This window comes from Manacus vitellinus, unplaced genomic scaffold (assembly GCF_001715985.3).
Source record: "Manacus vitellinus isolate BGI_N305 unplaced genomic scaffold, ASM171598v3 scaffold_8_pilon, whole genome shotgun sequence".
NCBI lineage: Eukaryota > Metazoa > Chordata > Aves > Passeriformes > Pipridae > Manacus > Manacus vitellinus.
Genome location: NW_021940864.1, coordinates 19,649,049 through 19,721,137, shown reverse-complemented (window position 1 = coordinate 19,721,137; position 72,089 = coordinate 19,649,049). Strand labels below are relative to the sequence as shown.

The window sequence follows — 72,089 nt, the reverse complement described above, 5'->3', positions numbered from 1 at the left end:
AGCTCCTCTTCTTGCTGCAGGCAGCCATCCAACTCAGCTCCAGCTGCAAGGGCATTCCTGGCTTTCTGTTCCATTTGATACTCCTTTCCACGACCAGTCTTCACTGGAGTGCTGCCTCTGCTTTTTTACCTCCAGCACATCCTGTCATTTGCTCATAATCCAAAGCCTCAGCATCCCATGTACCCAATCCTTCCTGTTCATTGACACTGGACTCCATAAAGTAGTTTTCAGTCTCTAAATAAAGATTTGGCATGTGGTGAAATTGATAGGGGCTATCCAGTACTTAGAAAAATCTTCTGCCAAGGTAAACCAATCATTTGCCTCGCAGCAATCTCTCCTCACAGAAATAGAAGGCACCATCGAGTCAACTAAACTACCCAGAGATGTGACGTTCATTGTCCCTCTTTTACCATAAGCAAGAAATTTCAAACATGCCTTCAGCAATGAATGTGTTCTTTGGCCTGCAGCGTTACCAAACTGAGCTGAACAGCAAACATGAAATAAGGAAGTTTCAAAAATAAAGCAGGAAAGGGAAACCCTTTTCTTTGCACAACAGTGAGTTGAATGAACATGGAACTCGCATTCATATTTGCTCATAATTAGACATAATTTTAAAAAAAAGCTCAATAAAGAGAAAATTATTATTTTAAAATTCCCTTAAACTGCAAAGAAAAAAAGGGGACTCTATTAACTATATTACTGATTGCAATGTTAGTTCATTTTAGCACATTGAATATAAACCAAAGCAGATGATAGGAAGCTTTTGAAGGTTTCATTATTGAGTGAAACAATACATAGTGCATTTAAACATATATATTAATTTCACATCTGGTAATAGTTCTGGTATTGGGTTACTCCACCAGAAGGCAGCAATAACTATTTTTAGCCCATTTGGCCCTTACCTCATCCAGTAAAACTAGGTTTATATTTGAGTGTTTGCTGAAAACATTACATCTACCACATATTAGACCTAACAAAACACATGCAAATGCATACCACAAGGAAGATAGTCCATGAAAATCTAACACTATAGGTACTTTCCCTGTCTAAACATATAACTCAAAGCAACTCCTAGAGACTCAGGAGCATACAAGACTCCAGGGCAAGGACCTCAAGCAGGAGCTTCTTGCACATGGCCTATCAGCCTCCAGGGCAGACCAAGGGAAAGGTCCCCCCCAGCTCTCTCTCACTGCGATTCCCTTATACTTTTAATGTCTCTGGTTTAGTTCCATGCAATTTCCACTGTCAGCTCTTCATCCTTCTGACAAATGCCACTGACAGCGCCTGTTAATATGAACATTTTCCCACCTAATTTTGGTGCAACTCCACTGACTTCAGTGACTCACACAGGAGTAACTGTGCTCCCAATAAAGAACTGCAGCAATTTTCTAACACTTCAAATTTTCAACAAATGAACCGGTTCAAAACTGTGATGAATGAAGTGTCTAAAACCTTCTGAAAGAGATATAGTGACACTGAAGAAATTTACAATTATAAATTTTTTTCTGTTTTTCAAATCAAGTAGTATCTCGCTGAACCCTTCCAACTCCCCTGTTGGCAACAAGAAGCATGAATTGAAACATAATTAAAGAACAAATTGTAAGAGTCAAATCAAGCTTTTTAAACTCCGGTTTTCAAGGTTTAAGTTGTCTTCATATGAATCATTTTATCGTGGAATTATAAATGGGATAGAGTATCAGCAGCTTGCAGAATTTATTAATTTTATTATATATTAATAAGTATTAATAAAAGTTAATAGAATTCTGCCATTGCACAACCAGCATATTTGAATCCTACACCAGCTGTTCAATAACTGGGCAGAAATTTAAGCAAATGTCATAACGGCTTGGAGATACAGTAGGAGAGATTAAGCCCTTACGATTTGTTTGGGCAGAACACTGCAGGAAAAAGAAGTGCTGAAAAAGGAGTGCTCCAGGGAAGGCTGCTGTTCGCGGATTTGAACGGCAAAGATACTTTTTGGCCTCCTGACTTGTCGCTAGAGGTCAGCACAGCACCTGAAGTGCCACACTGTTCTCCTTTAAGGAACGGTAAGAAAATCCACAACTCTTAGAGGGAAGCAGTGGTCTTCAGAAACAGCTCCAAGAAGATAAAATCTATGTTTCTGCAATGGGAGAAATGTGAAGCCTCAGAAAAAACACAGCGGGAACCAAAAAACCTGAGCCCAAAATGAGGAAAAAAGTATGTTAGAAATTCAAACAATCTCTCAGAGCAATGGCTGAGCAAGTCTGACAACAGCTATTTTTAAGAGAACCATTAGCCTAAGGTAGAAGTTGTCACCTAGCAAGTCCAGCTGACTAACACTGTGATGACTCTTCCTGATGCATGAAAAATAAACTGTTTAATCACCCTGCACAACAAAATTCCTGCCCTAGGCTGTGAACAGCTGGTCTAGCTCATGTAAAGCTAGCTCATACATGCAGGTCAAGGAGATAGGGAAAGTATTAACTGCTCTGGAACAATTCCTAGGAATGGGGGGGGGGGGGGGGGGGAAGAACACCAACAAATTCTCGTCCTCCCAGCATAACACAAGAGATATCCACTGTTTGATCCTTGCCCCTTTGATGTCACTGAAGAAACCTCATGATTAGGGAGTTTCACTGTGCATGCTGCTAGTCCTGTCCCCTGGGGCCTCTCAAGGACCTGATTGCGGTCAGCCAGGAGGTGACATGCTATCATGGCACCTGACAGGAATCGCAATGGAGCAGCTCTTCCTATTCCTTTTAGAAGGAATCTAAAGACAGGTGCAAGCAAGAGAAATTTGGCACCGAAGAAATGTCACATTGGCAGGGCAAATGAGTCACCTCTCCTCCTAGCACATGTGCCAGAAAGGGGTCTGTGTTCCAGTAGGATTTATGGTGCTCAACCCACCACTCCAGCAGAGGAGTACATGTTTATCAGCATGATTTGGACTCCAACAAAGAACTGTGCAGCTATATCCCAAAAATCTATTCAGACCAGATTGCCCTGCCTCAAATGGCAGCAAAGGGGCTTGGGCTGCAATGCCTTCCATAAACTGCTACAACATTTACCACAACTTAACCTAACCTGTTTCCCCTGTTCTGGCAAATCAGGAAATAAACAACTTGAAAACCAGAAATATTTAGTTATCAAATTGGAAAGCCCCTTGGAATAGTGGCAAGGGAAACTATGGGAGAATAAAATTCACACCGATACATGGACAAAGTAACTCACCTTGGTCAACGAAGTATAACAAGGTGAAACTAGTGTAAATGAGAACATAATTCCATTACCCAAACAAAAAAGCAGAAAGATTTTAGCAATTTTTAAATATTTTCTTTCCTAATCTACACCTGACTATAAAGGGATGAGTAAAATGGTATGCACCCAGATTCTAGAAACCATAAAAAGGTTAACAGATTCATGCAGGGAAGTGTTTTGCTAGGGATGCATTACCTGTAAAACATTTTATTGCTCTTTTATTAATACATTTTACACCAAAGAGGAAAAAAATCGTCCCTGCTATATGTTTTCTCACTTTTGAAGTTTGGAAACTCCAGTTCTAAAAGACACATTAAAATAAATGCAAGAGTAGAAAAGATCAAACCTCTAAGGGCTGAAGTGCAGGACTATAATGCCTGAGGTCATCTCTCCATTACTAATCCCTTTGAGTCGTAGTACATGGGAGTCAAAAATGGGCACCTTGTTGTGCCAAGTGTTGTAAAAAAGCTTTCTCTCAATAGAAGTATAAAATGAGAAAATAAGACGGATACAGATTGAAAAAAGTATACAAATAATGAAGTAATGCTAGTGAGTAGCTGCCCCCCCCATACAAACAGAGGATGCAGTCAGGAAGAGGGACTTCTGACATGACATCCTGAGCAGTCAGGAGAGCAGAGAAGCCACCCACAAAGATGGGCATCACCAGAAGAAGAATCTGTTGGGGATAATTTCTGATAGTTCAAGAACCTGTTCAAATTTTAAGTAGCCCCTTTTACCTACCTGGAACAAAACGTCACCTGCTGCTCTGCAGCAACAGTGTTGACATTTTTGGAGCATAAGGGGACAAAGGAAAGTTTTGCAGGACAATGTGGTAATGTTGTAGTTGTTTATAGCAGCTTCTCACAAGTGGGAGAGAAAATACACGGGTGCTTACAGGAAAATTTTATAAGTGGAAATGTAAGATGAAATCATGAGCTTTCTGGAAGCAGACCAAATTATATATACTGTAAGCAGGACAGAAGCAGCACAAAAAGAACTTTGAACATAAAGATGTGACTGAAAAGGGAACAGGAGAAACACCAAACACAATTGGAAAAAAAAAAAAAAAAGATTAAAATCAGAAACAACAAACAGCATAAGCTTTCCAAATAAAAGTATTACTTCCTGTGAGACCTTTGGCAAGTTATTCTGTTTCCTCATAAATACCGTGGAGATAATGTTTCCTGCTGTCACCAGCTCCCTAAAAGCTTTAAACTCCTGGTTGTTTGTAGAGAAATCAATCCCAGGGAAGAGATGGGGATATACAGAAGGTTTGGGGCTTAAGAACTTTAGCATTTTGTAAATGAAGTTTTAACTTTAATCTTCACCATTATGCTGCCATCAGGTTTAACGCATGTTCTTTGTTTAAGGTACAGAATAAAAAAATATGCATTCTGTTTTGGTAAACAAGAAGGTGAAAAACAAATTAGACTTCTATTTGAGGTCTCCATTACCACACAACCAATCAAAAGCACACACAGACAGGTTATGGAATGAGAGATCACAGAGATTACAGACCACAACTGTGCTAAACTCATGAGGCCACAAACACACAGGGTTGATAATCAGTCTTCTAAGTGTATGTTGAGTCACAGCTTGAGTCTGACCTGTGGTTTTCCCTGACTTCTTTTTGAAGATCACAATGAACTGTTCTTCAGCTTTGCCCCATAGCTGTGAGCAGCAGATCTGTTGGGATACATCTACATTTTGATGATTTGTCTGAGTGGCAGAGGGGAGGAAACCAATACATCTTCTATACAGTGAACATAAGCTACAATTAGAAAGGCCCTTTAACTCACATCTCCCCAGCTGCTATAAACTGGCATAGATACATTAAAACCAATTGGCCAGATTCCCCAGACAAATCAGTGTCACTCCACCGAAGTTGATGAAGCAACACCAACTTGTAGAGGCTAGGGATCTGGCCCACAGCCTGCACTGCAGTCCAGAAAGGCCATCTGTGTTTAACAGCATCAGAAATCAAAAGGAAAGTCTTTATAATTTACTCAATATTACTGAGACAAATGATTTCCATGATGTTAAGTCATGGAACAAGACTAAACAAGAGCTATAATAGATATAAAATAGCTTTTTGTTTCTTTCTCAGTATAGTTTTACCAGGAAAAGTTATGTAATTTCTTGCAAAGTATTCCATGAGGCTACAAAACGTGAAGGCAAGAAGGAGACAACTGAGGAGGGAAGAGGAACAGGAATAACACTATAAGGAATGCAAGCTATTTAATGAATTATAGGCATGACAAAATAAAGTGTGCTGCCCTGCTCACGCTGACTTTATATCAAACCTATTCCCACTGATGTCAATGAAAAGAGTGGCATAACACAATACTGCTCAGTAGCACAAAGGAGGGGCAGCATAAAGGCTCAGTTAGTTCAGCTTTTTATTTTGGAAGCAGTTATGAAAAGCTTCCATATTCAAGCTTCATGGGAATTTGGATACCATTTTTACCATCCTAGTTGTGAAAAGACACATACAGAGCTAGAACTGACTCAGTAATTAGCACTGGGGGGAAGGCATATCAAAGCATCTAGATTCATGTTTTGTGGCTCACTGGTAAAAATCAATGTTATTTGTGCAAAGCCCCTCTGAGGTGTCCAGGAAAAAGCAGTGCTTTTCTCATGCTGCCATGCAATACCTCAATCTTAAGTTTTCTAAGGTGAAGAATTCATTATTCCCTTTACTTTGAACAAGCTGTCTTTGCACACCAAACTCACTGAAAAGAAAGTTTGTTTATGCTCATAACACATGGACACACGTGTATTTTCAGGGCACAGAGTGTAAATGAACTGTGAAGACAAGATGCTCTGAATTCCAGGCAACCAAACACATCCCCACGAGTTCTGGGTGACGCAATGTCACTCTGTATCTGCTCTCACAGCCATTGTTTGTCCTAGAGGCTAATACATAAGAAGGATGAGTAAAAATGGGGCTCTCAGAGAAAACACATGTCTTCTGCTTTGATGAGGAAAAAATTAACTGCACCTGACAAGCATCTGCCCTCAGCAACTGTTTCTCACCCTGCTCCTAGCTCTCCTGTGGCTCCACTAGCTACCTGATCAGTCCCCAGGGGAAACTCTGAAGTGAAAACACTGAAGATCTCTTTCAAGAGAGACTCTCCTCGAGATGCAAAGGTAAAGTGGGAGTGAAAAAGTTTGCACACTGGGTGACAATTTCTTCCAGTGTGCAAAGTGGGACAGAGAATAGAAATTCTGCTTTAACCTGTATTCTATTTTTAATGTTTAGAGGTGTTTTGAATGACATGTGTGTGATTGAAAGAAAGACTACCACCAAAATCAGAGCAAGCAGGTTCATGCCATTGGGCCCTACTGGCACTGGGCATACACAAGGCAAGCAGCTATTCAAGACTAAGCCTCTCCAGGGCGCTGGCAGTGCTTGGTGCTAACAGCATACAGAGAATGTGTGATGCAAATTTAAGTCTGTAACCACTAGTAACTCATTGAGAGGATTTAAGATTTCAACTAAACTACACTTGAATAAAGGTATGCACAAATGAACTACTGTAAGCAGCTTTGCATTTCAGTGCTGTTATACTGCAGAGATCAACTTTACAGAAACAGACTCAGGCCTATTCCACAGGTGTTCCATAGTAATTCAATCAACTTTCACTCACTGCCAGTCCTTTGGCCTTGGTCTAAGATCTGAAAGAGCCAGAAAAACTGCAGCTTGCCTTCAATCATCTTTTAAGCAAAATCTAGTTCCATGTTTCAGCTGAATTTGGTATTTGATTCACTGTTCACTACAAAGAATTATACTCCGCTTTATCAGATTTGTAGTACATGATCTGCAAAAATCAGTATCTTCCTAAGATTTTAAACTTTAATTATTAACACAGGAAAAGATATCTTAAATATCATAACTTCCCTCTATAAACCAAATTATTGATTTTGCTTGAAGCATTGCATTTTGGTTTAACTTTATTAAAAAAAACACCTTCAAGGAAAATCTTGCTTTATTATTAGTTTTCAAAAAATCAACAACAATGTTTATTCACACACCAGTTGCATGTCTCTTCTTTTTTTCATAAGCAATCACATTCCTGTCGTGACAGACAGGATCTTTGCAAAGTTCTCAACAAGGCAGGGACTTTCCTGAAGATGCTCTTGACTTTTATATAATGTGCTCTGACATCACATAGTCTACCAAACTTTAACATAGATTTTCTAATTCATACATAAAACACTATACTAGCTAATAATCAGAATAATTTCCTAGATAATATGACTGAAATAAAAGGTTTAATGTTCTCCAGATTTCTTAAATGCCACAGGTCCTTAACTCTCACCACTTTCAGCATGATCCCTTATGTGTATAATTCACATAAAAATCTCAAACAGAAGAAAAATTATTTTCCACAGAGCAACATCTATCTTTTAAGTCTCTACCTTCCCCCTAAAATAATCACCAATCCCAAACCATACATCAGTCTTCAGTAAGCACACTGCTATTCTATCATGAAACAACCATTATAAAGACCAGCAGAAAGGTTTTTTTACAACAATTTACTTAATCTGTATAAAGTGAAGGAAAGGCATGTACCTTAGACAGTGGAAAATGTAGGGAGAGGGCAAAGAGATAAAAAGAGAAGAAAGTACCATACTATATCCTCTTCTTGACTGAGTATAATGTGAAAATGGTTAATTTCTTTTTTCAAGCTTGACAGAACCTTGGAAGCTTGATATGTATTTTTAAAACTGAAAATAATTAAATCAGAAAGTTCTGATTAAAAAAAAATCAAAATAATTAATTTTTTCTCAAATTAATTCATAAAATATATTTGAGGATTTTGGTGTAGTTGCTATTCAAGAGCTATAGCTGCACAACCATCCTCATGGAATACGTGCATGACAATCCTGTTTTCCTGAATGTAAACACAGTTTGCTTAAACACTTCCAGTCTGCAGGGTAAGTTTCACTAAGGAAGAAAGTACTCAGATGAAATGATGATTCATAGACTTTAAATATCATTCTTAAGCATGAAAGATTTGCACCTCCTATAAGACATATTTTGTCTTCTTAAAACATGCTAGCCACCTTTGTCCTCTTTTCTAAGCCAAAGAATATCTTTGGTCCAACTCACCAGTTTCAAATATTTAATCAAAATTGAATACTTAAAGGAAGTAATAATTACTCAAGAGACTAAAGCCTATTGCTACCCTGTCTCCTCATTTTTTTGTAGAGTAGGAAAGATGACATCCTAGCATGTTTTTGAAAAAGTGTTTTCCTCATGAGAAGAGAACTGTGTCTGCAGAGCAATCTTTCTAAATTCTTTTACTTATATTAGTGGGGAAGGGCAAAAAACCCTAAGAGCTTTCCTTTGTTTAAATGCATTTCCTGCCTTCCTTACTGCTATAGACTGTGTTGTGGCAGTCCTATTTATAGTCCAAAGAAAGGAAAAAGCACCACTGGAGGCAGGAAAACTAAGTTGGGAAAGAATAGAAGGAAATGTGGTTGCCATTTAGCCAAACAATCTAGAACTAATTGAGCTCAAAAGAGCCCCAGCCTCAGTGAAGCTGCTGAGAGTGAACAGAGCACAGTCCTGCTTCTCTCTTCAGGGCCCTGCCAGGGTTACTGAGCATGAGAGTCAGGTACAGGACACTGTTGGGCAGCAAATAACCTCAGCATCTCAACACTGTGAGAAGAACCCTTTCAAAAAAGGAGTGTGCTGAAAGTTGGATACCTATCAAATTAAGGTAAGTGTCTCTTTCTGGTGTTTCTGCTTGCTGCATGCTCCAGGTCTTTTCAACCTGGTAAATGAAAAAAGAATGGGCTTTGGAGAAGGAATGGCATCTGACTTTTAGATAAAATTTGGTAGGATGTCTGATTTTTAGATAAAGAAATCTGAATTCAGTTACAGATTCCTCAAAATTTTCTTAAACAAAAGAAGCTTTTGTCATATATCCATAACATAACTTTGCTGTTTTCCTCACTTATGTCATATTCATCTTATAATCTATGATTAAGTACTAGAGAAATGTTGATGGTAAATATATGCCCTGAAGGAAAATATGAAGTCAACACTGCAATAGGTTAAAGATTTAGAAACAGAGAGAGTGAGGGAGAAGGACATGTAATATATATTTATGTATATAATCTATAATGGAATAATTTAATTTTATGAGGTACATTTGAAGGTAGGAACTTAGCCAGAATTAAAGCACATGAAAGTTTCTATAGTGTTGGAATTTATTATGGCAGGGAATTTGTGTGTGTGTGCATGCATGTACATAAAAGTAAAATACTATACATAGATACCCATATATATTATGGGGTTTTGCATTGCAATATGACATCTTGCCATTCTGAGGTCTAATTTAAACTGACAATAGAATGTGAGTGGAAATTTTTAATCTGCTTATTTTCAGATAATATACAGAGTTATACTATCATGACTGCATGTGTAGAAAGCTCCATTTTAAGACAGATCAGTGTATGGAGATGATATTAATTCACTGAGTTATCATCAATAAGACAGACTTTTAAGAGGGAAAAATTGTGTTTGATTTCTTCAATTTCCAACATGTCCTTTGCACTTCTAACAAAGGAAATGCTGTTGTGATTTGAAGGCAAGAGAATAGAGTCTGTAGTATACTAGATTCAGGATTTCATCATGCAAATTCTATCTTTGAATGATCTATGAGAATAACCTTTGTATTAGTCTCATTTGTGCTAACACATTACTTCTAAGTATATGCCATTCAGCTTATTCATTTGTTATTCAGATGTTGTTTAGTATTAGTGGTTTATGGTAAAAAGTTCCTGGTGAGTAAAAAGGAAGTGTGATGTGTTGTTATTCTACTGTATCCCCATAGGATGCTATTATGTTTAGAGTCTGCTATTGTGACGACAGCAAGGCAGGATGTCACCCATGTAGGTGAAAAGCTGCGATAGGACAATTGTAAACAGCAGCAGTCAGCTGAAAATCTGATCTAGGGAGGTGCCAAGCAGCAATTCCAATGAAGCAGATGTTAGTCCATGCCCATGAAAAGGATCAGGCCTTTCTTTGTCTGATTTCAAAATACTCAATTATTTACAGTAATTCTCAATTCTAGGAGATTATAAGCCTGTTCTTGTGAAGAATTAAACACCCATAATGGTAGTAAAACTAGAAGCTTGTACAGGTATTTGCAAGAGAAAGCTCTTCAGACTTCAATTTCAGTAACTAGCATAGCGTGCTCTCATACAGGTGATATTCCTTGCCTTCAGTTTCAGTAACTGATTCCCCCGCACAAACAAGCAAACAAAAAGTCTTTTAATTTAAAAATTTAAATTATACTGTGTAACCAGCATTTTACTAGATGAACTTTTGTAAAACTCATAGGCTGGAGGGAAGGAATGGAGGCAAATCTGCAGATCAATACTCACCCAAGCAAAGAAGCATTTCAATTTCTTGTGTTAAATAAATACAATCATTCCATGAGGTGTCAGTTGCACAGCAACTGCAGTACAGCTCAACAGTACACACTGTAACATTCAGATTTATTCAGGTCAGCAGCACTCACCGCATTATTTTAAAGGCTGGTATCACTGCATGAATGTAGCAAAACAGAGATCATTCCTTAGCTATAAGGAGAAGACCATTTACAAATCAGCCAGTTACAATGTAATTATAGAGGAAGAGGTGATTAAAAAAATGTACTAATGCACTTTAACATTTCCTATGGAAAAGATATTATAGGTAGTACTCAATAAATGCCTAATTAATACTATTAATAAACATACACATAAAATGACTTGTTTCTAAACTGCAAGAGTTCACGTGTTCATGAGTTCAAAGTTTGCAAACTGAGAGATTTGTCCTGTTCATTTCAGAAGGCCTTAGAATGAAATTTACACCCCTACACCTTATAAAATCTTACCACCTGCTAGGACCTAACTACTCTGCAGGAGATTCTTTCTATATAAATGCTTTTGAGTGTTCACAGGTACTAACAGGGTTGCAATTATTAAAGCTCCATGCTAAAAATTAAATATGAGAATTTGATATACCAGAAGGAAGTTGTGGTTCAGAGGCTTCCTAACCTGACATTATTTTGCCAGGTGATATAAAGAAGTCTAGGGTTGTCAAATAAATACCTCAGTCAGCTGTCACTACTATGTGAACAGCATGGGTTTCTTGTTCCAGGAAAGCTGACTGACTTAAAGAAAAATCACATGACTTAAAAAATAATGCACTTTGGGTGACAAGCCATGCCATGCTTTCATGAAAAGCTGGCTCAGGTTTAGTAAGATTTATTATTCCTCATGCAATTGCTCTGGTGTAAGTATCTTAATTTCTCCCTAAGCCCCTATTCCACTTTACCAGATGCTCTTACAAGGAAGCCTTGTCCTCCAAGTCACGGTCAGGCCCACTAACATTACTGGAAAAAAAGAGCAGAGATTTGGAAGTATGTCTGTTTGGGGCAGTCAATGCAAGTACAGTATACAGTTGTCTCACTCAAAAAGCTGAATTAGGGGAGAGGGAATATAAAAAGAAACCCAGCTAAAACACATTAAGAAATCAACATTCAATATTGGACAGCATCAAAATAGTCCTACAAAGAGAAGGAGCTGCTCAACACAACAGAAATGTTAGTGCTAAAACATCATTTCTTTGATAATATCTAAAACAGCCAGGTCATAACTATGTGCTGAATAACATCCTGACTCATGCAAGTGTTTATGCAGGTGCTTAAATTTAAGCATATGAGTAGACCCATTGATTTCAAGCAAAATTATTTCAACAGGCTGATAAAATTTAAAGCCTGGCAGAGTGATTAGATCATCTAGTCTGATTTCAAACACAGCATGTTAATTCTACTATTCCTCTTATCCAAAACTCAAAAGCTTGTCTGCTTACAACAGAGCAATATGGATGCATTATGTTCAAAATCAAAGTTTAAGGGGAAGATCATGATGTTCTGCATGCATGAGTAGTGACCCACAACAAGTGAGAATTGTTCAAGTTGGCACAAATTCCTTACCTCAAATGGGAATTAGATGTTACAGGCTTTGAACCAACTTACTGCACAAGGGTGAAGGTCAATGTGTGTGTGGAAGATGGACTGTTTCTCCCAGAAGTCTATGTGCTATCAGAAAAAACCATTAACTTTATTTTGGTTTCTTTCTTACTCTTCTAGTGGACTAGAAGAGTACTGTTGTGTAAGCAAGGATGAATAAAAAAGCTGCTTTAAAATCAATCTTTATGGCAAAGTGCAGTTATATTTTTTGCCTTTGGTTCTCTCATTTCTCAAAGACCATGTGCAAACTGTGGTACAAAATAAGGAGCTGTTGTTCAGAAACAGATGAAACACAGATATGTTAACCAAACGGAGACATACAGCAAAAATTAATTTGTCAAATCTCTTATCATCCGTTGATGGAAGTTCAGAGAGTTTAAAAAGACTTACTATTTGAACAACAGACAAGAGAAAAAGTGAGAGACTTCACCTGGGGCCTCCTTTACAAGGATCAGTTATAATGAGTTTGTATTGCATGAATGCATAGCAGCAGAACAGTGTTATTGAAGAATACTTACAACACACAGTCATATTGAAAAACAAAGCGGGAGGATAAGAGTGTCTTGGAGTACAAGTCCACCTTGTCAGTAACCATGTAGGTATCTTCATGTCTTGGGTTAGCACAGAAAGTCATGTTGGCTGTGAGAAGTATTTTTTACTTTATCTTCTTCCTATTTACACTGAGTTTCAGGGTTGGTAATCTTCTTGTTACTTAGTATAATATTTCCTGGGAAGCAGAGGGGTACCTCAGGGGAAGGAGAAGCCTGTCCCAGCTTACCATAGGAGGGGAAAATGGCAAACACTGACTCTCATGTAGAGATAGATTCAGCTTTCAGCTCTTCTGTAAACTTACTGTAGCAATTTGTTCTCATTTCTACACTGGATATCATCTCTGAAAGGATCCTTCCCAACCACCCATTTAGTAATGGTTGCAGACCCATTTATCACAATGGCTCCCAAAGAGACTGTGTGAACTCAAGCACCTGCACAATGCAAAACACAACCCTGCTGTAACAGTTCTGTAGTGCAGGACCACACATCTCCCAGAGAACGAAAATGCAAAGTGGCCAGTCTGTTGCCAATATTGCAATGAAGTAACGCTATGTGGTCAAGACAGCACAAACATGGTAAACAGCCGGAGCAGTTATAGCATGATATGAAGTGTTGTGGGCAGTCTGCTTGAGCAGTGTGGTTCAACCATATGCCCAATAACTCAGCTGGGGAGACTGGGGGGAGGAGTTTAAAGTCAAGCTAACAGGTGTGGCATTGTCCCACTGACTGATGACAGTTTACGCTATGAAGCTGTAGCTCACTTGAGTTAGAGAGCACAAAAATTAATGTGTACAACATCTCTGTTTAGACAGCTCAGTATTCTTAGAATCTTTTATATTCTAGCACACTTTATTTTTCCAGCATGGTACTTTATTGTTATTTTGGATTATTACCGTAGCACGATTATCTTGGGAGGCTGGAGACAAAGATAAATCTTCAAAGATCAACCTGCTCATTACTAAAGGGAAAACTGAAGTAGCATTCAGCCTCAACTGAACTACAAAATATTCTTTGTAGTTTCAGAAATGGGAAGAGGAAAGTGAGCGGATCAATGCTGAATACTTCTAAGCTGCTTGACATTCCTCCCAGTCATGGCTACTCTCTTCTTTCTCTCTCAAAACAAGGAACCTTCATACTGCCTTCATATGATGCTGTGGTTTTATACCACCACACAGCCTTTATTTCCAGCACATCATTCTATTATAGTTCTGTTCATTCACATCTATACTATTAGAGTAAGAAGGTAATAGTCTTAAGCAATAATTGAAACCATAAATAAGATAAAAAAGCAGGATAATGTCCTCATACCATTAAGAGACATGAAACTGGAACTAACAACAGAGAAAGGCCCTAATTCAAACAAGAGCAATAAATCCAGCAGTTTATATATAGAGGCCTTGGCCCCAAGGGGCTCTGTCATACAAAAATATTAAGTGTTCTGACTATAATAAGCAAATCTCCTCACAACTAATGAGCATAGAAGCAATAGCTTCTCATTCATCTTTGGGCTGGGTACTTCATAGAGTACCAAAAGCACAGATAGATCCAAATTCACTCATCCCACAGTAAGCTTGGAAGCATGAATCCTGGGACCTTTGCATGGAATGCATCAGATTTCAGACAGGCTGCTTGATAACACAGCCAAACTGATAAACATTCTGTGTATTGGACTTAGTGGAGATCCTGCCTGACAGTTCTATGAGGTTAGGCGTTTGTGATCTGTGCCTCATTCTAGAGAGCAAATACAAGCCTAAAGTGCTCCCTACAAGGGAGTAGTGCATTAATTTTTAATATTTTGATGGAAACTGTTAAAAAAAAATTTCATTTTTTTCTAGGGAGAGGAAGGAAACAGGGCTTGGTTTTTTGCTCTTTTCTGTGTCTTTTACTTGATTCCATTGTTTTCACTCCTGTAATTTCAATGCAAATGGACTATGTTAAGCTGCAATGTGGAATGTATTGCTTCAGGCTGATACCAGATACTCAGTATCAGCTAGTGCTGCCTCACTGAGAAAAAACTCTCAGAACCAAGAACCACTATGACGTCAGTGGTGGCAACATGTTCAAGAAAATTAACAAAATGGAAAAAACATTTTTCACTATTTATGTGTAATGCAAATTTGGCAGAATAGCATTCTCTCTGATGTAAGTTTTGAGTGAAAATCATAATCAGAGATGATTTCTATAAGACAAACTGAAAGCAGTCGAACTTACAAGAGAGAGGAGTAAAATACAGAAATCTAGGTACTTTCTGTGAAACAGAAATCAATCCATTATAAAACGTATGTTCACTGACTTGAAAACTTTCTATGCAACTATCATTTCACTTAATGACTGAGAGAAGGTGTAATGAAGAGCTCTGAAAAAAACGCTGGTGTCATACCCTTGGTCACTTGTACACATTTGCACCAACTGTGGAAAAACACATACCTCCTGGAGATTTTTAAATGGTAAAGGAATTACTGATTAGTTCAAACTTACCAGATGCAGAAAAGAAAACAAAACCTTAGAGCCACTGTACATTTATCATTGCAGCAATGCCCTCTCTTTGATCAGTGCATCACTCACAATGAGGATGGCTGGAGAAAGCTAGGAAACAAATCTCTTCTAAATGCTCATGTCTGTTTAGAAATCTTCGACTTCAGACCAATCAAGACTATTGGAAAAAACAGCCTTTATGATAGATTTGATTTTGTGCTTACTGGTGATACTGTATCTAGGTCTAGACTTACAGGAACACACTCTTCAAGCTCTGTTTCTGAAACAAGCATATCCACCCTGTGGAATATAGCTACTCAATCTATTTGATCATAGACAGTGAATGGCTTTTGTTGCTTTGGTTTTCTGGGGTTTTTTTAAACAATCATGAGTATATTTTTACTGCCACAGAAGAGGTCCTTAGCACATGCTTTGGCTGCATGGCACAATTTAACCCTATGTCTTAGTAAAGGAGATACCACTACTCTTCAGCATTCACAGTGTGGAATAACTTGTATTTGTCAGTCCACCTCTGTACTTCAAGGTGAAACAAAACCAAGTTAAGGGAACTGGAAATAAAAATCAGTGTAGTCTTACAATAACAGCAACAATTTTAATAATTAAAATTTCTTACAAATGTTGATATAAGGAAGAAACTATAAATTTCCAGCTTCTCTATGAATACATAGGCTCCACCTATGGTGCATAATTGCTCATATAAAGGTAGGACTGATTTCAAGGGTCATACCTAGGAATGCCCTAATTTGATAACTTATCTTAGCTCTTGCTTTCTTAACTATAACACTTAAGGGTGTACCATTAACTATGAAAGGGGAGGTACATTGTGCATTTGCAGTACTCCTGTGCCCCCTAGAGCATTATATTGAAGAACTTGGGATTGACTTACATTGCAAAGGATGTAACATAACCTATGGATGTTTAAAACTGAATTAATGCAATGTAAGGTTGAAAGCCTTACATGCAGTATTTTCAGCAAAATTTCCTATTTTGTATGCCCCTATATGTCCTTTAGCTGGCAGCTTTGTGTACGAGCTGTTGGACTATTTATAGCAGTCCTTATAGTTGCACTTAGGTATTTATAAAACATCCTGTCTTGTGAGGGCTTCCATGATCTGCTTTCATTCACTTGTGCTGATAATGAAGGCTATATAATATCTGGGGCTGTGAGGCAGACCAGCAAACCAGGCAGTTTGTCTGTTAGTTACAGGTTCCATATATTCTAAAAGGCTGAAGTCAAACTGCAATGCAGACATTTAGGAAACAAATGTACTACAGACTTGCAGTAAGTATAACCTGATATTTTTGTCCCCTAAGAGTCTTATCTCCTGCTACAAAAACTCCAGAAGAATATGTTAACAGAAAAAAGAGATTTTCAGGCAACCCACAAAACAGCCATCCATAATTGCCATATGCTGAAAATAACTCCATAGTCCAAAAATCTGCACAGTATCAAAGCATTGATGTTGAGATGAGCTCTCTGTAAGTGATCAATTTATAAATGAATACACCTATAGTTAATTAAATGACAGATAAGCATGATAAAGTATGTCTAAAAAAAAAAAAAAAAGAGAAACAACAGTTAAAAAGAAGCCATGAAATACAGCCTCTCCTATAATAACAAGAGGGTTTGGATCCATTTATCCAACATCGATAAAAGCAAAAAACTTCTTGATCTCAGCCTAAACCAAAATGGGCAACTGTTCCATTCTTTAATCCTTGAAACTTTTCTAAAAGCTACCCGTACTATTTGACATTAAAAATTTAATCTTACATTCACATATCCCTACCACAATTCATTGCTAACTGTACTAATTTTTTGTTGTTCCTTTTCAGTATTTCTCCCAGCATGTCTGAGAAAAATATAGATTCATTTCTTAGTTTTCATTTGAGGCATTAATGGCCACATAGAAAAAAATGTACTCTTTTCAATCCAGTCTTCAGTTTTTTTCTCAACAGAAAAAGGAGGCAATATACTATTGTGCACCAAACAGCAAAGCTTTTGTCATACAGAAGATGCCATCTGATAGGTGTAAGACCACAACATTTAATTCATTACATCTGCGTTAACTACCTTATCTTCTTTTGTATGTTGGTATTTCTTCAAACAAGGAAATGACAACAACAAAAAACCAAAACCAAAACAAAACAAAAGAAAAAAACCCACACCACAAAACTTTTGAGACCTTCATTTTCAGGACTTGTATCCAAATTATTTCTCTATTCTGTTTCATGATGGCTTAAAACTGTCTGTCCAACATGGGGATAGATAAACTTTTTCCCACATAAACCGCAATCAGTTTATGGCATTTTTTACTGAGCCATGAAAAAAATTATTTGTCTACTCATTTCAGAAAGTACAAAGGCTCCTTTTCTCTTTAGGGAGTGTATCCCAAGTTGTTTGCGGAATACTGTCATTCAGTCATTATCAGTAAATTATGTTCCCGTATGGAGCATAACTACCAAATAAAAACAAGATAGCTATTCAGTGCAGACTGATGACATTGTACTGTGTGTTATATCAAATGGCCCAGGTACTACCGGTATTTAATCAATTTTATTAAAGGGTCCTGATAAATATAAAATAGTACAGTTGATATTGCGTTATCAGAGAAATGGATGAATTAATAGAAACTGTATTTGTGGACTGGTAGATTGTTATGGAACACATTTCAATCATGTTTTCTTCAGTATCAGAAGGGAGTCATTTTCTAACAAAGTTTGTAAAGAAATTTAGAAATAATTTTAAAGCTGCATACAAAGTTCTGTTACCCTTGATCTCAATTACTTTTAGGGTAAATGAAATGGCATTTATCAAAGGCAACTCATTTGATCAGGAGCCCCCACCTCAGGGCCCCAGTGCGAGGGTTCTGAGGCGGCTGCAATGGGGACCTGGGGACTGCTGGGGCTACTGTGGGTCTGGCCATGGCACTCGAGGCCCCTTCATCTCTCAGGATGCCAACGAGACCCTCCAACGAGCTGGGTACGTCCATGCCTGGCTGGGTTGTGAGAGCCCATTTAACATGAGAAGTTTGTCCTATGAAAACTTGTTTCCCCGGAGTATTGAGAAACAGGAGAAGCCTGCAAAAGCAGCCATGGGTAATTAGCACGAGGGCTTCTTCCCTGCTCCAGGCTACGCTGGCAGCACTGGTGGCTGCATGGTTTTGTAAGCATGTGCCAGTTTATATAACATGAAGAGCTGGTTTAAGGTCAAAGGAAGCAACCTGAGTTACCCTTTGTTGCTGCAGCCCTCATTTTCAGGGATTTGCAGGCTTTCATCAGATTCTGACAAATGTGCTGCCTAGACATGATATTATATTTTAACAATTTTAGCAACAGACACCTGGCTCTGAGCAATTCCTTAAATTTGTTCAAATCTCAGTTGCAGCACTAACTATGGGTCACTTTGTATTTCAGAAAAATACCCTATAATCCCCTTTGTAATCCTAACTGCACAGTCTTGCAAGATCTGGATTGCTTACCAAAGAATAAAATACCATTACTACATCCTATACTGAGGTGTGACAATTGCCTGTGTCCTGTCAGTCTTCCCAATTTAAAGCACTGCTAGACTTTCAGCGCAGTATATTCTATATGTGGGATGGGAATTTAAGAAATTCAGAAAACTGTGTTTTGCACCTTACCCTCAAAATCCCATAGACTGCATGCCTTTGTTCTTAAATATCTAAATATCTTTAAATATGTGACCAAGCTAAAGGGAATTAGGCATTGAGCCTCAGCTGAATTTCAGTAATGTATGACCCTGGAAAATTCCATCAAAATCTGTTCCTTTCTTGACTTCAATGTTTCTCCTTCATTTGCCCTACATCAGGGAACATGGGGATAAGAATGCTTTTGTTTCCCATTTTGCTGTCTCTGTTTAGACTAATAGTCCCACCTCAAAGGGTCTATCACATTCTGACTATACAATGTCTGCCCCATGCTGCAAAAATGCTAGATAAGAAAATTAAAATGTTCTCCAATAGTAATAAGGTATTCATTGCTCTACTGTCCAAACACTAAAGGTAGTAATGTTGCCCCTTAAGGAAGTACAACTAATCCCCCAAAGTGGGATTGTTCACATATTTTTCATGATCTGTGGAATAGTCTGGTCTTAAAGACACTTCGAATGCCACAGTATTTTAAATTGTGTTCCTCCCGAGGTTTTAGGATTTTTAGGTTTAAACTCCTATATTTAAACACAGCAAAATGTGAAGTCAGAAACAAACCTGAAGTAATCAATAGGAATGTGTTTAACTTTCCATTTGTGCTGCCCCTACTGTCATTTAAAGCTTATCTGCATTTGGTGTTAGTCAGCTAAAAAAAAACCCAAAAAACCCCCCAAACCAAAAAAACACTAACAAACACCCAGAAGTTTTGGAGCACATAGTACCATGTTCCAGTCAAATGCTTTAGCAAAGGCTGCTATTATGAAAAGGATTTTCTAATAGGGGGAATAATGATCTTCAGATTCTAACCTCCTGGCACGGCAGTGAGATTTATCAGGAGGGGCATGTGACTAGTTAAGACACACAGCCCCAGCTTGAAGGAAACAGCTGCTCATTTCATGCTTTAGCACTTGGCAGCTGGACAAGGAAGGGTGATGTTTGCGTTGAATACCTCTGCAGAACCAGGCACAGTAAGTGATTTTCCCTGTTTTTGATTTTTTTTTCCTAAACTGCCACTGCTTTCCTATTTTCATCCTAGACCTTTCGTAAAAACACTTAAGGTTGAGGCATATTTCTGAAACTTCGTTGATGAGCAGTCATACGTGATCAGAATGCCTATATTTTTCTGATCTGTGATTAACAACAGCATTGTTTTTGCTCTTGCAGGAACCAGGCAGGTACAGTGTTTTGTCCTTATACTAGCCAGGTAGGGAAAATGGTGCTTGTTTACTCAGATGACGGAGTGAGTAGGCTGTTTATGATGACTGTATTTTCCTTTCTTGGTAGGTAGTGATACAACGAGTATAAAGCAATTTCAGTGTTTGGCTTAAAAGAATGCATGTAAGGAATTGACAGAGGTACTTCCTCAAAATAGTGTGATCAATCTGAAAAAAGTTGGTTGTGACTGGTTACTTTTTGAGGTTGAATGCAGAGATTTTTTTTGAAAGAAAAACGTAGAAGTGGAGAAATACAGGAAGACAGTGAAGATGCACTTATTAAGATATTATTGAGTCATTCTGGATGGTAATGCGTAATTAGATTGTGAAGATTGAAAAAAATCCTCCCTAAAAACAGGGATGGAGTCTCCTACATATCTCAAAGTTCTTAATTGAATTTATTTTTGGACACTTGCATTTTCTGTAGTTTTGTTTCATGAATGATTGATTTCCCTGTCTGATAATTTTTGACTGTTACAGTCTGAAGTTTTCTTTTAAAATTGGAGTATGGGATACATCAAAAGGAACTTTTGATCAATTATTTACATAGAGATGAATTAGGGGTTTTTGGATGAAGACTTATGAAGAATGCAAACAAATGAAGGAGTGATGGATCTTGATATGTGATGAGACTGAGGGATGCCAGGTGCTTTGGGGAAGGTTAAAGCAGGACAGAGGTAGAGAGCAGCGGGGTCCTGTTGAGGAAAGTCCAAGCATAAACACTGACAGGTTGCATGCGGTCCCTCCTTTAAAGGTGGGGAGAATAAACTTTATTCAAAGACTTCTCACATAAGAAAGGGAAACTTTATTTCTCTCTGAAAACTTCAATTTTTCTTTTAAACTGTAGTTTACGGCTTTGTCAGTTAATTAGAAATCTTATAGGAAAATGTTAACAGTTTCAATTATCACAAAATCAGAAGTCTACCTGGCTTCCTGCCTGTTTGTGTCTCCAAGGGTAGACTACCTTCGAACCAAGAACTGAATTACTATCAGTTATGGTTACACTGCAGCCCTCCCACACAGATACCATGCAACATCATGAATGGAACAGGCCACTGGCTCCTTAGGTGCTTGGCTTTGTGCTCAGGAGCTCCTAGTCCCCTGGGAACCTCGGCTGCAGTGGGGCCCCTCCGGCCTCTCAGCATCTCCATTCCTTGTGGGGCAGAGAGAATAACGGTCCACCGTTGCTTTTTATTCTGATCCCAGAGTAAGTTTGGTTTTTTTCAGAATAGTAGGCATTCGGCATTTTGAATAATATGCCACAGTGTGCTTGTTTCCAGATATTGTACTTTGTATTTGCAATGAGTGTTCTCAGTTAAACAAACAGTCCAGTCAGATGAAAAGAACTGTTGAAGGAACGTGCTTTGAAACTGAGATAAACCACAAATCCACCAGAAAAGAGATGTGAGCTCAACCTATTCCTGCTGTAACTTCTTCTTCCCTGTCTCTGGCATAACTGCTGTGCCAGTGTTGGTGCAAAAGGTTGATGTAAAGCCATATGGTTCTGCATCACCTGGATTATGAGCTAGCTCATATGTACCTCTTGTGCAGCTGATTTTGTTCTCAGGCAGCTGTGGGAATCAAGTGTGGTATATAAGGGGCAAAGTGGTGATTACACAGTAAACATTAGATAACTGCAGTGCTGAGCTTGTCTTCAGGTAATAATGTCTGAAAACACATTGTTGCAGTGGTAACTGAATTGTCTCAAAGAAATGTGGTGGGAAAGCTTAGTTTTGTGCCTGTATACTGTTGATTATTAAGGTTGCTTACAATCAAGGAGAAAAACTCATCACTTGGATCTGCAAAGTGTAAGATAAACAACTCTGCTTTATTTATGGCTTCCAGCTGTCATTACTGTACCTAATTTTGAATGAAATTCAAGGCTCACAACTAGACTTTTAAATCCTCTGTCCATAAAATAAAGAAAACTTGATCAACATTATAAGATTTTCAAGGGTGCAATTGTTTCAATCCTTATCACCAACCCGTTTTGGTAGGAATACTCTGTTAAACACACAGTATACTTTGAGAAATTAGTGCATTACAGTCTTCAGGCTCTCCTCACTTTTTGGATTTTCTCATTAATTCCAACTGCAACATCTATTACTGCAGTACCAGTCATGGAACACTACTGGGGCACACACTGATTTTGCATTTGATCAGAAGACACAGCCTCTGTACCAACACTCTTTTATACTATTTTACAATATCCTTATCTCATAAAAACACATGCTCAGCTTTTTGAATATACAGCCCCCTTACGTTCATGTAAGTTGGGGCAGGTCTGCATAGGCATGAAGCACAATTATTAAATTTTAGCGTGCTTTATTCAGGGAAGTGCTCTGCCCTTGGCTTTCCCAATGATGAGTCTCTAGAAAGCCCAGTATGTAACAGAAAGTGTTCATCCTGGAATTTTTTTTATTACATGGTAGAGGGGATTGAGTAACAGTGTGAGCATTGCTGTCCCTCTGCAGAAGCTCAATATATATCCATACCACTGACAGCATTGTAAGGTTCCTGTTAAATCTTTTTCCTTTACTCTGAGGAAAGGATCAGGGCAGCCTTACAGTTCTCTGAATGGGTATATTTCTGCTCTATATCAAAACATCTAGCTGAAAAGTAGCTGCGGTTTTGCTAGCTCTGGTTGAAAATGCCATTATACAGAGGAGCCACTCCCAGGATGTTCCTGAATAAAGAGAGGAAACTACTTTTAAAATACTGTAAGGGTACTTCTGTGGTTTTCTTTTTTTCCTAAGCTGTCCAGGCCTGGCTACAGTACATTTGTACAGGTACTCTAAACAAGTTGCACTGAATGTTTTCTGTTAACACATTTATGGTATATTCACTTTTCACTGCTCAATTTGACAAAAGTGTTTTCATGTTGACCAATTGTTATAAGTCAGGAATAGCAATGTTTTATACCTGAGTGTTTGAATAAAAAGTCTGAAATAAATTCTCAGGTCTTCTGGGTTTTACTCTTCATTGATTTTGTCTGTGTTTTTTTTATTCAATGTGAATAGCCAGTGCAGTAGTACTTTTTCATTAATATGTTTGCTTATAAGTATAACATACCTAAAAACCACCTGACCACGAGATTGGAGATATTGCGACAAGGGATAACTTTTCTCTTGTGATGAAGGTAAACAAATATCAGCTACAAGACTGGCAATATCAACAATACAGATTTTGTGAGGCTGGTTCAAATACAAAGACTAATCCTGCAAACACATAGCTATTCACTGAGCTGAATTCATGAGAGGCCCCATCAGAAAGTTCAGCTAACCTCTGAGTGTGTACGAGGTCAGGATCAAAGTGTAGGAGTGTGGAAATACCCACAGGAGCGATGTTTACAGCTCAGCAGAAAACACAGTTACCCCTGAGAACTACTCTGGTTGTTTTGGTGGCCATCTGCTATCTCACTTCTCTGAATAACTTCTCCCCTTGGCCACATTCAAATAGGTGAAGTGGTTTGACTCTCTCTACAGAGTACTCCCCCACCTGTGATTTATGCATATGTCCTTTACTAATGATTTGGAGTTTCTCAGGCTAGGGGAGAAGGCTTCAGCACCTCAAGAACCTGCCAGGCATAATCATATATGGAAAATTATTGAAACCTGTGCTATTCTTGTTCAGATACTCTATATATTTAGTTCCCACAAACAGAAAATAACTGTATCATCTTAAATTAACACAAATTTAATATTAGTGATTCAGCAGTATGTCTGCTTTGGACTATGACAAAAGTCATACCAAGCTTAATATACAGTAGCTTATATATATATAGACATACATATATAAAGTGTTATATATACCAACATATTTCCGTATACAACTCCTTCCACTGCTGTTAAAACTGCCTCTCTTTTCACCCCCTTCTATGGAAGCCTACTGCAATCAAAGCAGCAGTGGGCTTGTGTGAGAGAGACCAGAGTGCAGCAAGTGTGTGCAGGAGCAGGATATCCGAGATGAACAAGGATTTTCCATCATTTTTGAAGCGTATTTTTCTCCCCATGCCTGAAACAGGTTGATGGTTTTCTATGTAGAAATCAGTCTTAGAGGCTAGAATTTAAGCAAGTCATACACAATATCGTCAAATAGATTGAAGATGACTTATATAGGGTGTATCTGCATGCTTGCTAAATGTGTTGATAAAGCTGCCTTTGACACATGACCATGCATATATTCTTTGTTGTGATGCTATATTCTTGTTCATGTTCTTTAAAAAGATGTAACATTTCTCCAGCTTAAACTCTGGTCTCACTAAATTGAATTTCCTTAATCTGACATAGCATTATTACAGGTAGACTTCCATTCATAACCTGTATTTCACTTAGGCTCACTCAATCTTGGTGCTGGTTATTGTAGCATGAGTTGGTAAGTTCTGTTTGTTCTGCAGTGACCCAGTATTTGAACCCAGAGCTGGTTCGGAAATTTCTGGTGTTGCTAGTGGGAAGTAAAAAACTCAATTTATGCAAATACACTATTGATTACCAGTGGAGAAAATTACATCAGAAAATCCTTGCTGAATTAGGGCTGGAGTCAACTTACTGTCTGGATATATAGTGATTCTTGTCATCCAAATCAGAATAGCCATTACATTCCAGCCTTATCACACTGTTCATAAAATAGTTTCCTTAAAATACTAAAAATAATCTCCTCTGCCAAAGATGTCTTGCCTACTTTAGCTTGCTTACTCATGTTCTGCTTTACCAAATTCATGAACACATACTTCCTGGAACAGCTGCCACCCTTCCTAAAACTCTTGGTTTCCAGGCCCTTCCCTTATGACTGTCCATGTATTTTTATCTTAAGTAGGCACTGTGGCAGGAACTAGAATTCACTTTCCCCCCCCCCTCTTCTTGAGTGAGTGCTCGTCCCCTTAAATTATAGTCATGCTTTTGCTTGCTTTCTCCATGCAGATCAAAGAAACTTCACTATTTCGTGTAACGTTGGTGTTCTGAGGATGGTAATTCTGTTCTGTAGTTTCAACCAAGATAATGGAAGATTTGAAATCCTTCCATTAATTGGAAGAGTTGATTCTGTATCTCTCATAGCTTTAAGGAGTGTTCAGAGGTCTTGGGAAAAGAGCTTGGGCATCACAGCTGCACCTATCTAGTACAGGCTTGACATGCTGGATGTGACTAAAGGATGCTTAACACAGAGAGAGGAGTTTCGTGTGTACAGATCACAAAAGAATTTAGGACTGACCTAAACAGGGAGCTTCTTGATGTTGCTGACTTGGACTTTAACATTGAAAATGCAGGAAGAGGTTACAAGCTCTAGGCAGTCACCTTCTAAGGTGACAAGGTGAGAAGTGAAAGGTCAGACTGAGAATCATACCAATGGAGTCAGGTCCTAGAACTAAAAGGGAGCCAGGATTGCAGAACTAAAATAAGAGAGGTGGTTTTCAGATTAATGTATCTTAAGGAAAAGCTCTTTCACAATTTACTTCCTGTCTGTGTTTCAAAACTTGTTCTTTTTGGAATTCTTGCACTGCTTTAACTGTATTGAATAAGAAATTGGGGTAAACTTTGACCTAGGCATGGTTATCTGGTATATTAGTGCTTATAGAAATATTATTTGCTCCTGTAAGTAAGCTCGAAAAGGATGGAGCTGCTTTGAAAACTTGACTGTAGTAAGTCTTTCAATGCTAAATACTGGGGCAGGGAAAACAAGTTCCTAAGCTTCTATGTCAGCTTTTAAATCAAGATCTTCCCAAAGCCTTCCACCCTTTAATTACCTCTTCTTATTTGACCACATTTTTCACTTCATACTAGCTTTACTACATAGCCACATTGTTTATTTTTTAACAATTATTGGAGTTTAGCAGATCCTTCAAGAAATTCTGATGAGCTCCTTAAATTTGATAAATACATGCTAAGGAGTAAATAGTTATGAGTTTCCTCTATAGATACAAAACAAACAGGTTTGGGTGAATTTAGTAAGTGTCTTTCAAGTTGCTTGGGGTGGCCTGAACTGACCACTGCAAAGACATTATACTACCCATTGACTGAAAGGGTTTTATCTACACAGCCAGAAGTACACTTGGTGGAGTATGTGACTCTCAGCTGTTGCAGCCACAGCAGCTGCTCTTGTTGCTTTTCAAATAATGCTGAATCTTTGGCATACGTGAGCTTTAGAGAATTAGTGTTGTATCCTAAGACATGAGCACTGCAAACTTAACCTATGGGTTTTGGTAAGGTTTGTTTTTCTGAAGTCCTGTTGTAGCAGTGTGTTCTGTGGTTGTGGAAGTGGAATATTTGTGTAGCTGCAAGCCTGTGTTAAATATTCTTTCATACAATAAATATATAACTACCAAAATAATATTAGCAAAATAAAGATCAAAGTTACTTGTTTGATGTATTACTTATTAAAGCAGGAACTGTAAGATGCTTTTCCTCTTTTTTTCTTTGAAAATTTTTTTTGCACTGCTCCTTCCCCTTTTTCAAGTTGTCATGCTGTTCTGTATATTTTTACATATAGCACCTTCTTATGTTCCTCTCCTTTTAAAGAAGGCATTTAACTTGTTGGCTGCAAACTGTCTTATTGTTAGGAAGGTATGTGGTTATTAATAAAAGCCAGTCTGTTCCAAAAGCTTGGATATAGGAATATAGGAATTGTGGTGACACTGTTCTCATATCCTGTACTCTGTAGACTTTTTGTACCATAAACAGTTTTAGAGGTTTGCTGTGTCTTCTTATGGTTGTACTAACCTGTGTGTGTTTCTTAGTAGATTGCTTAGTAAGCAAAGAAGGTTTAGTCAGCTCATTGGTGGTTGCTTTGTTACCTCTGAAAAAAAGTACAAAATCCAGTCAAACACATTAAAACCAACAAATAATCTCTTTCCTGTCCTTCTCTGTTGGAGGCTTAGCATTTCAAAAAGCTCTGAACTGGCCTAAGAAACACTGTATCACTGTGTTTAAAGAGAGTGTTTAAACTACTCTCTTTGCATCATTAAGAAATCTGACACTGCCATTGTTTCACCCATCTTCCCAAGGGAAACTCATAAAAAATAACTACAGGTAAGAAACTGCTTATGTATTTTGATGTCCAGCATCTGCTGACAGAATTTTATAAAGAAAGGTACTGGCTCTCTCCTGATCTCCAGGCTGTGTTTTCAGTTCACCAGCCTTTTGGCCCACAAGATTGCCCGTGAGTTGTTGGTGACTTCTGCAGCTGCAAAACCATAGCATCACACAAGCCAGGCATCCCTGATTCATGTGAGTGTGCAGAAGACAGCAATTAGCATGAGCTCCTAGGATCACACAGCTAGTCTGTCTACTGTCATGCATGTCTGACAATGTTTTCTAGTGCATTATTTCAATTTGCAATCTCTCTTCAAAGAGTGACTGCTGTCAAATGAATGGGCAGCTGCCACTAGGGATTGAGAAGGGTTACTGGCCATTAGCAACTGGTCCAGCCTCCCTCCTTGTCTGGGACCTCATAACAGGTCTGCAGGGAAATAGCAGTTACATGTGAAATATTTTCTATGTTCATCAAAGGGGAAACAAAGACTTATCTGATTAGAAATGCACCATAACAGCCAAATGGGAAAAAGGAGCCAACGCTCTGTCCTGCCCCTCTGTCCTTTTAACTCTGTCTTGCTCCATCTCAGACATCCAGCTTCCCATTACTTAAGTCTCTGAAAACCTCTTCCTGCCTTTATTGTTTTGCCAGTTGCTGCCTTCAATTTACTGCACTGATAAGTACTTCCCAGGCTGTAAATGTGTGGTCGAGATATTTCTGAAGCCAACCTATGTTTTGATTGTAGTCACAGGAGGAAAAGTCAGCTGAAAAACTGCTTTCACTACACAGAGAGGCCTCTCCTCACATGGGATAGGTATAGGTTGTGAATTCACGGGGAGAGATGTGACGTAATATACGGGCTAACAGTGCCAAAGAAGAAAAAATAAACAGGCACTGAACCTCCCCTCTTCAAAATGTAATAGCCTTCCTTTTGGTAGATGTAAAGTAACTGCAGTTGTTCTTCAGTTTGGGGAAAGTCAGAAATCAGAGTGAGAAATCAGATATGGTCATCAATGCTGGAAATAGCAGGTAAGTAGGAGGTATTGAATTCTCCCTACCAGTTTCTGTGACTGCAGATAATGATTTTGTCTTACCTTGATACAACATAGCTGCAGAGATGGCCAATGAAAGAGTGTATTTTAACATATTGCTTTTTCAGACACTTAGCTATAATCTCTACTGTTTGGGTGACCAGCACAAACTCATAGAGCTTAAGGGGGTTGAGAAGCTCCATGGGTGCCTGCGTTCCTGTGGCATAATTACAAAAGGTGGCACAGATGTTTGCAGTGTGGCTGCCTGCTGGTGGGGAATAACTAGAAATTACAGAATGAGTGAAAAAGCTACTTCTGAGGGAAAAATCAATTTGGAAGCTATGGGTTTGTCAGACTGATAACTTGATATCCAACTTACTGAATTTGGATATCTGGGTTACATGCTCTTACATTTCTTCTTTGTCTTAAAATTGATCGAAAAGTGGTGTGAAACTGAAAACAGTGCTGACTCTTAAAATTGTCATAACTCTTGGAATATTCAACAGTTTCAAAGAAGTCAGTAACCAGGGACTATGCTAGTACAGAAAAATTTTGGCTTAGTTACAAATAAGACAAAATGAACTTTGTGTGGGAAAAGGTAGATCTCCAAAATGAGCCTATCAGAAGCTCTAGGTGAATAGGGCCTGGGATTTTTTAGGAATCTAATTAATAAGTAAATGTGATTTTTCTAGCTTGTCTTTAAGGGAATATAGCTGACTAATGTAAATAATAATAAAATATTAAAATATTTCATAACAGATATTAATAGCACAAAATAACATAACAGGTAATAAATATATGGGGGGTTGTCTTTCATAAGTAAAGAGTTTATTATTTCCCCATATGTTTTTTAAAATAACTAAACCCCCCATTTTTTCTTGGGATGGTCCAGCCTCACTAAAGGCATGTGACAGTGTAACCAGTCAAGAATACATGCTGATAAACTGGTTTTTTCCACTGACTTGACTAGATTAACAAAGCAAACTTACTCTTGCAAGATGCTATATACAAGTCTATGAATAGAATAAATATGAATTATGTTTTGCCAAGAGTTTCTCTGAAGGCTTACAGGTCTTACATTGAGTTAGACCATGTGAACTCTAACTGCTGTTGCTGTCCTCTCCCAATGGGTTACACTTTGGTGCTGGAGGTCTCTAATATGTCTGAAGGGCAAAGATTCTCAGAAGAGCTGGTGTCATGCACATTAATCAAATGTTGTATATTTGTAATTTTATTTTTGCTTTACTGGGAATAGCAAAACAACTTTTGTGACAAATCTACTGAGAATTATTGCTGTCAGTTTTCCTTCTTTTGAAAACAAACTAAAGTCTTCCTTAGCTCTCCCTTTTAACCTGATGCATTCTGGGCAATTGTACTACCTCGACCCATAGAAAGTGGAAGTAAAATATCAACAGCATAGTACATGGAATAACTCAAGGATGTGTGTTCAGATTTTACTGCCATTATTAACTGGAGTTACAGAGGCAAATGCCAACAAAGTAAATACAGGAAAAAAATGTAGAAGTGGATGGCACAAAGCTAAAATACGGTAGATAATCAGTTGCAAAAAATGTTAGAATTGTAATTGAGAATGAAACCTTTGTTGTTTTTACAAATCCAGTTATCAAGCTATCCATTATTTTAGGGGGGGTTATAAGTGAGGAAACCTGGGGAATTTTTTTTCCTGTTATCTCTGAAATCATCCTGGTTATGTTTCACAGAAAGAATGCTAAACAAAATGCTATCTATGCAACCCAAGCCTTAATCAAGTGACTTGATGATTACTGAAAGTATTTGGTCATGTGATTGTCCATTGGCATTCCTCATGATTTCTGTAAGCTTCTCTTTATGTTAGGTCAGCATGTATTGTACCCCACATGCTAATCAATGAACTTATACAAGATATTATATGGCTCTGAGCTAACAGCTTGGTGGTACATATGAGTGTGTCTATATAATCACTTGGTTTCTTGCTCACAGCCCTATTCATTTAACATCTATTCCCACAGAACAATAGATGTTTAGGGCCTGAAATAGTTTAAAATACCCTTCCATGTTAATTGGATGACCCATGATGACCTGAAAGTAAATATCTAGCTCAGTGGAGCTGTCCTTCAAAATTAAGCATAGTAAAATACATTTTGAAAATGTGTAACTTGAATACTTTTGTGTTAAGGCACAAATACTCACCCCTTAGAGGCTATACTGGATGTAAATAGCAAGGTTTTGGCAGCAGGGGGGCTGCAGACATGACCTCTGAAGGAGGAGGCCAGGTGCTGCCCTGTGTCGGACACAGCCACTTCCAGCTGTCTTTGCAAGAGACCCAGCCATGGCTGAGCCCATCAGCTGAGTTGGTGGCACCTCTGTAAAAACATACTGAAGAAAAGGCGGAAAATTCTGATGGGAGGGAACACAGAGAGAGCAAGGGAATGGAGAGGAAGAGGAAAGAACACAGGGAATAACAAGGTCAGAGGACAGGGAGGTGCTCTGTGGCAGAGCAGGTACTTCCCTGAAGAGACCGTGGCCATTGGTGAGTTCATGCCAGAGCAGGTACAGCTCTGAAGGGACTGTGACCCATAAAGGACCCAGGCTGGAGCATAGGACAAGAGTGAGAAGGAAGGAGCAGCAGAGAGAAACTGCTGACTATTGACCCTGACCTCCTGCACTGCTTATTGTCTCGCTGAAGGGACTCAGTGTAACCTGCAGCAGGTGTCTGGAGTGAAGTTTAGCCTGTACTGTTTCCCAGTACAAAAATCAGTAATTAAATATTTATGTTAATAGTCAAGGAATTAAGTTTTACAGTGATTACACTGGCTTTTGGTTGGCAAATGAAATGGAACAAGTAAAACTTTACCTGTGGAGCCTATAGAGCTATAGAGTCACTGATTTCCCCTGTGCAGTGTCTGTTGTTAGTAAGATGACTGGCTTTAGTCATCCACCAGCAATGTATGCTTAACCATCCCCCTGTCCTGTGCTTTTTGCAGACGTCCCACTCTGTTTAGTGTCTTCTGAAGTTCTCCTTTGATCCTGAAAAAGAGTGAATCTAAGCAATAGGGTGCAGACACTTGTTGAGGTTTATTGTATAACTACTATCTGAAAGTGTGTAGAGAAAGTGAATGAATATTGGGAAGTCACATCAGATGAGCCCAATACTCTCATGAGTAATTTTTATTCCTCCCCTGCCCCCTCACCTCCCTTACTTCATGGAGCAGTGCCACAATCTCTCCCTTGTTCTGTGTCCTTGCTCCACATGACAAACATCATTGGAAGCCAGATGTGCTATCCTGCAGCCAGCTGCATGTGATGTTGAGGTCATGGACTGGGACAGAAGTGGAGGCATTAGGCTGCCTTATAGCCCAGTATCACTGCCCTTTCCTACCTAGCACAGCTTCATCATGTGTCAGACACTGGAGAAATCTGATCATATATGTCACTTGCTCAGAGTTTTCCAGAAACAGATTGTTTGTACGTTAATAAATAAACTGGTACTGACCAGCTACAGGAAATACGTGATTCCTGGGAGAGAATAAACTTCAGGAACCATGCAGTAGGCAATTTAAGACCTGTGTTGACTTGGGCCCAAACACATGTCTTGATTGCACTTGTGTAGGCAGAGATGCACCACTTACGTGTTCCAGCTGGGATTCTTATTATGGTAATTACTAACTAATATGTGTGGAGACTAATCATAAGAAAGGGTCTTACTGCAAGAGCCTCCACTATATCTACAAGGTAGCAGGTGAACTCTGTCCTGAAAAGCTTACCCTGGACATAAGTTTATGACAGAAAAAGTTATAGCAAGGGAAATTACCCTTAAATCTTCTCATGAGACTCTTGATTTCTTCTCAGCTTCTTTTTCTGCATACTGCTACTGATTTGATTTCCCTGTTCAGCTGCTCACATTTAGCACTCTTCCAGCAGCCAAGTGGAAGTTGTTTAATGTAAGCATTCAGTGGAGTGTTGTGTAGGCTCCAAGGAGGGGGAGATGAGGGGAGGTCTGACTTAAAGCCCCAAGAATGTCCTAATCTTGTAAAGAATATGAGTCTCATGTGTGCAAGCCTCTGGAAAGTTTGTGGATGAACTGAGACTCATAGAGGTGCCTCTGTGTCAAAGTTGGACTGTTTGCGTGTGTCTCTATTTATTGTCCCTAAGTAGAAGGAAAATATCTTACTTTTAATTAATGGGGAAAATGCTACATGTGCATTTACTTTGGCCTTGCTAAAATGTTGTTTAAATTTCATTTTACTAAATAAATATTACTCTATATGTCAAATTTAAGCCTATTTAAAACCAAATTATTAGGTTAGCTTGAATATGTAACCAATATAACTTGCTTGAAATCCATGTAAGAGTGCCCACACAGCGATCTGTACTGGCTTGACATTTTAATATTAGTTAAACTGCTGTAGCTTGTAGGTGTGGATGTCCCCTTAGTAGTCTCCAGCAGTAATAGCGATGTCTTTTGGTTTCACGAAGGACAGAAGACAACATTTAAAACTTGGCTTCATGCTGATACCCTTTTCATACCATTTGGTGCTTTTGCACAAGACCACAAGTTTGCTGGCAGGGTATCCTGCTTCTTCTAAAAACTAATGTATTACACTTGAGCACATCTGTCACAGGAGCTCACAGCCTACACGTTTGTTTTAAGTTATCTGTCAGGACAGTGCACAATAGCACCATCTCAAAACTTTCAAAATGTTGAACAAAAAACGCAATTACACTGCACAAGAGTACTAAGGAAAGCCATCTGCTTAAAGTATGCATGTGGCAGTCAGGGTGATGGCAGGACTTGGAAGGGACTCTGTTTTGTAGTTTAGTCCATAACAAACTTCTAACTTCTGAGCACATCACTACAGATGTTTCTGTTTTCCCCCTTAGTAGGAATGTGCATCCCATAATAGAAATATTTCATGAAATAAAGCATGACATGCCTAATACCCTCACTTGGTTCACAGGGATATTATGGTTGTATCTACTACCTAAATAAAGGGGGTCTCTTAGACAAAGCTGTTAACTTCAAGGGAGTGTTAAGGCCTATATCGATCATATTTCTGCTGTTGTATCATTCACCCATTCCTGACTATTGCTCTGAAACCCCTTCCTGGCACTGGGAGGGTTACTTGCAGTAGAGACTGTAATTTTAAGTGGCCTGATAAAGAAATGAGAGTGGGTGACTGTGGAGGATTCTGTGCCTCCTGTGTCCTTAACAGCCTCTGTTAACATCAGTAAACCTAGCTGGATTTCTAATTCCATTATAAGGGAAATTTATTTTTCATTATAGTATGCAATCATTCCCTGACATATTGAGTTCTGATTTTCTTTTCTAGCTTTAACGAATCCTCCTGAAACAGCCAGATGGCAATGAGATGTTTCAGAGTTACAGTGGGAAGCAGCTGGGGGCAGAGATTCTCTAGGTTATTCCAACTACACCTTTGGAAATCAATTTTTTTAATAATAGCCACATATTCCGAATGTTTTTAATTCTTTATATGTAGAAAAAACTCTGCTATGATTTTATTTTATTTTTATTTTTGTGCTTTTCTTGCACTGAACCATTGATGGAACATAATTTATTTGATTTATGTGGATGACATTTATAGTTGTATTTTACTCATCCATCTCTGCAAGTATGGTTGGATACTATTGTGGCACGATACAGACAAGTTGTTTATTGTCCCAGTAGAACAGCGGTGCTTAATCGTACAAATGATGTAATGGTTGTGGTTGTTGGAGTCTGCAGTCAAGAGATGTGATAGCAGGTTTTGGCTCAGACCCAGTCAGCCAGTTCTTCATCCAGTGGAAATATTTTATTCTTCTTTTAGAAGTATTATTAGAATAATACTCTGACTTTTAGGGGTCAGATAGGCTGTTTAGAGGACAGTACTGTAATGTCAGGACCTAGGTATGTGCTACTTAAGTAGTTGTCGCATAATTGAAAAAAAACCAATGCAAGCCTGCAATTTTACATTGAGAATTACTTGTTGATTACTACATGGCTGTCTTTACACTGTTGTCAAGAGAAGACAGAGGTGATACTCTTCTATGCTTTATTATGGAGGATGGTAATACTTACAAAACTGAAAAGTCAGATCAAATCTTTTCCATTCCTACATTTCATGCTCAGCAATTTTCAAGGGATAGACAGAAAATGCAATAGCTTTTCTCCATTTTATTTTTTAAAGAGATGATTAAAAACTATTTTATTTTTTTCTTCTTGAAAAAAACACTAAGTGAAATGAAGCTAGATAGCTGGCTCTGTGAAAATCACGCCAGTAATTTAAGCACTCGGAGGAGGATTTTGGGATGGACAAAAAGGAAAAACATGCCCAAGGTGGGATTCTAGAAAAAATTAGCTGCCAAAGTGCAAAGCTGTGATCTTGAAAATCCCTGCTCAGCTGCTGGCTAACTCTCAAAGTAAGTAAACCAAGCAAATACTCTACTTACTTTTTTTTTCACTTTAAATAAACAGTCTTAGAAAGAGACTGAACCTAGGGTAACCATGGCTCGTGTGGCCTGACCAGTAAATTAGAGAGCCGTATATCTCTGGTTCACTTCAGAAAACTTTAGGGTTTGCATGATAGCCCAGCTCTTGCAGGAAGGGCTGAGGCTGCCCAGCCTACCCCCAGAGCTAGCTGTTACAATGCCTTCTGCTACAATGCAGAGAACGGGTTCAAAGCAAGGACCAGAGCCCAGGTGTGTACCCACCTCCCCCTTTTTCTTAGATGAGTGCTCTGACTGCTTACTGATATGTGAAAGGATTAATTTCCCCCAATTCGTGGCAGGTAGGAGCTCTGTGTGATTTCTGGAAAAACAGCGTTCTATCAAGAAGTGGTTCTGCACCACCAAGTTCAGAGGAAAGTGCTTTCTTCTGCCTAGGAGGAAGGGGCAGGATTTAATGCTTGTACCTCTCTGCTCTAGTCTTCTGTCGGCTGACTTGGCCTGCAGCACTGCGTGTGCACTGGCGTATAGAAACTCACTGTTCGGTGAGCTGTGTTTGTGTCCTCCGGGGTCCTTCTCTCAGCTTCGAGGCAAAGAGCATCATGCCTAAATCCATTGTTGGATGGGATCAGAAAGAACCTGGATGTAGGAACACATTGAAAAATAATAGCATAGAATCATAGAATTGTTTAGATCGGAACAGACAACTTTTAGATCATCAAATCCAACTATCAACCCAGCACTGCCAAGTTCACCACTAAACCATGTCCCCAAGTGCCACATCCACACGCTTTTTAAATACCTCCAGGGATGGTGACTCAACCACTTCCCTGAGCAGACTGTTTCAAAGGAAACCCTTTCCGTGCAGAAGTTTTTCCTAATATCCAATCTAAATTCCTCTCCTGGTGAAACTTGAGACCATTTCCTCTCATTCTGTTGCTTGTTACCTGGGAGAAGAGACTGACATCCACCTCACTACAACATCCTTTCAGATGGTTGTAGAGAGTGATAAGCTTTCCCCTCAGCCTCCCTTTTTCCAGGCTAAACAACCCCAGCTCCCTCAGCTTGTCCTCATAAGGCTTGCATCCTTGGCTGAATGGTATATTTTGAAGGTCTTCCATGCAAAACACTGCTGCATGCTTAGAGCAGCCTCAACACCACAGGACTCTGAAGCTGGGTCTATAGATAAATATTCAGTGCAGGACACTTTTCCAGGTGCTAGGATGCAGTGTGCTGTACTGCTAGAGCACCCCTGACATGTCAGTGGTCTCATAAGTGGATCAGATGAGCAGCTTCCATATGCCAACTCTGCCTGGGAGGTTGAGAGACTTCACTGATGTAGCTGCAGGCCGACCTCTGCTGTTTGGCCTCAGCACCTGGCAGCCAGTCTGGGCATGGTCAGCTCAGTAGTGCAGACCTATCCTGAATGGGCAGCAACTTCTCCTCCTTCCAGGGGGTGGAAGTTGTGTCAGAATACATTGGCCCTTCCTTTTGCTGAAGAAGGAGCATACCTGCCCACACCGTGGGTGTGAGCTGGTGGCTGAGGTGGCAACAGCAGGGCCAGCAAAGCTGCCATAACCTGGTGTCACTTGGGTGGCTGGACCACAGTGGCGTTTCCAGGGCTGCAAGCTGACAGAGACCTAGCTCAGAGAGCGCTGTGCTCGTTGTAACACTGGCCTTTGGGAGGGGTCAAGGTGGGTTAGTAAGAAGGATGAAGGATGCCGGTCCTACCAAGACTGAGTTTGCAGTACGAGGTCTGTGATATGGTGGGTTTGAAAAGTTTGGTATTTGTGGATGAATTAAAGCAGGTATATAGTTCATCAGTGCTTTGTATGACCAACATTAAAAAGTTAATGTTACAGGCAATGACTTCTGAAACCGAATTTCCCAAACTCCTGTATTATTTCACTTCAAGGACTCTTTTAGTTCTACTCTTGGCTTTTTTTCCTAGAGAAGTTGTTGAATGTACTTTTTATTGTCACATTTCAAAAACTTGTTATGGTCAGGCACTAGGGGGGCTTAGTCACAGACGGACAATAAAATACTGATTTCTTCTCTTTTTTAAATAAAACCTGTAAAATTATTACTGAAAACTTGTGACAAAGTATTCTGTGCATCTTCAGGTAAATGGATGTTTGATATTTAAATGCATAGAAGATGTACAGTTAAATTTAGAAGTTTCTGTATGTGTTCAGCTTTCAGTGACTGTTCAGCTACCACGGGAAGATTTATTTTTAAAAGCTTCAGGGGCTGATCTTCAGGTCCTTTAAAAAATTGCCTCCTAGTTTAATGTTTGCTATGAACTTCATTAAACACTTATGCAGTCTGTGCCAATTAAGACCATTAGCATTACCATGAACCAGTAACCTTAGGGGAAAAAATGGTTATGCTTAAAAACATAAAAGCAGGGTTATTACAAAAAGTGACTTATCAAGTGTAAATAAGAATGACCTGAACAAAATGTGCGTCATTGCATGTGCATGCCCTCATTTACCATCTGGTTTCTGTTTTATGACCCTAGCTGCGGATTTATTTTGTGCTAGTGGACAAACAATTGGACAACACTTAGAAACACAAGTTTGAATGTAGGAAAAACTTACAGCAATCTTTCACATGCTCTGTATTGTGGGGAAAAAGCAGTTGAGTTGAACTGTAAATATTGCATCCTGATAAGTCTTCCATATAGTCATAGAACATATAGTCATATAATTATGATTTTTTTTCTTTCCTTAGATTTTCACTGAAGTCCAACTAAGAATGCAACTAGCAAAATAAAGTGAAAAATCTAGGCATCTGAAGAAACATCCTTCTACTTGGTGAAAATGCCTCTTATTTTTTGACAACTATTAAAGGACAATGGGGTCAAACACACTTGGGAAGTCTGCAACGTTAGATGAGCTTTTGAACACTTGTATTGAAATGTTTGGTATGCTTTCTCAATATTTTGTTTTCTTGTTCTTGAAATTAATCTTATAAATATTGCTGTTCTCTAATTTAGCCAGTCTTTCTCTTGGCAAACAACATTTCTATTCTGCAAAATTTTCCATGTTTCAATTTGTCCCAGAATCACACAAGCCAGAATTTTAATCACATGCATACTGTATTAAATTTTCTTAATGAGATAATGCACAATGGTGGGTATGGTGGTTTTTAAAATACTGGCCTTCACCAAGAGAAATGTTTCGTTGAATTATTCAAGGAGTTGTTTCTGGCATTGATCTTTCTTTCTGGCACTGTCTTGAGTAGTTACACAGCTGTGTTTCTGACCAGTCATTTTTTCAAAGGTTTTCTGAATTATCATGCAATAATGGGCAAGAGTATGACTTAAGGCTCATGTAATCTTTTTACTCTTATTAAAATGCAATGTACGAGGTCTGAGGGAAAGTGATGAAAAAGACCTTGATCCATAACACCATTAATCATGATATATATCACATTGCAGTCAGATGAGTTCATGGATGGGCTTAAATGCTTTGAAGTAGAACTTTGATTCACAAAGCTACACTTAGGTTGTCTTGAGATACAGGACAGATCTTGATTGGAATGAGGTATTAATTTTTTTCCTGTGTGGAGAGAAACAAGTATCTAAAGGTGAGTGAGATTAAATAATTGAGGGATGGATAGATCTTGCTACTGACTGCGGTGAATCCCCAAATATCCATTTCTGTAGACCACCATCAAACTTGTTGTTCTAGAACTTAATGAAAGTATTGGCAGAGCCCATACACTTGTTGGCTGTTGGAAATAGTGGCTCTTCTTGTAGACACACACTCTTGACAAGTGTAGTCCATGTGTTGTTCCTGTTTCATACATCATATCATCTACAGTCTTCTAATGACAGACAGAGAATAATCTAACATTGCAGTTGTTGGGGAAGTCTAATGGTAGTCCAGTCTGCCAGGGAATAACCCTTTGTGTAGTTTCAGTGTCTACATTGCAAAGGCACAAGGGTCTCTGTAAGATAGCTGGAGATGGGATCCTCGGCACAGATATGAGGTGCTTTGCCATTGCATTCCTTGATGCAGATTCCTTTTTTAACAATTTAGTTGTTAACTTAAAGCTATAAAGCTGCAATAAAATAAATATTGGAAGTGGTTATAAATAAATCATCTCCCCTCCCTTTTGGTGGGCTAATTTTGGATCTGTTCTGTGGATTACTGGCAGTGTCTTTGTATAACATTTAGCATAGTGCTGTCCATGCCCTATGTTTTTAGCTATGGCCAGTTATCTACGCTGGTTTGGGCTTTTTTCTCCATTTAAATAGGTATCACTGCATTCTAGCAATAGTTACTGCTAAAGGAGCATTTTTGTGCTTTGCTTTTTTTTCCTACCTCTTTGGTAGACAACGAGCCAACATTTTAACTTTTTATCCCTTCTACTGACTCTGCTTGAAGAATAAAAGCTCCCTTCTGTTATAATGTGGTTAACTCATTGTTTGTCTTTTGCAGATGACAAAGGAAACCAGTGCTCCAGCCATTTGCCAAGAACCTTTCTTTTAATGCATCGTTGGTATCTGCCTTCGACAGAGCTGGCTGGCAAACTCCTGTCCACATATCCTTTCACAAAGTGTTGTAAATCCACATTACAGCATCAAAAGCAGATTGTTTCTGTGACTGCATGTAAAAAATATGTCAATTAATTAGTGACAAACAAGGTTTAGAGGTTAATTTTTTTTCAACCTAAAAGGTGGAAGTTTATGAGCTTCTTTATGCTACTGCTTGTAGAGTTTTTCCATATGTACAAGAATATTGACTCATTAACTTTGAATAACTGCAAATATGTGGCCGAGATAACTTTTCAAATGTATCACAGCAGGCTGGAAGTACTATGAACTATGATTGGTATCTAAGCACTTACATGTGATTTATACCTCTTAAATCATAAGTATTATCATATTTGGTTAGCCAGAGCTGGCAAGAAACTTTTCAACAGAATATTCAGAATAGTAAAACAGAGGCATTTTTGCTAGGGGAAAAAAAGTTGGCAGCCAGAAAATAGTCTTTGTCCCCTAAGATGCTGTGAAAGTGAATGAAATATCAGAGCATACTATGTTTTTTCTAGAAGAAAAGATACTGGTTTTAATTCAACTGGTTTAGTGTCAGTCTCCAGTGAATAAAAACATTACTGAATCAAGGTACAAAAAGCTTTCTTTAATTAGCATACATATAGAGATGCCAATGGGGAGAACTGCAACGAATTCAGATTGAAAATCTGCTACTTCATGAGGTAAACGCACTTCTAGTCCTCTAGCATTTTGGTTTTATGCTTCTGCTAATACTAACAACATTATTTAGCTTGTTTGTGGGGTTTTTACTTGATCCCTAGTCTGCAGTGAAGAGTGAATTTCTATGTCTTGAAAATAACTAAGTTGAGTCATCCAACTTTTAAAGACACGTAACAGCACTGAGCTAAAAAGCCGACTAAAAACTTGTGCTGTGATCTATCTGGTGCATGGGTGTGATATCTCTTAGAGGGAGAGAGGTTCAATGCCACACAGGGGAGAGACATCTTTTGCCTCCAGATGTAATCTAGTGTGGGAAAGGAAGACTGTTTCTGGACTTCAGTTCATACAACCCCTACATAATTTATGATGACAGGAGTGTGTTAGTAATGCCAAAGTTGTTACAGGTCGGTTGTGTTCTGAACCTTTCACTAACTGCTCTGACCTTGTTTCTATGGGAAAGCTTTCATTTGTTAGGCTGTTCTTGTGTAGGAACACTTCCCTGTAAAAGAGAAAGCATGAATTTTCAAGTTAACATGATATAACCTGCTTCCTTCAAACAATTGTGTTACAGTTTCATCACTGAGAGGAAAGGAGAGGAGTTATGAAGAGCAGAACTGATAAAGCCTTTTCCATACCCTCTTAAAGCAGAGGAGGCTTATATGGTTTACATATAAGCTTACATGGATTACATCTGGTTTACACAGTTATTGTGGTAGAATTGCCACTCAAATTTACTTTTTCATTTTCATTGAAAAATCTCTTCTGAGCAAACAAAGTGTCTCACTTGAACAAGGGCTAAGTGCAAGTGTCATTCGGGTGTTCTGACAGCATGAGTTAAGACATTTTTGTGTGTGTCACCTGAGACATCATTTTAATTTTGCATTTCAATAGAATGCTGCTTTGTTGTGCAGTGGTGAGTTAAGCAAAGAAAATTACAAGATAAGGTGGCTTTTGCCACTTCAGTGCCACAGATAATTACAGAAGCAATAGGATGAGGTAGTCTGCACTCTGCAGACAAGTGGGTCTGAAATGTGTCCTATGAAATAAAATGTATGTATATGTATACAGCCACTGAATGTTATGCCCAAGTCCCTGGGCATCTCTTAACTGCTGTCTATGGATTTCAGATACTGGATTTTGGAATTTCCTGCAGAGTTTAACTTGGATCTTGGGCTGATTCGTTTGACTGAAGAGTTTCGAGAAGTAGCCAGCCAGCTCGGATATGACGATCACATCCATCTTATTGATATCTCCAGCATGTAAGGATGTCATAAGCTACAACATCTTTGTGTCTGTAACAGCAAAATTCTAGTTCTGTACAAAATATAAAAATATTGAGGGCCATCTTGATCCTGAAAGATCAAAAAGAGCATTTGCAAAATATACTGTCTTTCAATCTGAAGCTACTAAAAATTTGAAATTCTAGTGTGTAAGTTTTTCATATAAACAGGAAATAAATTATTTTCCTAACAAAGCTAGTGCCAATTAAGTGATTAAAGTTACTTTTTTTTTCTATACATTTTCATACAGAATAACAACTAATGCAGTGACTGATATGCTGTGTAAATCTTAGATTTTCTCAGGGAAGCTTTTTTGTTCTTTCATCAGTAATCTGTTATTTTTTGTAGTGGCTTTCTGTGTACTTCTCTTCTATGATTTAAGTGGATAATCTTTAGCATTCACATTTGTAGTTGTATTGCATCCAAATGATTACACTACTATTTCCTTGACATGCTGAAATAAAAGTTACCTTTTAAAAATCACCAGGTAGGCTTTTATATCTCACCTGATATTCTAGATCTTCTTTTAGAATATGACATGTGCATGGTGATTTCTTTATTGAAAAATGTCCTAGTAACCTGGAAGGACAGCACTACTAATGTCAATGAAGATTGCAAGACTTCCTTCAAGAACAGTACCAATGAAATCACATGAATATTACCTCTTGAATCTTCATTTTAAAATATTCACCTACTTAACATTAAAAATTAACCATTTTTAAGGATAACATGCTTCTGCTCTTTGAAGTGCTTTTACTGTATATGGGTAGGAATTATTCCATTGCTTGCAAGCAAATTATTTGTCTTTTCCCATCCACTTCTTATTGTTTTGTTAGTTGTTTGGCTGTTTCTGTTGTTCCATTATTTCAGGGACCTGTGATCTTACAGAGTGAAAATTAATCCTTGATGTTATGCAATTATGTTTTTATTCTGTATGAGAATTTGGTGTGAACTGTTCTGGTATTTCCAAAGCATCTTTAATTATGGCTTCCTATACCATGGGGAAAAATTAGTTGTCCTTTTGTTGTGTTAGAAACCTGCTATTATTTATCATTTGCAGTAGTGCTTCCAAAACTCTTTATTTTCTGTTATGCTCCTGAACAGGTCTTACTCAGAGTGTTTGTTATGTGCTGGATGTCACAGATCAGAAAATTTATGGTCTGTTTATTGGTAATTTTACACAAATATGTTCCACCTGTGGGCTACACTCACATATTCCCAAACAAGATTGAGACTTATACCTATTCTGTTGCAGTCCTTCCTATGACTGGATGAGAAGAGTTACACAGAGGAAGAGGATTTCCAAGAAAGGAAAAGCCTGCCTGCTGTTTGACCATTTGGAGCCCATTGAGCTAGCTGAACATCTCACTTTTCTGGAACATAAATCTTTTAGGAGAATCTCTGTAAGAAGCCTACAACTTTGTCACTTGCAATTAAGAGCCTGTCTTTAAGAAGTGTTCACATGGTTTAACATTTATGATTTTTCCTTTCCTCAACATTCCAATGTAGTAAACCTTTATAACCCCTCATATGATGTACATAGCAGTGGCTGCACCAGCACTTTCTAGACCTTTTTCATAACTGATGCTTTTAGTGACTAAAGCTAATTTTGTGGTGATATTCTGGGCAAAAATTACTGATAAAAGCTACAGTAGCCATGTCACAGCAATTGATTAATAGTATTGTCAAAAATCTTCACGTGTTTTCTTTTTCCCTTTTAAGTAAATAGCTAATTACTGTTCAGAAAACAACAGTGTCTTTGCAAAGGATATTTTAAGAGACTGAGATATACATTGTTCTTCTGTAGTCTCTGTTCACTCCCAAACACTTATTCAGAAACTGTCCTTTCATCTGCCAACTTCAGGTCAGGAGGGATCTCAGGAGGCCTCTAGGCCAACCCCCTGCCCAAAGCAGGGTCAGCTCTGAGATAGACCACATTCCTCAGAGACTTAGGCAGTTGGGTCTTGAAACCCTTGAAACTCTGCAAGAGCAGAGGCTACACAACTTCTCTTTCCTACTTCTACCATATAGGCACTGAGAGAAATTCAGGTACAGTTGCTTCTTTTCACATAGGATTGTACATGGACAAGAGGCAAAAACGGATGAAAATAAAAGTAGAAGCTATAACAAAACAAATGTGTAAGCCAAATGCCAAAAAAAATTCATATCCATATGAAAGGGTCACATGATGCCACTGTATTTGGTGGCAAATGCAAGCAGTAAGTCCTCAAGACAACAAATGAGATTTTTTTGAATGTGTTTAGGAGCATGAAAGAAATTGAACTCTAAAACTAAGAAAAATATATGAGGTTTTTTGTTTGTTTCAAGAGAGGAAGGAAAAAGAGATCAATGAGGTCCTGAGACCAGCCTAAATAGAATAACTTTTGATGTAGTTTAATAATGTTCAAAGGTTAATTACTCTAGACTTTAAATCATGGGAAAACACCCTACCATTATCTGTGCAATGCTAACCTCAAAGAAAGAGGGAAGGACAAGAAAAAAGGCATGGATTTCTAATTAGATTTAAGAAATGTTTTAATTCCTTTAGAATTCTAGAAAGAAAACTCAAACTTGCAATTAATTTTCTTTTTTTCTTTGCTGTTTCTAGTTTGTCTCTTAATTCTTTAGCTTGAATTTTGCTGTCTCAGAAGTTTCTCTGCAACCAATGAGAGTTAATTATTCTTGTACTACTTGTTCTCTCAAAGATATATAATTGTAGAACGTCATTAGTCTGAATTCTGTCTTTGTGTTTATCTATTTAAAAAATAAATGGAGAAGGAAGGGCAGTGTTAACTATAACAGTAAACATTTAAAATTATCTGAGTACTAAAATACTGTTTTTCTGCAGCTGTGAGACAAGCATCTGCCCTTGTATGTTCTCTAGCAGGCTGGTTTTGATCAGCTAAGACCAAGAATCCCATCTTACCTGGTACTGCTAGCAACTTCCCACTCAAGCTAAAGTTATGTCATAAGCTACTGCAAATCTCTCTTTAAGGGACAGGTGAAAAATGTTTTCCAGACATTTAGGGAAATTTAATTCTTGGGAGCCTATAGAGTATCATGCCTTAAGGATGTCAGAATAAAATGTTGTGTTGAGTAAAATACGGGAAAGAGGAAAGTAGCTCATTATGCATACACAGGTTTCTATATTTCCTGACACGCAAACAAGTTGTGAGTTAACATTTAAGTAAGAAATGAAACAAAAAAACAACAAACAGCTTTTTAGAAAGAGTTGTTGTGCAGTGGGGTCTGATGACCCTGAGTCATGGTCACTTTCTAAATAAGAGGAGCTTTAAAAAAAAAAAATCAAAGTTTCAAATTGATTCTTCTGTTGTCTGCCATTTTACTGAAAATGCCTTTTCTCTATTAGTTCACAGACTACCAAAGCTATGTGATCCATGGCTGCTTGGAGAACAATCCTACTTTGGAGAGATCTATTGCTTTATTTAATGGTATCTCCAAATGGGTCCAGCTCATGGTTCTCAGCAAACCAACACCCCAGCAAAGAGGAGAAGTAATCACAAAGTTCATCAATGTTGCACAGGTAAGTCTTGCGTACGAGTCTTTTCCTTCCAGTATAAAGCAGTAATATAAATAAAGATTGCAGTAAACAAATTAGCTGATGCTCTTTGTGCTGTTTCCTCAGTGAATAGCCTGGTCAACATCACTGAAGGTTATTTGTTCAGGTGTGGCATGTCTGCATTTTTTAACTAGTAGACATAACTATACAACAATTTTTCTTTGTTGTATGCTAGCTGGCAACTGTCACTAATGTGTGTTTCTTGTTGAGCTGAGCTAAGTAAAAAACAAAATGCAGAACCATTCTGTTTCATCCCCTGATTTCTGCTTTGGCCATGATAGGTTGTTTCCTTTAGCATGTTGTGTGACACTAAATGTCTGATACATGTATTTCCTTAACTTTTAAATACACATGATCAATCTCTCCTGCAGAAGCTCCTTCACCTGCAGAACTTCAACACACTGATGGCCGTTGTGGGAGGTCTAAGCCACAGCTCTATTTCTCGCCTGAAAGAAACTCATTCTCATTTGTCTTCAGAAGTCACAAAGGTATGGTGGACTCCGGAATACAGACATATTGAGCCTAATACCACCTCTTTGATGGGTTCTGCACTGCAGGTGTCTCACCAGCACAATACTTGGATCATGGCAGGGCATCCTAAAAGGTACTTCGGTTGCATTCCTCTCAGTGGAGCAGGATAAGCTTTAATTGCCTGTGCCAGAGAGGGAAATCACGCTGTCGACACCCTGACATGAGATGTGCTCATTTAAAATAGATTAAGGGAATGTTATGAATGCTTTCACAGAGACTTGCTTCTCTGGCTATTTGTAGGACTGGAACGAAATGACAGAGCTGGTCTCTTCCAATGGAAACTACTGCAACTACCGCAAGGCTTTTGCTGACTGTGTTGGCTTCAAAATTCCTATTTTAGGAGTCCATTTGAAAGACTTGATTGCTGTCCATGTCATTTTCCCTGATTGGATAGATGAGAACAAAGTTAACATAGTGAAAATGCAGCAGCTTTCCATCACCTTGAGTGAACTGGTTTCCCTGCAGACTGCTTCTCATCATTTAGAGCCTAATATGGATTTAATTAACCTGCTAACCGTAAGTACTGAACATGTTTCAATTCACTGCTGTTATTCAGATGTTGAGTGTCAGTAGGAATATTCATATCTATAAAGGTAAGTGCATATCATTATCCCAGTTCTGAAAAAGAAAACAGAGAGAATTCAAAACAGAAACAAGTTCACATGAGAAGTTAACGAAGTCAAAGAGAGTTACTGTAGTATGTGATGGCTGGAAGCACCAATAGTGTCGTTATAAATTAATTTTAAGAATGACAGAAAGAGGGCTGTATTTATGTTAGGAGAAGTAAAAACTGAGTTCTGACTACTTAGAGTTGAGTCTTATGACTCCTGTGAAAGAGTGGGTGACATGTTGACATGGACACACAAGTGAAATTTCAACTTGAGCATCATTCTGTTCTTGTTCCCCTGTGCTTTCCATGTGACACAGTACCTTTCCTATCCAGTAAATAATATGTTCTTGAATGTTCCTAAGCAGCCACTGCAACTGCTCCTCCTTTACCCTCCCTTTTCTCCTTGTTAATGAGGACGTTTGAGGAGGTTTGAAACTTGCACGCACAAGTTAAAAATAAGAATTTGAATGTCCCATTTCAAACCAAAGGAAAGTGAGATCTCAAAAAGGTTGTGTAAAACTTTTTTTTTTTGACTAAAACAAAAAATGCCATTTTGAGAAATATTGCACTTTATTCCAAAACGTATTGAAGTGTGGAGCCTGAACCCTCAGGCCAAATCCTGTTTCTATTGAAATGTAGTTATTTTAGCACTGGTCTCAACTGCAGTAGTGTTTGATTCAGCACCACAATTTGTTCAGGTCATGGGCAAAACCTAGTATCTTGGAATTAAAAATAAAACCTGTGAAGCTTGAAGAATAAATCGTTCTGTTTTTTATAAAATAGTTGATCTTGCAAGCAAATAAAAGTCACCTGCTCAGAGAGTAGCCTGAAAAATGTCATGTTAGATAAAGGACTTTCTTAATATGTAATCAGTTCATGCTGTTTCTGTTCTTGCTATTTAATTTTGTCTTTCAGATCTCTAATCCGTACAAGAAAATTTATTTGCTTTCTTTAAATCACTGTAATTCTTCTAAAAATAAACTTAGAACTAAAAAAAGTCTGTGTGTAAATAGGGCAAATTTGAGAATTTTTCCACTGTTTGTTTTGTCGTATGACATGAACTTCTTGTCGTATGGCATGTTTTTCTCTTTTAGATGACAGAGAAAAATCTAGATCAAAAGCCAGGGAAATAATTTTATTATCTCTGAATAGCTGTTACCAAACCAGTCAATGTCTCAGTGTTGTCCCCCATTTCCTGGGGAGGTGGGAACCAAATTCCAATTTTTCCTCAGTCATGTCACAGACTGGAGGTGACTCTCATTACCTAACTCATTATATAGGTAAATACCTTTACTGGAAGTCACACTGGGAGGAGCCTTGGATTTTTTCCTTCCATGCCTTACTTCAAAATACTCTAAAATATGCATATCTAGAAAGTAAGCAGTGGTTATAATTTGTGATGGATTTATGCTGGAACTGATCAGGTACACAACTTTACTCTGTGAAGGCTGACAAATATGAATCTGAGCTACCAAGTTGGTGTGGATATACCCATGGATTCATTGTAATGAGGACTGGGAAAATTTGGAGGAATAGGAAAACCTTTCTCCAGTTGCACCTTTTGTGGAACAAGTCCTAATCCTGGTTAGCTGGGCAGAGAAGAGAAACACTGTATGTTGACCACTGCAGTGCTCTCTTAATTTAAATTTTAGACTATAAAGGCAGACATTTATTGTCTTTTTTTTGTTTCTTTACTGATTGAGAGTTGATTTCTTGTGACATTCTTCCCCTTCCTGGTCATTTCTTACAAACTTGGCTGTGAGGTGGGGGGAAGTGGAACCTCAGGCTTTAGGGAAATGAGCAATAAAATAGTAAGTCCAGAAGGGTAGAAATTAGACAATGTGAAGTGAGAGATGGAAGCTGAACTGCTGCTGCCACTTTCATTAGCTGTTCTCTCTTTTTGGTGACAGGCTGCTTTCCAAAAGGAGTAGAAACCTTGAAGGTTCATATCCATCATTGCATCAACCTGAGTTCATATAGTATATCTAGTTTTCCTTTCTGAAAAAGAAATATTTTTCTTGGTTTTTTTTTTTTGTTTTCATCAAAATGACAGGGATCTTATTTGTATTTTTGTATTTAATTCAGTGTATTTCATTTACCATGAGAAGTAGTTGTGTACATGATGGGTAGTTCATCACTTAAGATGCTCTGATATATTAATTCATAATATAAATCTGCTGTTTTTGTTATATTTGAGCTATTCTGATTGTAATAAATGAAGTTGCATAATGTAATGTTGATTCAAGACTTGATCATGGGCTAGAATTAACTTGTTCTGCATTTTACCTGTTAGCATGATTCCGTGGTTGTACCTTTATGTAATGATGGTGACAGCCATAGATATCTAGGTAGACAGCTGTGGGTGTTCTAAAACCTTTCCAGGGTAATTCTCTCTTCATATTAGTCACTGGAAGTGTGGTTGTGTATTAAGTACACTTGATAGTGTGGGAGTTTTGATTTAAGATGGTGACTTCTGGGAAGGAAAAAAAACCACATTTTTACAAAAAGTTCCAGAGTTTTGGTACATATCATAATATGAATATTCTTGTTTTTCTTCCAGTATGTAGGTTTTGTCCTAATCTGTGCATATGAATACAATACCTTCCTTTTTTTTTTTTTACCGTGGTCTCTCAAACAACGTAAGTCCAGTAATAATGGACTTACATAGTAGATTAAATGTTTCTGTCTATCTTTTTGTTAAACAGAAAGTTTTAAATTAGAGGCTGGAATCAGAGAAAGAGGAGAAGAAAAGGATTGTAACCTAAAGCTGACAACAACTGACAACTAAAAATAGTTGACCTTGCTATGTGTAAACGGTCTTTTAGCAGATTTAGCCTCCCTTGCTACCAAAGTCATCTTGAGTTTTCAGAACCTGAAGAATTAACTATTCTTTTTATTCCTAGGTCTTCCCTCTCTAATTTAAACTGTAAATTTTTTTCACATTTTGCCTTATTTAGAGAAACTCCCTTTCAAATCTCGTAAAGGCATCTATATGCATAGAGTGCTTTTCATTTGCATGTGAATTGGCTGACCCAACTATTTATTCACTTCTGATGTTTTTCCATTAAGCAGCTTCTATCTGGGCAAGCTTTTAGTAGGTGTCTTGTCCTGATAAGCAATGTGTAAATCTCTTGCCTGGCCTCCCTCCCTTGCAGTGTTGCCTTTTACACCACACTTAGCCAGTGCTAACAGCCTGGTCTGTGCTTGCTTGACAAGTAAATCACTGGGTGCTGGTTTGCTAGTCCAACAACTTGCACAAAAAGATAAAATAGGCGTGTGGGGAAATGCCCTGTTTCTTCTCTTCCTCAGTGATGGAGCCTCATTTGCTCTGGGGGAGCTGATACCTTTCAAGTGGTTTGGAAATGGTGATGTTTTGGGAACCTCTGTTAAGAGCTATGAAGGGAGAGCTTGGCTTAAAAGCTGGAGTGAAAGCCTGATAGTAAACTTCAGGCCACCTGGTCAAGGGGCTTACAGCCATTTTTCAGATGCTATTGTGTGTATAGACCAAAAGGGTGAATGGGGAACAATAGGTCTCTGGCTTCAGTGGTAGCTGATAAATGATCAACGATTTGGAAAGTTGATCTTCTCTAGTCTTAAACGTCTGCACACAAACTTAGAAGTCTGCTTCTCCCCATCCCCAACCCTCTCCACCCCACCCCATCTTGTTGTTGGCATAAAAAATCAGCTTCTATCTCAAAGAATTTTAGCTTTGAACAAGTGGCTGAAAGAAGCCAACATTTTGCATGGAAGTTAACACCCCACAAATAAGGGAAAAGTTTGCTGTATGGACAGCAGTGACATATATGCCAAATTTACGAGCATAGGAGACTGCAAAAGCTGAGGGAAAAGCAAGTCCTCCCTTGTCTTGTGTAAATAAGTCTGTGTTACATGGGCAAGCGAAGTAAATGTGTCACAACTCAGCTGCCAGTGAGCCAGAGTATGTTACATGAAGATGGACTCACTTCTTAATTCCTACTTGCTCTTTGTCTGTGTGGTTATTCCTCCTTTCTTGCCCTATTGGCCACACTCGTTCCATCTCCACCGACTTTGTACTTGATTCTGTACCACTCTCTGGAATTCAAAATATGGAGCTAAGAATTAGTAAAAGAGGACCTAGCCATGAGGTTGGCAGTGCAACAGAGAGGAATAACAGCTCTAATGACATTTTTGTCATTAGAAAACTTATTTTTCATAAGGATGCTTAAGGGATTTCCTTACCTGCTCTGCAGTATTTCTATATTGTTTTTATTTCACAATGTGAATAAAAGCCCACAAGTAAATGTTTCATCACTTTCTGTGGATTGGACGTGGATCTCAGTCTCTCAACTAGACCACAATGTATTTATGCTAACTGTGGTAGAACTTATTTGGTGCCATCATTTTCCCCCCACTATTTTTAGGTCTCAACAGCTATTTATCTAACCCGTTCTGAGAGTATATGCAAATGACTGGAAAGTCCCAGTCATTTGTACAGTCTAGTGAAGAGAATGAGAAATACCTAAACAATCAAACTGAAAGTCACCGTCCCTAACTTGTGTTCAGTAAGTTCCACTTAGAAAAAAAAATCATACATTTCTGATCACTGCCCTACCCTTCTCAATCCCCTCAAAATTGCTTGGAAAAAAATAGGACAGCAATGAAAGTCAAATTAGAATGAAAACTACCACTCGCTGAAAAGGTTGTCCTAGGAAAACTCTTATTACAGTTTATGCATCAGAGCAAAACAGTAAACAAAATATAAAATATGTGCTCATGTAACTGCATAGTCATCATGCTTGTAATTTTTTTGCTAACGTATGAAAGTTCTGAGCTAGACAACACCTTGTACACTGTGTGTTTACACATCGTGCCTAATGAAGCTGTAACCACTGCTTATAAGGTTGTATAATTCAGGGAAGGGGAGATACAAGCTTGTCAGTAATACTGATGCATTTCCACTCCCAAATCCATGGCCTGTTCACCTGCCCTGCTGAGAAAACTGTGCTCTTTCATAGGAACAGGACAATGCCTTTTGAACTAGCAATTCTGCTCTCAGTCCCAGCCTGACCTGATAATATCACGTGCTCTGATTGAGTTCTACTTATTTTATACCACCAAGGACCCTAAGAATACAGTCACTGAATAGCTAAGTACATGAACAATAATTGTTACAGCAGCTACCGGTTCTATGTTATCTTTAGGACAGGCTCTTTCCTAACCCTGTGGCAGCAGCATGCTGGATGGGAAAAGGAACCTGCAGGATGCACAGACTTTTGCTGTGCCCGTAACCAAATTACAAAGCGCAAAAATCAGCATAGTGTTACAGCTAGACAGAATTATTAATTCAATCTCTAGACATCTGTAAAACCATGTGTTCACTCTGGGAACCTGCCTGGGGAAGGGGCACAGCTTCTGTCTTACTCATTGCATAAAATTCTGTCTAAAACCACTTGGTTCCTAGAGTTCCTAGGGTTGGTTCTGCAGTACAGTGTTGCTGGTCCTGCTTTTTACTTACTTCGTACTTCTGGTTCTTTAAAAATAACCTTCTAACACAGTTGTTTTGTCAGCTGCAATTCCATCTGCCTGTTCAGGAACATGCTTTTAACAGAATCTTTGCTTCACTGGGAGTTTGTAAGGTGGATGACAACTTCAAATCACATCAATTACTCCAAAGCCAATTCATGTAGGCATGTGATCACAGGAAACATGTAATGTTTGTTTCCTCTCATTACAAAACACTAGCTGCAGTACTTTTCTCCTTTATCACTCCAAAAGAGGAGGAATTTACTTGCAGACCTGCACCAGCACAAGATCCATCTGCCAAAGCAAAACCAGAGAGATTCACCCTACTTAAAGCATAGTTATGCCCCTTCTTTTTTCTCAATAAGTCTTCTGGGTAAAGAATGAGAACACGGAAGAAAAATCTTTCATTTATCTCAAAATACAACCTGAAAGGCAATTTGCCTTACTTGCTGAGAGGAGATCAGGAGCAGGCCAGGCTGAGCTGTATGGGATTGGTCCTGCTGGAGCACCTTGCTGCATCAACAGCGGTAGCAAACCCAGCTTGCCTCTCACAGGCCTGTGTCAGTGCCCTCCCTGTGTTCCAAAAAGGGCTTTTTGCACAGACTGGTCTCTGCAGAAGAGCTGCAGTGCTATAACCCTTCTTCAGGAATAACATTTGACTGGAATACGATATGAAATCCTTCCAGCTTAGCCCCTCTACAACTATTTTCCTGAAGTTTTTGCATTCAACAGGTTATTTCTCTGAGATAACTCATGACCACGGAGCTGCTAGAAGAAAGTGGTTTGCATAAGGGTGGTCTTTGGGGCCAATGTCCCTCTTTGCATAAGGTCAGCACGCAGCCCCCCTCAAAGTGTGAGGATGAGGGTTGTAACAGGCCTTGAGCACGGTACAGACATGAGCAGCAATATGTGTGTTATGTTAGCTCTGAAAAATCTGCTTTTCCAGCAGCTGCATGCAGCTTTGGCATGCATACTGAGCTCTGAGTAGGAAAACTTTTTGTTTAGCTTCAGTGGAAGGTATATCTCTATTTACAAGCCTGTCATATTCAACCCAGTCTAATAAATAATACTGGTTTTCCCTCTTTCTTACACATAGCTGTCTCTGGACCTCTATCACACTGAGGATGATATCTACAAGCTCTCACTGGTGCTGGAACCAAGGAACTCCAAATCTGTAGGTCATCTTTTACTACGTTTTGACATACTGCTTATTTTGTCTGCATGCAGCTGACTATTTTTTAATGATGGTTAATGTGTTATTCTTATTCATATTCACATAAAGTGGGGGTTTTTTTTAGTGTATTCTATACAAGTGTTTTCTATACAAGCTTTATGGTTGTATAGAAAATACAGTTATTATTTATAGATTTTAGTGCACATTGGGAGAAGTAAGTAGTGGAACATGCCAGACTTCATTATTAATTACTTTTCAACAAAACCTCTGCAAGTCCTTGAAAACAGAGTTCTGCTTTAGGTATAGATATCTTTAGTAACATTAGCTACTTATTGTGTGACTCTTAGTTCATTTTCTGGTTGACTATGCACTTGTATAAAATGGCACTGAATTAAAAGATTTGTTTAAGGTAAGGCAAATAATTAGCTGTAATATTTTAAAGCTGTTTGTTTAAGTATAATCGCCTGTATCTTGGACTCTCAAGTAATGTTCAAACACATCACAATAGACATTACTCTTTTTTTTTGTTATATGCAACTAAAAATAATACCGCATTGGTGCCATTTTCTTTATTCTTTTCAAGTCTGAGAATACAGACAAATCTCGTAATTACCAGTTGAATTTCACTCAAAGTGTTATTCTTTCTTCCATTGCCAAAGTTTGGGAATTTCTCTTCCCTCTGAGCATTTCATCAAGGCATTAACATTTTTATTACCCATCATATCCAGCATATATTGCTCTCAGGCTGAGCCCTCTCGAGTCTGTTACCAGTAGAAACTGAGGGTGGCTAGATGTGCTTCACAGAGTGTGAGAGCAGAGTCCAGTAGGCTGAAGTCATGCATTGCAGTGCTTTGTAAGGTTTTGAAGTATTCTTAAAAGCAAACAAGGAAGCAGAACCCTTTAATTTCCAAGTACAAGGTTTCTCTGGGTTTTAAGATAGTTTATCATTCTTGGAGACCAGTTTGAGGACTATGTGTCCTCAAATGATGATGAGCAACAGTTAATGAATATTTCCATAGCCAACACTAGCTCAGATTGAACACTTGGAATTTCGTTACTGAGTCTCCGGTCATTTTGGATATGATTTGACCACAACAGTTCCCATTTATTGCAATCATTTTGGATTCCTCATGCTCTCATTACTGCTAGTAAAGTTGAAGTGTTACAGCCATATGCTGCAGAAGGTCTAATGTGCCACTACTGTAAATGAAGAAAATTATCACGTTGCTGCTTTGATCTCCAGCCTTAGCTTTAAGCAGGACAAAAGCAATACAAACAGTACTGTGAGCTTTAACAGTGCCAAGCAATTGTGGTATACTTCTGCATAGGGATCAATGAATAACCAGTGACATTGAGCTGTTGCAGCACCCTGATGGGTAAAAAGCTGCAGCTGAATCGACAGAAGCGGGACTATTTGAAGCATACTTCTCTTTGATGGAGTGCCAAAGCACACAAGCTATATTAGAGGGGAAAGAATCTGCAGAGCTTTTGTATGTGGAAAAATTTCTCAAAGGCAACGTGGCAGCACAGATATATCACTCCAACTGCTCCTTGATTTATTGTTATATGGTACCACTCCCACACAGGTGCACAACAGAGGAAGTGCCTCATGCTGCTGCAGTCATTTTCAAGGCAAAAGTGAAGCTAATCCCTTAGCATACAATTCTGCTGTCAACAGGGACTTGAGCAAGACCTTCTTTCTGCTAAAACCGTGAGGAGAATCTTCAGTCAGTAGAGCAGCCTAAAATAACACTGAAGAATGACCACCAGCTGTAGTATAGCATCTCCCTGTTACAGTGTCCTGCTTTTCCCTCCACATTAGTGATCTTCTTGTTGGGAGTTCCTACTAGTACATCTGTGGTCTATAAGACAACTCTGCCCAGTGCAATTATGCCACTGATAATTTTTTTGCTTTTCAATAGAATTTATGTCAGTGCCAAAATACACAGACGAAAATGCTTTCTCAATCTACAATCCCATTATCCCTGTGCTGGTGAAATAGATGGGAGATACAGTGAATCACAAGCAGCATGACCAGATTCAGTGTTTCTGAACATTCAATAAAATCAGCTTAGTAGTATCTGGACAGCTGGTTAGCACCTTTCCTCATAGCATGCATTTCAAATACATAAATAAAATCATGATTGTTCATATAAGCCTATGAGTGAAATAGAAGGAACCAACATTTCTCTTTGGGTAGTGGGCAGTAACATGCAGTTTTCATTGCAAATTGTCAAAGAAAACATAAAAATTGAATGAGGCTTCAAATGAAATATCCCAAAAGAAAGAGCAAGGCTCCAGTGGGTTCAGTCACTTTCTGCCACTGTGCACTGAGACCAGCAGGTGATAAAAGCTCTCTGTGAGGACTTGGCAGTCTAGCACCATGCTGACACTTTTGATACAGATGCTTTGAGTGTCATCTCTAAAAGACTACTGCATTTATGCATATTTTTAAAGCGAAAGCATCTACCAGCATGTTGGTCCATCACTGTGTGGTAACATTAATTTTAGAATTAAAATATTCTGCCAATGCTGTATTCTGCCAATACATGTTCACTGTATTTCTTATTGCAATTAAATTCTTTTGATATAGGTATTCTTTATTCCCAAACTTACTTGTGCACATTTGTATGGGTCAAAATCCATTGAGGCGTTGATAAAAGCTGTTCTAACAATTCAAAAAGGAAAAGCCAAATTAATAAAGCAACCCACTAACAAATCCTTCTTTTCTTTTCCAACCAAATACAGCTGTGACCATTTTCCATCTTGATGTCAAAGCCTACAATACCATTGTTATACACAATGATAACTGTAACATCTTTACATGTCTTGTCTCCCTCTCAACCAATTTAAAGGGTGATAGATGAGACCCAGGTTCTTTGCTCATCAGCTAACACTGGGGCCTTCTGAGACTGTGGACTCTCCCCCTTCTGATCCAAACCATGCTGAATTTTTTCTGCTTGACACTGCTTCACTTGCTAGATGTCCAGTGGCAGTGCAGAAAAAGGCCAGTACGCCTTACAGTTTTTTTCATGCTAAATGGTTATTTTTGAATCCTTACCTGAAACTGTGTTCAGGTTTGTCATACATTTTCCTCTTGAAAAAGCTGAGCTGCATGCCAGAGCTACTCCCAAAGCACTGTAGTGGTGTGGAGGGAGTTGAGCTGTGAGTTCTGTGCATCAAGTGAGCTGTCAGCTACTGTTTTGTCAAGACCAAGCTGTTTTGAAAATAAAATAGTCTGGCTGGTGTTATCTGCAGAGCAAGTCAAAGGTTAACCCCTTTCTACTCAGACTGTCTAAATGAATTAAGCTGTGCATCCTGGCACACCTCAGCTACAAACCAGTGGGATTGCTGAGCACAGTGCTGCCTCTGTTTCTGCATCCTGCTCTCTTCTTGGTGCATCACAGAGCAAGAGCATTAACTTATTCAGTCTGTGGCAGTCCCTCATATGGTTCTTGGGCACAGTCCCTCTGGCAGGGAGTTGAGGGCAGGCTGTGTTGGGGTGGAGAGTTCCTCAGGGCTTTACTGGGAAGGAGAAAAAGCAGGTTTCTGGGCTTGTATATTTCTGATGCTGTGTCCAGATACCCTCCTTCCTTCTGTCTTACTCTGAGTCTTGTTGCTGTTGAACTGTCTGGAGACGCCTGTGAGGAAAATCTAGGTTTGCTTCTTAGCTCACTGGGTGCTGCTGCTGCTTGTGGTGCAGCTGCGAGGTGCCACAGCAAGCCCAGCTGAAGCTGTTAGTGGAGGCAAGCAACCCTCTGAAACCTTGACTGATGTTTTGCTAAGCACATTTTTTCAGCACGGGGACTCCAGCAATTTGTGGTTGTAGCTCTGACGTTTAGATGTGCTTTTAATGGGAAATTGAACTTCTTAATTCATATTTGAAAATCCTTGCGTTCTGATCCATCTCTCAGCAGCCTACCTCCCCGACGACCCCTAACAAGCCAGTAGTGCCACTGGAGTGGGCATCTGGAGTGGTACCAAAACCTGACCCTACAGTCATTAATAAACATATACGAAAACTGGTGGATGTAAGTATTTGGCATAATATACTGGTCAAAGAGGACAATGGCTTTGATGTTTTCGTCATTATAATTAATTTTCAAGGTTATCAAGAAGTTGTTATGGTTGGGGTGAATTTCAGACACGTGACAACAAATTTGAGCCCTTACTAATACATTCAGAAATATTTATTTTATTCCTGTAATCAGCAATGGGATTAGTAAACAGGTTTCTGGATGCAAAGGAGCAGACTTTGAGAAGCATTCAAAATGTTGCTGCTGTTCAGTAGGTTTGTAGAGCAAATATAAATTTGAAGGACAAAGTTGCTTTTTTTCCAGCTTTAGCCATCCACTTCATGTCTCATAACAGACTACTAGAAACAAAACTATTCAGAAACAAGGTCTCACACATTAATAGGTCCAGAGAAATTTTCCAGAAACCCTAGTTCTGATTTTTGACATACTGTTATTTGACTGTCCGGAGCATGTTACATATGATAAAGATAACACTGTCTTGGTGTCACTTTAAAAATGTGGACATGAGTTCTTGCAGAATTCTATCTGGGATCTTCCAGCTTCAGTTTGGAAGGTGATGTGTTGTGTTAGCTAATGCAAACAAAACCAAACACTGCCAGAATCCTTTGGAGAGAATGAGTGCTGTTGTGTTGGTGTGTAAGGGACTTTTAGTGACGTGAGCAGCACGTAGATGTATCAGGAATGTGTTGTAGATAATGAAGCAAGATTTCCTTCTGCTTTTTACAAATTAATAACTAAGTCTGAGAGGAAGTATTAAATTCTGACCTTGTCTGTGCTACAGATCATTAATTAGGGCTATGTTGTTAACATAACTTGAACAAAGTCTTAGTTCTCTCACTCAGACTTCAAATATGTCTTGTAGTTTGCTTTCTGTACATGATCTTTTTTTAAAAAAGTTTAATTTTTCTTTTAATGTGGGATGCCAGAAATGCACATGCTGTTCCTGTATTGCTTTTTTCAGTGCCATATGTGTTGATAAAAATCAGTCCACATTCAAACCTCTCTTTGATAGCTTGTTTAAATAGGAAGTCTGTCACAACCCCTTAACCTTTCCAGAATGGCTGGGTGGGGGGTTGTGCTTGTTCCTATGGGTGGGGGAAATGTGGTACCCCATTTCACAATTTTGGCCTGGTTCAGGATGTACGATCTTGAGTCTGACAGGCTTAAAACATGGTCTGGGGCTTTTGTGGGTACTACTTACTAAAGGGCTCACACCACTCTGTACAGCTGTTTTCATTTTACCAATTTTTGCTGTTTACTAGCCGCTTTGAGTTGTGCTTTAAGGCATTGGTTTTATTACAAAAAGTGTTGAATGCTACTCGGGTAGCTTTGGCTCCTTCTTAATGATGCATTTTTGAGGTCTGCCAGTCATCCGCTACAGGTCTTTTGAAAGATACTTAGAAATTGGTTTAATTGGGTTCTTGTTAAAATAAGGATAATGCAAACACCTTTCAGAGGTCTCAGTAAATTAATTTAGTGTTTTGTCAACCAAATTTTAATCTAATGAGAGAGTTTGTACTTCACAATATGTCTTTCAAATAGTCATGTTGACTTTGACACTCATGTTTTTCTCATTAGCATCACACTGCTGTAGCTTTAACATCCCTTGCACATCTCTGCAAACAGTAAGACAGAATGTAGTAATTCTTCAGCAGCTAAAGAAGGTTTCCATCACTTTATGTGACCTTTTAAATTTGATCCTGTATCTGTTTTTGCTTAGTGATGAACTGGACTGGTTTGATGGAAGGGAATGGTTGTTAGATCCAAAGTGCTTGTGATCTGGAGGTCAAAGTATTAGTAAACAAATCAGACCGAAAGAGTAATGTGACACAGTAGAGGTGACCAACTAGTAGTGAAGTCAAAACCATCTGCAATACTCATGGGAAAGCTGCTGTTGTGTTGGTGTTGTTTTCTTTCTTTCTTTTTTTTTTTTTTTTGTGATTAAAAAGTATACTTTAGTGACATTTCCAATAAAGAAGAAAAATAAAGCAAGAACAATTATGTGTGAAGAGCTGTGGAGGACCATCACTAGATAAATACTGAGGTCAAGTTTTCTTTAAAAATTAGCCACTTTTTCCCCAAGAGTCCAATAAATATGGGTGCATCAGAACCATGTAATTACATGGTTGAAGAAGGTGTTATAGATTCAGGATAGGCTAGATATTAGTACAACAATCCTTTTTTCTTTTCCCAGTCTGTCTTTAGGAACTATGATCACGACCACGATGGTTATATTTCTCAGGAGGACTTTGAAAGTATAGCTGCCAACTTTCCCTTTTTGGACTCTTTCTGTGTGCTGGACAAAGACCAGTAAGTTTGGAGATTTATTTATGGTGGTTTGGGGTTTTTTCCTCAATTTAAAAACTCATGGAAACCAAATATTTAAGAAACAGTACCTCTCAAGTTTCTTGTGTCTGACAAGACCACTGAAGGCTGAATTTTCTTATCATTTAAATTCTTATGCTGTAATCAGTTCTTTAAGTCCATCCAGGCTGGAGTCCTGCTGTACCTGGTACTTTAAAATAATTTATGTAATAGCTTAATGAAGAATTCCTGCTGGGACTGGGTCAAAACCCTAGAGTACTGCCAAATTACAGTGAAAATTCTGTATCCAGACCAGGTATCAGACTGATGAAACAAATAAGTTGTGTACAGGAACATGAGTGTATGTAGCAGAGAGAGGGTAATAAATATTCTAGGAGTTACATATATTTTCTAGGCAGTTGGGCTTGATAATTCTTGTTGTCCAGAATGTCTGGTTGTGAAGGCTCCTGGTCAGAGGCATAACCTCTTGGTCTGTGTGAGCAGTAAGTCAAAATCCTTCATTTAATGGCCTGGCCTGTGCTCTGATACCATGAACAGGTGAGAAAACAAGGTCTGAGCTGTAAGTTCAGTGTTTGTTGTTTAAAGAAAGATAAGAACCACAAAGGTTCTAATGATTTTTTCCTGCCAGGACTGTTGCAGCTCTTTCAAAGAATGTGCTTTGTGTGCTGCATGCTTTCTGCAATGAGAAAACTGAAATGTACAGTGCATTGAGCAGTGACAGATCTAATCTACTTTTTATTTCCCTAACAGAGATGGTCTTATAAGCAAAGAAGAAATGATGGCTTACTTTCTGAGAGCTAAATCACAGTTCCAGTGTAAAATGGGACCAGGGTTTATTCATAACTTTCAGGAAATGACCTATCTTAAACCAACTTTCTGTGAGCACTGTGCAGGATTTGTAAGTATGTTTTTAATAATAGCATATATTAAAACCAATTTTTACCCTTTAATGTAGATGGGGTGAAACTGGCTCCACACATTGCTAAAGTCCCTTGGCCAAATAATATCTCATGGCATTTAGAAGCACCAAACACGTACTCGTGTTTTAGCTGTGCTATCCAGTTTTGATTTAGTTGTTTCTGAATACTGGCATTTGTAAGAATTTCTGTTGTGGGGGTGGGGGAAATAAAATTACATTAGTTAAAGGATATTAGAGACTCTATGAATGGCTTTACTTGGTTTATCTTAAGTTCTTTAATTTGGCTTGATTTCCTTTGTAAACAAGCTCAAGGGAAAATGGATGTCTGGAACAGAGGATGCAGATGAGGCAAAAACCACTCCTTCTCAGGAAATTGCACATGGCAACATAGCTATGTTCATAATTCTCTGAATGGCTGTAACAGCCCTAATTTTTTCTCTATTGAATTAACAGATCTAATTGGTAAAGAAATCAAAAAGTGCTTCCAACAGTTGGAATTTTTAAAATTTTTTTTTTTGGGTCTTTATAATTTGCTTTTCCTCTCAGCCATAACTTACCAGATACCACTTATTAGAATGTTCTGTGCATAGCTGGGAAATGATTGGTTTTGTGGACATTTGTGTTGCTTGTAAACCTCCTCTGAGTTTTCTGCTTCAAACCAAGTATAGTAAAGAAAAAGGAACTTCTACGATAAAAAAGTTACTTTAATGGACACATTCACCTGAAATCAAATGTCCACATTTTTCTCAGCTAAAGCAATAAGGGCAGAGGGCCATGTCCTCTGCTTACATGTGGCTCACATAACAGGGTGTGAACTCAGACCGTGTCCCTGCTCTCCAGAATGGATCTGTCTCTGCTATCAGTGGCAAAATCCCCAGCTTTATTCCATGAACTTTTCCACTAGGCAATATTTCTTCATGGTTGAAAGTAACAGCAATAGCATTGATAAGTGCAGAAATGTGTCTCCTTTCAGACCAGTTCTGGTGTTCCTGCTCTTGTCCATGCTCCCATCTTCCACTCGCTTCTTTTGCAACGTGTTAGTCTTGTCCAGATTCTCGTGGTCTCTATCGCAATTGGTGCCACTGATCAAGGCCATGGGCAAGAGGGAATTCCACATATTTCTGCTATAGCTGCCAAAGCTTTGGAGGTGACATGGCCAGTGCTGATTCAGGAGTGTGGTGGTGGGCTCTGGAGCTGACAGCTCCAGTAGACCAAAGGGGCAGGGCCGGTCACTGGCCAGAGCCTATAGAGTCAGGCTGCCTGCAGCCTTGGGAACACGTCATTGTGTTCATGTTTGGAAGGCTTCCATAACAAAGCAAGGCCTGAGGACTGCCCTGTAACATCCTTTCCACCAGATATTTTTCTCCTGCATCAGTTTGCTAATTGGCCATTGTTGGATTTTTCACGTCTCCCTGATTACACCCAGTGCAAGAATACAAATGAGTAAGGGATTGTACAGGAAATGGAAATAAGGTCATTTTTCCTGTCAACTCACTGAAGTCATTGGCATTGTTCTGTGGATGAGTTGGACTGACAGGACAGGAACCGACTAAAAATCTGCTGCGTATTTGTTGTGTATTTCAGTGCTGCTCATCTGCAGGTGGAAACCTAATTTCAAGCTGATGCACTGATTCACAGTCAAAATAATCTGCGCTGACTGTGCTGCAGGATGAATTGACATGACAGCACAATGCACACAGTTATTAAAACGATGTGAACTTTAAAGGTCAAGTTAAACCTAATGCCATTAAGCAGCACAAAATTGATATGCCCATGGCCAGTCTCAGTTCCGTCCCACAGCTTGAGTTGCACCACATGGCAGGGTAGGTGACCGGCCATCCCCCTAAGCTTTATGATCTGAATTTGCACATATCCTCTTACATTGGAGCTGGCTCAAGCCAGGTTTGCAGCAGAGCTGCGTTAGACAGATTCAAAACTTTAGGTCACAATTCATGACATGACACTTCAGCTAAGCTTTCACTGTGGTGGGTAACCACAAGAGTGATGCCAAATTTGAGTAGGAGGAAGGTACAGAGCTAAGAAGGTGAGGAAAAATCTCTTTGGTGGGAACAGATTAGAGCTTAAATTAAATAAATAACAATCCACACCTTTTACAGTGATCCTGTAAAAGAGACCTGGGAAAATAGGTCATTGCTGCTCTTTCAAGAAGGGCTGGGGTACTCCACTGTCACTGCCTGACCACAGCAACTGCATTCACTGTGTATTAGCAGGAGAAGAACAAGCAGCAGGCTTTCTGTGGACCCTTTCCACTGTTGTCCTTTCTGTTCTTTTGTTCACCATTCTTCCACCTTGTCTAATCTATTTTTGCTTTCCTCAGGACCGCATTTTTCCTTGCAAATTCTTTTGGGCAGTGTATGGGATGTTTTTTTCCCCCAGAATCTTTCCATTCTGTTTATTTTACTCTTTCCTTTGTATTCTGAATGTTCTCCAGCTCTTCTTTTTGAACCTTTCTTTAATGACCATATTCAGGACCTACTCTCTGTGCATGGATTCTTATAAATCTGTTGAGGAGCTACATTCAGTTTCAGCTGCCAGGATGTGCTCACCCTCCTTACTAATGTTTTGAATGAGTTCAGGAAAAATAAACACCACGGTCCCCAGGTTTTTTTCCCTTAATGCTAGAGTTAGAAAAATTGCCCTTTCCTCTCTCTGCCTCTCAGAGTGGAAATGTTTATTTTTATAATGCCATGGCTATAGATACAGCACTTCTGAGTGTATAGAAAACAATTTGCTAGGGAATTTTCATACTTCCAAGCAATCCTGCTCATATTGCAGTGAAAGCTTCCCAAAAGTGGGACCACACACACTGCCCTCAGAAGTTCAGCATTTGGTTGTTATGTATGTCAATACAGCTTCTGAGGGGAGGCAAAGATGGAATTTAGTGGCTTTTCTGCCTGTTTCATTCTTCAACTGATGGGGTTTTTTTTAATGGGAAAAGTCATGTGGGCAAATCAGATTGTTATGGCTAGGTGTGCTGGGAACCAGTATGGGAACTAAGAACCTAATTTTTATCCCCAGTGGAATTTTTGTCTGCTGTGTTTGAATGTCATAGGTCATTTATGTATCTAGAGAATGGATGTACTCTGGCAATTCTCCTGCATATAACATTAAGTGAGCCTAGAAACAGAATGTGCTCTACTGGTTTCACTAAGCTTGATATGATGGCAATTTTTCATCCATTCCAGGAAGCAAATGTCATCTGTGTCTCTCCTCCCCTGGTAGTCCCATTACTACTAATAAGTAGCAGAAGTAAGGGAGAAGCCACACAAGTCTTATCACAATTAGAGGGGGAGGTCTGCCTAACAGGAAGGGTGTTAAGAGCAGTTGTATCCTGTTTGTGCTTTTGTAGCCATTGGTACTTCCTCATTGTGACCTTGTTTTCCTTCCAGCTTTCTTTTCTGATTCCTTGACGTTCTTTTGTCTTCCTTTGCAGCTCTGGGGTATAATCAAACAAGGCTACAAATGCAAAGGTAAATAAATATTACATGGATTTTTTTCAAGCTATAGGTGGTGGGTTTTAGCACAAGTCATTCAACCATACCTTTAACTAAAATGACATATGGTCAACCAAATCTTGCATCTACTCTTGGTATTGTCCATGAACAGTCACTGCTGGTACACTATGAAGAGTATGTTCTTACTGCGTTAGAGAAAATAGCACTGAGTAGGAACACACAAGTTCTGTGAGCTAAAGATCCAAAGCAGCCACTGACTCCATGAGGTGTCACTTTCTACCAATAAAGACCCTGCAACTTGGAAAACTTGGAAAACACTTGGAAAAAGAGTGTTCTCTTCTAACACCGAGAGGTCCTGAAACATATCCCTGAGATTCAGGTCAGGGAAAAGCCTGCTGGCAACACTTTCTCATGTACATTCACGTGCCTGTAATGAAGCCTAACTGGTCTTGCCATAGTGACTGAGCTAGAAACAGAGAAATATTTAATTCCTAGACTGTCCAGCAGATCTCAACACAGAATTTTCTCCAGACATGCAACTTAAAAAAAATTCCTAGAGCTCTTACGTCCCTCTCCCTTACCTTCATGTTGTATTTCTTCTGCAATACTGACACCATATTGAGCAGGTCAGACCAAAAAGGACATTTTAGTGGTCCTCATTGGCTTTAAAATCCTGGAACTATTTATTTCTCATACAGCCCAGCTCTGGCTGAAGGGCACTGTTGTAGCTGCATCTCAATTACTCACAGGGGAACATTCACATTGAGGCTTCATAGTCATATTTGTATGTACTCTTCTCCCTTAGTCCTACTTCAAGAAGGATTAAGAATTTGCGGTATTGGTTTTTAAGATACACCGTGTTCCTGTGTCTCTTTCCACCCATGAAACTCTCTTTCAGAGACAGGGGTAGGAGAAATGTCAGTGGCTAAATCAACATAAGTAATTCAGCTATTCCTGATCGCTGTCATCTGCATAGCTTCAAAAGGGCTGGTTGCACTCCGTAGTTTTACTACTAGGATGAGGAAAGGAAGATAAGGTTTTGTCACAGCAACCTGTAAACTCAGCTTGAGATCTGAAAGCTGAGCTCGTCCTGCATCACTGCCGGTAACAGCGGCCCAGTGGAGAGTGAGCAAAAGTGGTTCTGTACAGTCAAAATTATAGGCAATGGAGCATGAAAGTAAGAGAGCTGAGCTGCTCGCTCAGATCTTAAAGTAGTCAAGCATAAGGGGTGCCTGTCCTTTGTTGCAGCAGCTGCCAGCTGTTCCATATGCAGCACTGGAGTGTGGCAACCATTAGGGACACTTTTGGCCTTTGAGTAGAGAGTTATTGTCTTCTGTTTGAACCTGTGACACTGTGCTCTGACACAGTAGGAAGGGGGAGTTCATCTGTTCATGTCTGCTGCTTACCCCAGCACTGTGGGTAATGAGATAAAGCTTGAGTGTGTGGTCTGCAAGTGACAAAAGAGGTCCTCCACATCAAGAAAGATTTTTGTTGTATCTGGGCGGGAGGGCAAAGGGAGTGTTACCTTTAGGACAGAGAAAATTACAATTAGACAGGCACTGCTGTATTAGTCATATGAACAAGGTGATGGCAGAAACCAGAACTCTCACCCATCATGCTAGAGCTGCTGCCCTGAGCAAAATGGTTCTTATAGCAGAGTTATAAGCACAGTACTTTGGCAATGGCTCACCAAGAACAAAACTGGCCTACGGAGGAGCAACAGAGAAACAAGGAAGATGGAAATTTTCAAACAACAGAAAGGGGCAAAAAGGAGAGAGAGCCTGTGTTTTGGGCACATTCTCCACCCTTTGGCCATTTCTTGCAGATGAAATCCATACTGCCATCACATTTCAGACAATTGTACCTAGTGATGAGTGTATCTCTAGTGATGCAAATCCCAGCAGAGGCTAGGTGTGCAGGCACTCAGCCATTTTAATCCAGGTGGATGATACATATCCAGAGAGCTTATTCTGTGCTAACGTTGCTTACTGAGCCACTTAGACTAGTTTTAACCTACAGTGGTCTACACTGACCTCCAGGTGTCCTTCTAGAGGCTCGAGATATGGACACTCGAGTGTCCTCTGATCAGACATGTTTATTATAATGGGCCTGCTGGATCAAATAAAAAACAACCAAACAAATAAACCCCCCCCCTTTTTTGGAGATTCATGCAGTAGAGCAGAAGTTTTATGCATGGCATACACATGATCATACCAGTGATTCCACATCTCTTTCTTGAGACTAATTTCTGATTAAAATATCATCCCCCCTCTTCCCTTCTGCTGCCATTTTTCTATTAATTGCTGTAATGAAAATGATCCATTTTTTTTGTAATGCCCTTCACACCAAAGGATCCATTTCTGTAGCTCCCTTCACACCTTCTGTCAAACTATTTGTTCCTTCAAAGTATCTTCTGGTATCTGTCTGCTAATAGCCCTAGGGGATTACCAGATAGTTATGGCTTTCTATTTGGTGATTTGACAATTCCTTTGTTTACAGATTGTGGCGCCAACTGTCATAAGCAATGCAGAGACCTGCTTGTGCTGGCATGCAGGAAATTTTCCAGAGGAACCTCAGTAGGCAGTAACCATGGCTCTCTGCCTAGCAGTCCATCTCTGCCTCCAGGTGAGGGCAATTTTGCTAGTATTTTAAACCATTTCTGGAATCCCCTCTAATGGCCAGTGTCCCTGCTGCCATTTTTAATTTTTCCTTTGTATCAACACCCAGAGTAGCACATGTACTTTCCACTGCACTATGGCTTGTGTGTAGTGCTTAGATTACAGCATCCCTATCCTCCATAATGGCACCCCTGTCCCAGCTGAAAAGAAATGAAATTGCATTTCTCATTATTTGTCACTTAGGATCAAGGAGACATAGGGCACAATTCTAGTGTTGCCTTACCCCTGAGCATACAGATGGTGAGAGAAAAAAATATGTTCACACAAGGCCAGAAACAGTTTCCAAGCAGCATATGTATATTGCTAATTACACTGCTGCTTCCTATAGTTACCTCCCTGCCCCAGGCTTGAGCTATCCTTTTGTAAAGATCTTGAAGCAGAATATTTCAAATAAAGGATTCCACCCTCTCTTTCAGTCCAAGATGAAGTATTTGAATTTCCCAGTGTTGCTGCAGAACACCAGGACCTTGATGGCAGAGCTATAACTCTAGTCACTGGCTCTTCACGAAAAATCTCAGTGCGGCTGCAGAGGGTGACCACCAGCCAAGCAACACAGACAGAACCACTCTGGCATGAGCCAGGCTGGAACGACTCAGGTTCCCATACTTTCCCCAAAATGAAGTCCAAATTCCATGGAAAAGCTGGGAAGAACAAAGGCTTTGCGAAGTGGGAGAACGAAAAGCCCAGCACACAGGCTGATGTAGAGCTAGAAGCTGAGGCCCCACAACATATACAGGATCACAATGGAATAGAAACCCTGCCAGAAAGACAAGAATCTGAGGTGAGTTCCAGAAGAAGCCAAGACAGTTTAAAATCTGCTACAGTCTGAAGTCTCATAAGGTTATTTTATAGATTTCAGGATGCTTTTTCATTCAAATTTGTCATTGCTTCTTGCATAAGTTACTGTCAGAAGAATACTGAATCATCCACAGCTACCTATTTTCTTCACTGCAGTGCACATTTACTGTAACACTGTAAGTGGGAGTTTGGTTTTTGGTGTCAGTATGTGCTTTTTAGGAGTTGGGTACTTTTCATTTTGAAAATCATTAAAATAGCCTGGTAGTTATGCAGCCAAATTCTGTACTGTTGTACCCTTGCAATGCACAGTTCTGGGGCTCATGTTAGATTCACAACAATTACCATTCTGATAAATATAGGGGTCTAGGATAGGGTAGCATATTAGTCTGATTTCTGTTGTTGTCACCCATAAAGTTTATAATTCCAAAGCCTCAGGTTTTTATTGACCTCTTCTGCCAGCATGTAAATGCCTATTTCCTTTTGCTTACAGGATAGCTGATTGCTCACCCTGAGGCACAGAAAACTGAAGATGACAACTGTAATACAGCAAGCATTGGTGGACTGTCATAGACCACATGTGGCCATGAGAAGTGTTCCGATACCTCGTACTTTTGAATCCAACCATTGCCTGTTTTCTTAGCTGAAAGGTGTTATAGAGCACTATTTATTTTCTCACGAGTAAACCATTTGGATGAACATTGCACAGACACAGCAGAATGGATCTCTGCACTCAGTGTTTTCTTTTGTATGACTTCTGTGGAAACTTCCTCTACACGCCAGTGAGGATATATTTGGCCCCCTTTAAGTGTACTGCATCATTTCGGTATGTCTGCCAGCAACAACAATGGTGAGGACAGAAGCCAAGCATCTAAGTTTGTTCAATAACACTCCTTTCCAGAGGCTTGCAATGATAATTTAAGGAAAGAAGTAGGTGTGTATGTTGATTAAATCTCAGATGAAAACCTTTCACAAAGTCCTCTATACTGAAATTCTTTGCGCACCTGGGGTTTTGAAATTTGACCCTGTTTATGCTGTTACAGTGAATGCATTTGTGTTCAGCATAGTGATACCAGTTACCAGACTAGGGATCCTTCAAATGGGCAGCATGTGGCTGAAAGTGAAGGAATTCCAAGACACTATGTGTTTGTCTGGTTACATCGCAATAGAGAGGGGTCATCTTGCCAGCACTGGTTATGGTAACATTAGCATGCAATAAACACTTTAGTTTTAAGTGTGTGTGTGTATATATATGTGTATGTGATAGTTTTCTCTGGTTAGCAACCTGTACATGTTAAGACTAAATGTACTGAAGAGCAACCTCCAAATTAGCAGTTCGCTAATGTAAGATCTAGCATCTGAATCTATAATGGTCCAGGAAGCAGGTTTGAAGTTGCCTTTTGCAGAAGCATTAAGTTATTGAAGGAGCACAGCCTTCATCTGGAAAAAGAGAGAAAACCAAAATAAAACAGCCCAAAATCAACCCTGAAAGATACATTCCATATTGGTACACGCGTGTTAGTCTTCTTACCCTATCTTCCCACAAAAACAGGGCAGGGGGGCAGAGAGCACACGCTCTGACTAAAGCCACTCAGTTATAAAATGTCCTACAAAATTTAAGTTATTATACCCTCATCAAGTTATAAGCTTTCAAAACAAGAGAGTAATTTCATAGACTTCCCTAACCAAATCTGACAGCTGCACTCCTCTGTGGTAATTTGACTAAACTGCACTGGGACTACATGATGCCTGCTCAGGTTTGCATCTTGAATCCTGCAGGTTTCATTTGTTTTCCAACACAACCAGTAACAATGGTGGGGAGGAAAAAAGATGTAAAAAAATAACACGCTCTGATTGTTTTAAACTCAAGAGAAATAAGCGCTGCAGGAGCTTATTTCCAAAGTAGGATGAAGGCCAGAAGCATGCTTCACTCTTACTACTCTGGGTAAAGAACAAGCATCAGCAAAAATATGGTCTTTATTTCCTGTCATGGGTCAGGTGACAGGTCACAACTGGCTGACCGCACAGCTACCGTTACAGTGCACAGCTTGCACACAATGAAAATTATGTGGTAGAGAATTTGAATAGAGAAATTTGGTTATGATCCAGGCTGTTGATGGATCTGCTGAGATAAGCCTCTTAATGCTTTATAAATGAAATGTTCATGTGCAACTTCATTCTTAACATCATGTAGTTTTGACCAGTGTTTAGTCTGTAGACCTTAGCCTGTATCTTGCAGGCTTTTAAAAGTTAGTGGTAGCTCTTGATTTATTGATTTAACCAATAAATCTCTGGCAAGCCTGGTAGCTTCAGTCAGTTAGGCACTTTCCTCAGCAGTAGGTGTAGACCAAGCATAGACTGCAGGCTCATACAGTTAATCCTTCTAAAGCAAAATACGGCAGCTTCCAAGGAGAATCACAGAATCATTTAGTTTGGAAAAGACCTCTAAGATCATCGAATCCAATCTTTGACCAATCACCACCCTACAAACTAGACCATAGCACTAAGTGCCACATCCAGTCCTTTCTTCAACACTTCCAGGGATGGTGACTCCATCAATTCCAATGCTTAACAACCCTGTTCATGAAGAAATTCTTCCTGAATTTCAAGCACCTGCTCCTGCTGGAAACCCTTTGCTTCCGGCATTTAAAGAAGGGGAACACAGAGTGTGTTGCTGACAGTAAGTGTTCGTGGCCATTGGAAAACAAGAAAGACACAAGGCAGAAATACAGCTTTTTGTTCACGCACACCACCCGCGCTGCCCAAAAAGGAATAGATTCATCATAGACAATGTAATAACTTATTAAAAAAGCATTCACAGGCTGTTTGCAGCAGAATGCTGATCCCCCAGTTCCACAGCAAGCACCTGAGTAGGGAGAGCTGACAGGGCATGAGCAAATATTTTAAGAAGTTGATATTAGATGTGCTTTTTACCTGTGAGGAGGTCTGAATACACAAAATTAAAAAATCTTTTTCTCTTCTTATTTCAAGCTGGCATCTTTTTCTGAACATGGTAAAGACTTTTCTTCACAAAAACAAGTTTAGGTCCCCAGTTTAGGCAAAGGAACAAAGACTTTCTTGTTCAGCGCCTTTGATTTAACAAAATGCAGAAAGCATCAGCCATCAGAGTTCCTGCCTCTGCTGGTCCTGGTGAAATCCTGTGTGCTAGAAGTAGAGCAATTCCACGAGTTTGTCCAGTAGAAAGTGCATCATAATGACTAGAGTGCTGGATTAATGAAGTAGCTAAAGTCAAATACAATCCCAAATTATGTCAGATATTTCCACCCCACCCATTCTCTCTCGTCTCAGGATCTTTTAAGAAACATGAGGGGCAACAGAGGGGTTGTTTAAAAATAAAACAAACAAACACCAAACAACACCACACAGTGGAAAGAAGGAAGACTATGTCAAATTTTATTTACAGGTTAATCTGCAAATGCCAAAGAATACAAACAATACGAGTAGGTGAAAAATGCAAGTGCTTGGATAGACCCTGTAAGAGATCATTTGGCTTTTTGGCCCAAACACATTAGGACTTTTTGTGCTTGTGTAAAACCTCTGCAAAAGCTCATGTTGCATACAAGAGAGTTTCAGCTTTGCTTCCAACTTTATAGAGCAGCTCTGAGTGCTTCTCAAAGAGTCACAGGGACACCTGGCTCCCTCTGAGTGAAATGCAAAGTCAGGTTTGAACTGCAGCTCTCTCCTCCGTTCTGGATCTCCACAAAGTCTCACTCTTCTCTGCTCCCTGCAGCCCCCACCCCCTTCTCAGTCTTATCCAGCTTTTAGGCTTTAAAAGAATGAACCCAGTTTTACAAAGAAACATCTTCCTAGACAGAAGCCATCTCCTCAGAGGCACCTTTCTCAGGCAGCTGAAGTCTTGGGCGAGAGGGGAAGAATAAGTTTGTTGACCAGAACTAGTCTGAAACATGGATTTTCCCCATCTGGGAAAGGTGAGCCATTTTCCTTTCAGTACAGAAGATAAGCTGAGCTGCAGTGCAAGTTTAGTTGCCTAAAATTTTCCGAAATTAAACAGCCTGTCACCTCTGTGGACTATTGTTCAGGGACTCCTCTGTGGAAGCCAAAGTGAAAGCATGCCCTATGCAGCCTCAAGGTCTTCCTCATGGGAAGCCTGGAAACCTTTGGCTGACATAGGCTGAGCAGCCACAGGACGGTCCTTGCAGCCTTGGACACTAGTTCCAGAAGCTTCAGGCATCTGTATTGGAAATAGCTGCATGTGAAGGATCCTGGACACAGGTGGGGGAAAAAAAACTAACAAAAAATCCCAAAAAAACCAAACAGAAAAACTGAACAGACGGTGGGTAAATGCAGGGAAAAGCACACTGAGACCTCTCCCTGTCTATGTGACACTAAGAATCTAAGGGGATCCTGATGGAGACCAAGCAGAGGGGGAAGGAAGGAAGGAAGGAAGGAAGAAAGGAGATCCAAATGCAAATTTGGAGGAGACAAACAAGGGTTTGTTGTTTCATGATCATTATAGCCAAAAAAAAAAATCTAATCAAAGTTTGCTTCATTCAGCATCAGCCTGCTAACTGATGGGCCTCCATACGGCACCAAAAATAGCTCCAAGTACTTCTCCAGAGAGTCTTGACAAAAGAGCTGGCCCACCCAAGGTCACTGCAGAAATGGATGTGACTTTGGAAAAAGTTTTTGAGTTATCAGCACTGATCTGAACTGGATTGTCAAAATAAGCATTGAAGCCAACAGGCTAAATTCATTGGAAAATTTGTGTGCTGAACTTTAAAGTGTTGTTTACAGCTGCTGACAATCTGGTCCTAGGAAACAGAAAAGCCATCAGCAAAAGGCTACTGCTGGAGCAGTATGAAATTTAGCCAAAAAGTCTGCTTTTTCCATGAGTTGAGCTAATGCCGGAAAGTTTGAAGAGTCCTTATCACCTTCATCTCTGCTTCACGTGTGAAAAAGTTTTGACCTTCCACCTGCCCACAGTACAGGCAGACTCCCTCTTTCTTTGGTTTTACAATAGTGTTTTCCTACTTTTTGTACTTGTTTTTCTCTCCTCTGTTGTGGGAAAGACCCACGTGGACAAGAGGGGAAATTACTGGACAATAAAGGGGAAACAGTGACACTGACAGCACTCAGAGCTGTAAAAAGCACAAAGTAAACACAAAGGAAAAATATTTTTTTCCCTTCTAGCCTTGTTTGTTAAGCCATTAGAGGTGTGACATTTTCGGCCAAAGAGGGGAGAAGGCAATATTTACAGTTGGTAATAGCACTTG

The 72,089-nt window shown here is 39.1% G+C and overlaps 1 protein-coding gene across 2 annotated transcripts; it reads left to right on the top strand.

Moving 5' to 3' along the window:
- The first annotated feature begins 19,848 nt into the window (after positions 1-19,848).
- On the top strand, positions 19,849-68,042 carry RASGRP3 (RAS guanyl releasing protein 3). Of its 2 annotated transcripts, XM_008932777.2 has the most exons (17): positions 19,849-19,959; positions 37,437-37,629; positions 39,152-39,254; positions 39,867-39,929; positions 41,055-41,186; positions 42,463-42,610; positions 44,578-44,751; positions 45,159-45,275; positions 45,559-45,834; positions 52,527-52,604; positions 56,519-56,635; positions 58,836-58,951; positions 59,717-59,864; positions 63,340-63,376; positions 65,861-65,986; positions 66,456-66,820; positions 67,328-68,042. In XM_008932777.2, the coding sequence occupies exons 2-17, from the start codon at positions 37,560-37,562 to the stop codon at positions 67,334-67,336; spliced, it is 2,079 nt and encodes a 692-aa protein (XP_008931025.1). In that variant the 5' UTR covers positions 19,849-19,959; positions 37,437-37,559; the 3' UTR covers positions 67,337-68,042. The 2 variants fall into 2 exon arrangements, with proteins under 2 accessions (XP_008931025.1, XP_017940859.1); XM_018085370.2 differs by lacking the exon at positions 37,437-37,629 and having other exon boundaries at positions 19,858-19,959.
- The last annotated feature ends 4,047 nt before the right edge of the window (positions 68,043-72,089 follow it).

Coding starts and splice junctions, on each gene's coding strand:
- RASGRP3 (XM_008932777.2), top strand. CDS start 37,560: ATGGGGTCAAACACACTTGGGAAGTCTGCAACGTTAGATGAGCTTTTG. Junction 42,611..44,577: donor AATCTTTTAGGAGAATCTCT/GTAAGAAGCCTA, acceptor TTTCTCTATTAG/TTCACAGACTACCAAAGCTA. Junction 59,865..63,339: donor GTGAGCACTGTGCAGGATTT/GTAAGTATGTTT, acceptor CTTCCTTTGCAG/CTCTGGGGTATAATCAAACA.